We start from the raw sequence: 72089 nt of genomic DNA on the forward strand, positions 1-72089 counted from the left end.
CAACGCTATAAATTTCAATTTTATCAAGTGAATAATTTTTTAAAAATTATTTTTTATAAGAAAACAAAAAAAAAAGATGTATGCGCATAATCAATTTAATTTATTTATAGGAAGGTTATCATGAAAGCCAAATTATTTCAAAAAAAGTACGGACTAACACGTAATAATCAACAAGAAAATGATTTTTTTTAATATGAATTCAAATATTGCCAGCTGCGACATGCGGAAGGTAAGCAGCCGAAGGAAAGGTTTCTTTCTCGAAGGGACAGGGAATCACACTAGCCCGTTAGGAGTAAAATCCTGGCCTTTAAGAGCAACTGGACCATGACTGGGTGAGCATAAGGCCTCAGCTCTTCTTCTGGGCGAGCTTATCATCACTTACAAAACAAGTTTCAATAATAATAAATAATAATAATAATAAAAAACAAATATGCCTCCATAATTTTTATGTGTATGTATCCTGATCTAAATGAATAATTAATCTCAAATATTTTTATAAGAAAATAAAATTTTTAATATCATTTAATATTAATGAAAAATTATTAATTTCTTTTACAAATTAGATTTATATATAATTATTTACAAAATAATTATAAATATCACTATAAAAAAGTAACAAAGCAAGTATCATCATACAGTTTTTAAAACATAATAATTATTATTTTATTGATTTTTTAACTTTAGTACATAAAAAGATTAAATAAAAAATAAAATGAAAAAAATAATCTCTAGGCTTTTAAAAAAAGCGTAGCTTGCACTTCTTTTTTTAAAGGCTAAACAGTAGCTATGCGTAATCTATTAAAGAAATTTCTAGTAACTTTGAAAATATAGGACTTGATGTTTTTTATTTTTAAAACTTAAATTTTAATCTATTTCACCTATAAATATTGTTATTAAACCCGATTTGACCCAACAAGTTAATTTAATGACTCTCCAAACCGACCTTGATTAATAAAAAAAAATTAGAGTTAACTCAATCGATTTGGTCAAAACTTTCAATTTGTTTTCTTCCAAACAACTTCTTATTAACTATTTTTTAAAAAATAATTAAAATAAAATTATTTTAAATTAACCTAGATCAACTTGACCAATTTATAACTCTTGTCAAGTTTAATAATATTGCTTCAAAACACAAAAAAAAAAAAAAAACTTAGATTCTTTAATAGTTGAATTTCCAAGCTCAAAACACAATGGAAAGCACTTAAGAACTAAAAATAAAATAAAAAGAATCTTAATATAATTTTTTGAACATCATTCAACAACTAAACCATTTATATCATACTTTTTTATTAAAGATAAACTTATTGACAACATGGTTTTTTTAGGTTGGAATGTGGCTAACCGTTTTCTTCATTATTTTTCTTGGTGATTTTCTCTTTTCTTTTTTAATAACAAATAATTAAAATGCAAAACAAATGAAAATTTATGTTTAAAATATAAAAGTGAAAAACTATATATAGGGACAACAATGTAGAATATGGTGCCATTTGAATAGTAAAAATGAAAAAAAAAATAATTTTAGCCTTTTATTTTGTCAATATTTTTAACCTAACCCCACCCATAATTGTATTTCGTAATATCAAAGTTATTTGCAATGCTGTAATAATTTTTGTCGTATCATATATATGGGTGCATGTAATGTGAAACAAAATCCACCTCATAACACAACGGCAACATAACTGGAAATGCCTAGATATAAAAAAAATAAAGTTTAAAAGTATAAATAATGAAAAACATTAGACACCCAGAAGGAAGGGGGGAAAAACTATGAACAATGATGTGAATATTGGAATATGTGTTGATGAACAATTTATTAATAATAATGTATGTATGACTAATTATCTAGGTGGTGGTTTATTAGTAAGAATTTGAGATTAAAAGGTTTGTTTCCTCTGTGGTTTCAGGTTCGAGCTCTGTGGTTACTCATATGATGACCACTGAAGGCTTACATAGTCGTTATCTTCAGGGCCCGTGAAATTAGTCGAGGTACACGCAAGCTAGTCCAAACACCCACGTTAAAATTAAAAATAAAAATTATAAATATTTATAGTAAAATTTAAATCCGACCGTCCTGAATGTTTTGACTACCTTCTTCTGTTTAGGGCTGGCTTGACTAGTTTTGTTGGTGGAAGTAGTTGAGATTCTATGCTCCGGTCCAATTGGCAAATAAGGAGAAATTCAGTCAAAGATCAGAAGATGGTATTGGAAATGAGAGAGCAGCAGTTATTTTTTAAAAATATTTTTTATTTGAAAAAATATTAAAATAATATATATATTTTATTTTTTTAAAATTTATTTTTAATATCAACATATAATAACTGTTCAAAAATATTAAAATAAAAAAATTTAAATTTTAACCATAAAAAAATAAAACAAGTTGAATTTACTCCAAACATTTTCTAACGAGTGACATGTTTCGACCATCTAAAAAAGCTTTCAAAGGTGGTTGTTTCATGTCAAATCAACTTGAATGTACCGGACAAACATATAATTTCATGCCAAAGCACAATGAAACTTCCCATGAAATTCTCTTCACCACCGACGGTACTGTCTGTGTGCCAAAAATGGGAAGGGGTTTGTGGTTTGGAGTGGTTTTGATTTTTTGTTTTTGACAGAGTTTATATAAAAAATTACGTATTTTTAGTTTTTAAAAATATAATTTATACTTTTAAAAAATTATATCTTAAAAAAAAACCACCACACCACACTCATGTATTAATATATGAGGTTTAATTATTAATGGTGATGAATCCATAATAATATCTATATATGAATATGTAATTTAAGATTACCAATAAGATTTTCTACGGTAAACTATATTTTTGCCATGGTAGATTCATCGATATTCTACTTCTATCCCTATAGTTTTGGGTTTCCTACTATGGCCATCATATTTTTTAAAAAATTTCAGTTTTGTCCTAATAACTAAAAAAATATATACAAAAAGCTCATTTTGTTCATATTTTGTTCATATTTTATTTTATTTCTTAATTTCTTTCATTGTTCCTTTCGAATCTCCATAGTTGTTATAATATTCCATATAAACAATTGAAAATCTAAAAACAAAAAAAACAAATTTCGAAAAGTACACTATTTAATGGTTAAGGGAGAAATTGAAACGTTTCGGAACTTAGAAGAGTAATATTGGAAAAATCGTAACTAAAGGAACAAAATTAGAATCCTTATATAGGCAAAAAAAAAGGTATACCCAACAGTTTAAGTGAAAGAAGACATTACAGCCTTCAAAAAAAAAATTATTGCTGAAATTTTATATTAATGCACATTCTAAGAAAAAATCGGGCTATAAATTAATTTTGTCTTACCATAAGTCATAACTATATATAAAAACGAGAAAGATTTTGAATCAAACAACTAGGCAGTAACTCCTAAATGACCCCTTAACGTTGCTCATCCATATGCAATAGAGAGTATAAGAGAAAAATTGTTTTAAAATAACATGTTAATATTGTACTTAGTGGATAAAATATCTCAATTCATCGCAATTATATAGAACATAATTATATGCATGTTTAAATTTGATTTCTATCAAGTATCTTCCCCTAACTATATTTTTTTAGTAAAGGTTATCCGAGATAGTAAAATATTGACAAATTTCTACTTGAAGGCATTTACCCACCATCATCATATCTTAAAATGCAAATGATTCTTCTTCTCAAATAAGACTCAAAATAATACGAGATAAATGTTGAGATCTATTCAACAATATAAGCATTACATATCGAAACCTTAATATGCACCTTACTTTTATTTTTTTTTTCTTTTGGTAGGATGAATGTGTAATCTCTAACCTCTCCAATGAATACATTTATCTATACTAGACAAGGCCTCCAACTTTTACCTTAAATGGTAAATGTATAGGTGAATGCTCCATTGAGTCGAAGAAAGATGAATGGAATATCATCTCAAGTTTGCTAATTATCTAGATAATATTCATTTCAAGCTTCTCCATCTGTTGGGTATGCAACTTGTTAAAGCATATATCTCTTAAAAAATAATTGATCTTCATGAGTGCATCTCATATACTTTTGCCAATAAATCTTTGTAAGCAAGTGGAATGAGTGTTTGCATAAACATGTGGTAGTTATAACTTTTCATTTCATTTAATCTGTTGTTACCCACTTTTGACCCCATAAAAAATCAAGAAAAGAAAAAAAAATAGAAAAAAAAATCCAAAATATAAAGGATATACATAAAGAATGCCTGAAAGATTTCCATTGGTAGTGGAGGATCAAAATAACAAGTGGAAAAGTTAGAGGACCAAAATCTATAAAATTAGAAAAATTAGCAACTAATTCTGATTGATAAAGGGCCCTATTGGTGAAAATATTTTTTAAGTAGGGTAAAGAAATACAAATTTGAATAGATAAGGACTCAATGAGAATTTTAGAAGGCTTAATTAATCTGATTAAACATTTGATTGCAAGGAAAATTAGTTTTTAGAGTCAATTTAGATGTTAATTGGAATAAATTAAAGTCTGGGGACTTAATTGGTTTTTTAGGAGCTTTATTTGGATGAATCAAAGGCTTAGTTATAAAAATATTAAAGTTTGATTGGCAATTAAGGACTTGATAAAAGAAATTCAAAACTAAGGATCAAACTAAAAAAGATGTGTGATTGTAGGGGTGAAATTGACAAAATTAAGGGCCAAATTGAAGAAAATTAAAAGTTTGATGGTCTATTAATAGTCCAAGTGCACAAATCATAAACCAAAGAGCAAAATAAAAATGGCGTGAAACTTTGGGGTTGATGATTGAGTTTGACAAAGGTGAAATTGCATGAAATTATGAGTTTAGGAGACAATTACGAGTGCAATTAAAAGCAATTGAAAGAATAGGGACTAAAGTAAAATTTATCAAATACCAAATTAAAAACACTTTTTTTTTACAAGCTCACTATTTTTATGAAATTTTGCTTTGTAAGTATTATAAAGAGGGGACATATGTTGTTACTCATTTTTTATCCCATAAAAATCAAGAAAAGAAAAAAGAAAAAAATAGAAAAAGAAAATCTAAACTACAAGAGAATATCCTTGAAGAAAGCCTAGAAGATTGCCCAAGTTGGTGTATAAGAACCAAAATGACAGGTGGAAAAGCTAGAGGACCAACATGTATAAGATTAACAAAATGTCTATTTGGTGAAAATATTTTTATTTAGGGTAAAGAAATATAAATTTGGATAGATACAGACTTACTGAGAGTTTTGAAAGACTTAATTAATTTTATTGTGGACTTCATTGCAAAAAAAATTGATATTTGAAGCCAATTTAGGCTTTAATTAAAAGAAATTAAAGTTTCGAAGTCAACTTGCAATTTTAAATAGTTAATTTGATCAAATCAGGGGCTTAATTGCATAAATATTAAAGTTTGATGACAATTAGAGACTTGATTGAAGAAATTCAAAACCAAGAACCAAACTGAAAAAAGCACGTGATTATAGGGGCTGACATTGACTAAATCAGGGGCTAAATTGAAGAAAATTGAAAGTTTAATGGTCAATTAAGGATCCAAGTGCACAAATAAGAAACCGAGGACCAAGATGAAAATGGAGTTAAAATTTAGGGCCGATGATTTTGTTTGGCAGGGGTGAAATTGCATAAAATTAAGAGTTTGAGAGGGGCAATTAAAATCAATTAAAAGAAGAGAGACTAAAGTGAAATTTATCAAATCCCAAATTAAAAACCTTAATTTCCAAGGTTTAACCTAGATGATGTGTTATTTGACCAGTGTTTAACTTATTCTTTAGCAATTTGGTTGATCGAGTATGCATCTTTATGCGAATGAAGGTGGCGCATTTTACCACCTCTAGGGCTATAACTACCACCATTCAACTGAGAAATACTCATTTTACAAAGATCAGCTACTCCCACCAAACATTTAGATCCTATTTTTTTTAACAAAATCAACAACATCTTGTCTATGATCAGCCATTATTGTATTTTCAGATTCTTGACTGATTGAGTTAGCACCTTCAAACGAATGAATATGAAGCTACAAACCTTCAAATTGAGCAAGAATGGATCAATTCAAAAGGTATGCTTATCCTCTACAAAGTTCAGGTGGTCTCCGATGATGTTTACATCGAAGTTGCTCTAGTGAAGCCTCAAACCTTCAAATTGAGCAAGAATGAATCAATTCAAAAGGTATGCTTATCCTCTACAAAGTTCAGATGGTCTCCAATGATGTTTACATCGAAGTTGCTCTAGTGAAGCCTCAAAATTGATCAACTCAGTCAGCTTTGACTGAAATACCGATTTGTACAAAACCACTCAACCTTTTTGTGTGTCCACACTTAAAAATTCTCATACGGTTCTTATCAAAGGTCATAAATTGTTCATCTAAAATAGAAGGTGTGGGATGTATGCCTTTGTCTCAAAGCAAAAGAAAACTATATAGATAAATTGAAAATTGAAAGTTTAATTTTCAATTAAAGGTCTAAATGCACAAATAAAAAACCAAGGACCAAGATAAAAATAAGGCTAAACTTTGGAGTTGATGATTAAGTTTAGCAGACGTGAAACTGTATGAAATTAAGAATTTGAGAGATAATTACGGGTGCATTTAAAAGAAATTAGAAGAATAGGGACTAAAATGAAATTTATCAAATCCTAAATTAAAAACTCTAATTTCTAGGGGTTTAACCTAGATGACATGTTGCTCACCCACTATTCATCTCCTTCGTTGGCAGTTTTGGATAATCGGGTTGGCATCTTCCACGAGTTTGTTATGGAGTTCTAGACCTCTAAATGACATGAGATTCTTTGCAAATGGAAGAAGAGCATCTCCTTTACAACCCTATTTTCATAAAATTAGACGTTTACATCCCAATTCTTCCATAAAAAGTCACCAACATCATGTCCCTAATCAACCATCACTATAATTTCAAATTATGAGCTGATCGAGTTGGTGGTATCTTTGGATAAATAAATGTGAAGCTATAAACCTTCAAATTAAGTAAGGTTGGATCCAAACGAAAGGTAAACACCTCTTCTACCAACTTCAGGTGGTTTTCAATGACGTTTGCTTCGGAGTTGCTCTAGTAAAGCCTCGAAAGTGATCAACAAAGTCAGCCTAGATTATGACACCTATTTTTCAAAAGCCACCTATTCTTTTTCATGTGCTCACACTTATAGCTTCTCAAAAGGTTCTTATCAATGACTTTGAAACCTCCCTTTTAAGATGAAATGGCCAGAAATAGCTTCTCACCCTCCAAGTTTAGCAAAACCACTAAGTATCCCTAAAACCAAAATCATCATTGCAAAACCAGCCTAGTACAAGAGCTTTTAATTGCTATATTTTATCCAGAACTCTCTCATTTTGATCAAAGGGTTGAGCTTTGATCAATCTTTGAGGAAATCCACTAAAAAAGCCTAGAAAAAAAGCATATAAATACCCTTAGAAATCAAAGAATAAACAAGAAGAAGAAAAAAGAGAAAAGAATGTGAGGATATATTCTTTAAAAAAACTTCGTGTGAAGGTTCAATGACCTAACATAGAAGGTCCAACAACTTTTGGAAAGAATAAAAATTAAAAAGGAAAGAAGGAAATAAAATAGAAGGGAAGTACTAGCTTATAACCAATAAGCTTGAAGAAGGTATATCCATGTGAAAACTTAACGGTGGAGTCCAAGTTTGATGTTTACGTTGTTGAGTTTGAGTTTGAATGTTCTTCATTGTTTTTCATGTTCTTTATTTTTTTTTAGTGTTTGATTCGTTTTCATTAGAAAATTCTATGATTTGTTTTATGGTTTTTTAGTTTTGATTTGTTTCGGTTTAAATCTTTGTTCTGGTTTAGTTTTGGGTGCTGGTTTGGTTAATGGTTGAATCCGTGTTTTGTGGATGACTAGGTTGGGTTAGAACCGGATCAAATACTCTTTGTTTGGTTTGCCATTGTTTTGATAAAAAGAATTTTGGCTTAAAGGCATGTTAGTCAACCAAAATCGTAGGATTAAATCCTACTGAAAACACATTATTGATGCAAAAAAACTTTAGATTATTACTAATAAAGTCGCTCGAAAGATTCTCTATAAAGAATTGGACCAAAATTTGTCTAAGTCACGTAGCTAAGGCAATGTTCTTTCTAAGAACACTGTTAAACAACTTAAAAATATCCTACAAATCCAACACACTGTCAAGCCTCCAAAACTAGCATTTTTTTACTTCTAAAACACGATTTCTTCATTCTAACAAGTTACACAATTATAACCAAACATGTTTGAATAAAAAAATAATAATAAATAACATTAAAATCATGCAAGAGGTTACTAACTTAAAACAACTTATAAAAACATCAAATTTAGATTCAAAATTGTTTCTTTAAACACTAGGAACCCAAACCATTCCTAGAACCAAGAACACACACTATCAAACCCAAAAAAAAAAAACATTAATAACCCTTATGCTAGATTTCTAAATCACTATATTTCATTTAATCTAAACATCCAAGCATATTCTAAATATCCAACAACATTAACAAATAACTCCAAACAAGATCAAACAAAGAAAAAAACAACATTTTGTGCATCAATAAAAAACAAAGGTAAAAGCAATATAATGATACAAAATGTTCAAAAACACTATAAAACATGAAAGAACATGCTAAAGATGTGCCTCATGGACAACATATGGGCTGAACACTGAACAGTGTCTGGGCTGCAGGACAGATTCAGACTTTTTTATTGTTGCTACAATTTGGACTTGAAACGGCCTTGTTAAATCTTGGGCTCCCCATGAAAGTTGTAGGCCTATGTCTTACCTTTCCATCCATATAAAGTAGATCTAAATCCGAGATCTACAGATCCAGATATGACCCGATTACCAAACAATGTTCCAGTTTGGACTATACCAACATCTCTTTTCTAAATTTGGCCATCTCTTTGTCCTTTCAATTTCAGTACTTCAACTCATCAATCAATTCTTTCATTTATGTGATAGGCCTGCATTTAATATGGACATTTACCATAAATTAAAGGTATCTTATATTATTAGATATGTTATTATAAAACATGCTTTAGTTAAGAAGTTATTGATACTTCAAGTGCAAAATGATGATATAGAACCTAGATAAAAATGCACTTTTAAGTACTAATCACAAGTCTCGATACTTATCCCAACATTGGTAAAATGTTTCTCCTGTTTTTGAGTGAAAGTGATTTTTGAGGTCATTTGGACTTCTAGAACTCGAGATATGGGCTGAACACTGAACAGTGTCTAGGCTGCAGGACAAATTTGGACTTCTCTGTAGTTGTTACAATTTGGACTTGAAAACAACCTTTTTAAATCTTGGACTCTCATAAAAGTTTTAGGCTTATGTCTTAGCTTTCCATCCATATAAGGCAAACCTAAATCCAAGGTCTACAGCTCCAGATATGACCCAATGACCGAATAGTGTTCTAGTTTGGACTGAACAAGCATATCTTTTCTAAGCTTGCCCCTCTCTTTGTCTTCTCAATTTCAGTAGTTAAACTCATCAATCAATCCTTTGATTTATGTGATAGGCTTGCATTTAAGATGAACATTTACCATAAATTAAAGGTATCTTATAGTATCAGACTTTTTATTATAAAACATGCTTTAGTTAAGAAGTTATTGATATTTCAAGTGTAAAATGATGATATAAAACCTTGATAAAAATAAACTTTTAAGTACTAATCACTCATACTACGACATAGTCATATAATTCTTTATCTGACGATATCGATGATGCAACATTCCTTTAAACTCTACCTACAAATTAGTTCTTTCTATGCTTTCTGTATTTGTGATCAATTAGGAAGAACCTTCAGTGGAATTTTTTTTTACCACCATTTGTTCATATAAAGTTCTTGTTATTTTCCATACTGTATAGAAATGCTAATTTTCCACGTGAGCTCTAATCAGAAACCATCTCATATGAAAGAAAATGGGTTGTTCACTATAAGCTATCAGCGCTGTTTTAGAGGTAATAAGATCATTGATAGCCCACATCAAAATTGTCTTCATCTAAAAAATTTGTTTTCTCGAGACATCATATGTCAAAGTCTTAGAGATATCAATCAACAGTTGAAGACAAACATCTATATTCTTACTGGGACTATTAGGACTATGACTATAAATATGAATATGAACTTCAACCTTATACAAATCCCAAGTGGCAAGTTGTAAATCATAACTATCCTCGACCAACAAGAATATTGTGCATCAAATGACTTTAATGGATTGAATCTATTTGTACATAACCTAACATGTACGTTTTGTGGTTTCATTGAAAACTAAGGATGCACCATATTAAACTACTTTCAGGCTTTACCATCGGAAGGGTGCATCATGACTCCATCTACCGCATTATATGAATGATGCCATGTCATGTGCTTAGCAGTTTTTGCAGACATGAATAACCTTTTACATTCTAAGAGTGATTGACAAATATCTTAGTTTTTTATATGCAACATGAGTCATTCCCTTACCAGTTATAGGATTATACCAAGCATGCCCACAAGTTTTGCACTTAGTCAAATCTGCATTTTCTAGATAGTATAACATGCATAAAGTTTTGACATATATCAAGTTTTTGGTATCCTAGACCAAAGGGTTTCATCATGGATTGAGGTTCTCTTTCAACCTATTTTCTTAAGGTAAAATGCTTCTCACCCATTTGACTATTTTGTCAACCAGTCTCACTCAACCCATAATCTGATTTAATGGTGAACACATGTGCAACGACAAATAATTTATTGTGATTTGTGCTCCCATCCTATAATGGTTTATCAGAGTCTTTCAAAAGATTAAAAAACCTTACTGTGTCTGCATTTAGTTCTTCATTTGCGATTGAACATTCTCCTACATCACCCTAATTTATTCTCGTTGTATCTATAACCATACTCCTATAATGATTATTATTATCACCAACAAGTTCATGCACATTGATAGAACTAGAAGTTGACCCAACCATCATTTCTACCATAGTTTCATAAGGAAAATATGGTTCCCCATATACTAACCAACACAAGTATTTTTTCATGAATCTTTTTTGTAGAAAATTCATCGTAACAACATCTAAATAGAGAAAATTTTTATTTTTAAATCTCTTACAAGGACATCTAATATTTCCTCTACTTATATTTTTCGGATTATATAGTGCGTAATTAATAAAACCCTCAACCCCATTATAATAATTCATCTGTGCAACCCTTCAGATCATCCATTACTTATATGAAACCTATATAGAATATTGATGACAACATGTATTAATTAATAATATGAACTAAACAAATTGTTGGTATCCAACTAATTAGCTATAATTGATTTAATTCAAATTTATTCAATCTATTTTAATACTACCCTTAAATGATTATAAATTTTCTCTAAAAATTTAAATTCCTCCAAATTTACTAAAATTTTCAACTTAAGAATAAATTTGACAAAAGTTAAACGTATTCATTAAATATGCCAATATTTATTTCATTATAAAACACTTAAGTTACAAAATCAAACTCAATTTCATTAAATGAAAACAAATATAATTTTTTAAAATCTCAAACAAACCCTAACATGTACAAATCATACATTCATACAATAATTTTTTTATAGAAAAAAGCTATAAAACAAGTAAACATATAAACAAACTACATATACTATATAAAAATGCCAAAAAAAAAACTGACACTTTAAAAATAGGTTACAACAAAAAAAAGGTAGTTTTACTCACTTGATGTGCTGAATCTTAAAAAAAAAAAAACTAGAACATGGATACTGATAGACTTAGTGTTACGGTGGTCAAATTTGTGAATTTGTGATGATGATAACTTAATTTATGATAAAATAAAGGGGTATTGTGTGCGATTTTCTGTAGAATAAAAATGAAAAAGAAGGAGAAATAAGGGAGAGGGATAAGAGGTCGTCTATGAAGTTGTAACTTAAATATTACTGACGATGTTGTTTCTGTCAGTATTTGACAATTTTTTGGTAGTTTTATATATTTTCAAATAGCATTTTTCATGGTTTAATTGGAAGTATTACTTTACTATGCTAAAAAAATTGGGAAACTTAATGGAGCTTCACCTCCTTCTCCTTTTTTTTTCAAGTCACTCTTTTTTTTCCTTTCTTTTTTTATCTTTTAATTTCATCCCTTTTGTTTTATATAATTTCATCATTAAATTTTTTTTAACAATCATCCAGGTTATTTTTGGACCGACCAAGTCGATTGAATTATGTTAAGACAATTTTTACATGTTTTAGTTTTAAACCTGAACTAGGTAAGAAGTCGGGTTGAAAGATTTTTTCTATTAATTTCATTATTGTTTTCTCAATTTTATTAGTTGAGAGGGTTGGCTTTGGACTGGCAAAATCGACCAGGTCATGTTAGAGTAACTTCTACACGGTTTAATTTTAAACTTGAACTAGGTAAGAATTGGGTTGACATTTTTTTCTTTTATGTCAATTTCATCTTTTTTTTTTCAATTTGATTTTCATCTTTTTACAAGCCGAGCAAATTACCTTTGGATGGGTCAATTTGATTAGATCATGTCGAGTCAATTTGATTGGATCTTATCAAATTAATTTTTATATAATTTAATTTTAAATTTAAGTTACATAAGAAATTGAATCAAAAAATTTTAAGATCGATTATGAGATTGATTTTAATAACAATACTGAATTTTTATTTGACCTGCAACTAAAAATTCATCACGAGTTGATTTGTACAAGATCCAAACAATACTCGCATATAAACTCATAAGGCTCGGTCGTAATTTTTCAAACACAACCAGTATCTTTATTTGCTTTCTACTAAACCCCTCTTTACATAATATTTATGTGTGTGTATATATATATATATATATATATATATATATATATATATATATGTTATACGTTATAAAAGAGATGCTTTTCAAATCATTGATTTTCGTTTTGTTCGAGGAGAATGCTTTTCTTCTCTTTTTAGAAGAAGATGGTCCTTTGATCATTGATTACTGTAGTAGTTTTTAATTTGGACAGTCGGTGAACAAAATCTAAAGACCGAGCACGTACAAGCCAGAAGGCAAGCACTAAATACAGTGCAAAAGAGAGGGGAGGAGAGGTTAACGTGCGCTACAAGTTTGGTCTCGCGTAAGCTGTCGTCTCATAGCACCTGTTGTCTCTCCAAAACGCGTAAGTGCTTGCATCTGCACACGTCCAAAAAAGTTGGACGGAAATTTGCATCTAGAGAAGACAGCTACTGTTTAAAACTAAACAGAAATGGAGTAATTTTAAATTTATTTGCATCTAGATATTCCTATGCACACAAATACATCATGACCTGAAAATAGTTTCTTACGAATTTTCACTCAACTTGCACCACTTCATGATGATTAGTCAAGATTGAGAGTCTTAGGCACCTCAATGCAAACGAGCTTCCTATGTAGACTTCCTATTCTCACAACCTTAATTTGACTACCAACCTCTGACTTTGTCAACTCTGTCTCTCTCTTCTCTGTCTCATCTTCTCCATTTAAACCCCACAAGCCCCTCATCAATCCCAACAATATTCAAAATCTTCTCTCTACTACCCCATTACATATTCTCAGAGTTCTCGATCGATTTCTTATGGCAAACCCAGCGAAATCCGGAAAAAATCTCAAACCAATTCTGTTCTTTTTCATCATCGTATCCCTATCTACTTCATCATCAGCCAGACCACTATATACCAATCTCTTACAGAGCCTAACAGCAACAGAACCAGCTCTTCCCATGGAAAACATGGATGATGTGTATGTGAATCCCACTATGGAGAAAGATTCTAAGCATGTTTTACCATGCCACATGGAAATCGGCGAGGGGTCCAATATCAGATCAACAAGACTCGCCGGTAAATTTGGACCCATGATTCTGAATGTGCTCCCAAAGGGAACAATACCACCATCTGGACCAAGCAAAGGAGGCAACAGCCTTAACGATTAAAGGCAGAGAGCTAAAGGTTGAATCAAGTTCTAATAACTCGAATTTATTTTATTTTTATATAATATATAAAAGTGGTTGACCTTGAGTTTATTTAATACGTAGACGCGGTTTAGTCCGTGGGTTGGTTTTGCTATTGTATATAATCCGATGACATAGTCATTGGATTTATAGGCTATTATAATTTCTGGATTGTCAATTAAATTTCATCAATGAAATGAATTCACTGTACTTTAAGTTTCATATTTTCAATTGCCCTTTACATGAAAATTAGGGGTTTTTTTTTCATACAACCATAACCATAACATTTAGATTTGTAATAACTCAACATCTAACAATTTTATTAACAAATATACTGGTATATAATCTCTATTTATACTGTTATATGAATACATCATTCTCTAATTTATTTACATGAAATTTATTTATAAATATTCACTAGAGAATACTAGAATCTATCATAAGGTATTTTTTTTCCATCACACTGTAATTTAAGTACAATTTTGATATTTTCAATTGTTACTATATATATATATATATATATATATATATATATATAACAATAAGATCTATCATAACTCAACATCGAACAATTTTATTAACAAATATAATGGTACATAATCTCTATTTATACTATTGTGTGAGTACATCACTCTTCAATTTATTTACATGAAATTTATTTATAAACATTCTCTAGACAATACTAAAATTTATTCAATATAAAAAAAATGAGTAACTCAATAATTTTTCATGAGAAATCATGATATCATAAAAAAATACTTGTAAAATATACAAATCATGAAACTCATAATGAATATTTGTGTCCTTAAAGTTATTAACAATTATCAATGATACATGTAAAATAAATTTCACTAACTTATTTTTTTGTAGATACATTAGTCTATACTAGATTCAAATTTAATACATTTTCATCAATCATTGGTGAACTTTTATGTCATCATAGTACTCATTTAATGATCACAATCACATCATAGTTACTATTGTTCACAACATATTTGACTCATACTTCAATTTACTTTCTCAAATACACTTAACTCTTGCGATTATATATATATATATATATATATATATATATATATATATATATATATATATATATATATTTTCTTTGGTTTACACTATTGTTTCCATCCCCAACACATTTAATTTATAACACTTTTTTTTTACAAACATATTTATGCCTTTTCGGCTTCTCGAGTATTCAATTTGCTTCAACCAATATTTAGGTTATTTTAACTCATTATATACCATTTTGGCTCTCTCTTATGATTCATTTCAAATACATATTCATGTTCTATCAACATATATTTTATCGTTTTAACTTTTTGTGTTATTATTTGCCTAGTTCAATATCGTTTAGTTTGTATTCATTATCATTATGGTTCATCATCTCATTTTCTTTTCATATAGACCATGCTATTATCTTTCATATTATGTTTTACTCCTTTTGCTGTAACTAGGGATATTGTTTGAATTTTGACAAATTAGCTAGAAATTGATGCAATTATGGTTGATTTCATGCAATTAAGCATAAAAATAACATCAATTAGGTTGAATTTTTGTCAATTATGCTTTGGGTTGAATTTTGAGATAAATTGTTGTAATTGGGGATGTTGTTTGAATTGTGATAAATTAGCGAGGAATTGATGAAATTTGAGTTTATTTCATACAATTAAGCATTAAAAATGTTTCCAGTTGACTGAAATAGGTTTTACTATTTTTTACATAATATCTTATAAGACTTTTATGTTATGTCATTGTCATAATCCAACTTTTTACCTCTATTTTCTAAAAAGTATAAAAAAATCTCAAAATATTTCTTTTCAATAAATTTTAATCATTTCACTATTTTCATTTTGTATGCCAAGCTAAGTGAGAAATAGTAAGATAATGATTAAACAAATATAAAAAAAATACAAAATATAAAAAAATAGGTAAAAATAAAAGGTCTCAATAAAAGGTCTCTAGGGTTTGACTAATCCAATTATAAATCTAGTTTTGCCTATTTGAAACTCAACTAAGGTTTTAGGTCTCCCAGATCCCGAATCAACCTGTTAGACCGGATTTCAAAACTATGATTTTTTTACCTTTTTAACCTTGAAGAACCTACAATGAATATTTTTATAATTTATTTGTTAAACTTCTATATATCAATGCTTTTATGCATGAAATTGATTTATATATGTTGTTTAAGTTCAAATATATTTTTAGCATTAACGTTCTAAAAATAATATTAAATAAAAAAGTAAATACTAAAATTTTAAAATAAAATAAAAATAATGATTTATTGGTGGAGGTTTATTTTTTGTTGTGTAACACTTTGTGTAGGTATGATACAATAATTTGGGACATATCCAACCCAAAATCCAAATATCATGAAAATACTCTTTTTGTGTGACACATTGCATGCTTTATGGGCATGCAAAGTATCTAAACTTCAATTGACAAATTGTATTCAAATTAATGCTTTGTTAATCATTAATTAATTAAAACTCAATTTCATTAATCCAACATCAAATAATGTATATTAATTGTCAAATAAAACTAAATATATTACAAGTATACATTGATGCAATTATTGAAATATTAAATTCTAAAAATCAATTATAAACTTTCAAAGCAACCACTTAAGATTCTAAACCTATTCCAAACCATCTAAAAAAAATAAGGTGATGTGGACACCTTCCAAGATACATTAAAATTATATTTGAATAGTTTACAACTGACCCAACAAGAACATGCATTAAAAAATAGTATAACCTCAAAAATTCTCTACAAAAAAATATTTATACTAGAAAGAATCCTAAACTAATAGGATATACCTAATGGATATGTATAAACATAATAAATAATAATAATCCAATGAACCAAAATTTAAATAAAGGCTCTAGTATCTCTTAAGGCCTAATAATACTAAAATATATATAGAAAATAGCCCAACTAATTTAAATAAACAAAGTCGCTTTCATAATCTTCTAGCATAATCAAAACACAATTTTAAATGCATGGTTCTCTCTCATTTTAATGAATTAGAATTGGATTAAAAATCCTTTTGTATCTCAAGTTATGAAAAAAAAAAGTAGTGAAAGGTAAAAATTAACAGATTTTAATCTTCTTATTCCAATCTTGTTGTGATGTCTGAATGCTCATCAACAAGTCTTTCTCAAACATGAAATAAATTAATAAAGTCTCTTTAAATCTCTTAGCCTTAAGTCTTGTCACTAGACTGATTAGAATTTCTAACAGATCTCTTGGTGTTGCTTGAGTTGTATCATTTCTTCTATCATCAAAAGAATTTGTCCTCGAATCATCTTCTATATCAAATAAAAAGATATCAGAAATATTAAATGTAACATCAATACCATACTTACCCGGTAAATCTATTTTGTAGGCATTTTCATTAATTCTCTCAATGATATGAAAAAGACCATATCCTTAAGGCATCAGTTTTGATATTCATTGTTCAGGAAACCTTTCCTTCCTCATATATCCATTGTTTAGGAAACCTTTCCTTCCTCGTATATATATCTAAACTCAATTTCCTGGTTCAAACCTTATTAATTTTCATCCTCTATTAGCCTTGAATGTATATTACTCCTTTTTTCCCTTCTACTATTGTCGTATCTATGCATATAAGTCTTTCACCTGTGCTTTTTTATTATCATCAAGACTAATAATTTCATCAACATATAATGGAATCAAGTCTAATGATGTTAAAAGATTAAAATCATAAACAATCTCAAATAATGAATAATTAGTAGTAGAATACGCACTACAATTATATGTAAATTCAATAAATGACAAACAATCTTCTTAATTTTTAAGATTATTTTTAAATGGTAGCTCTTCAAAAACTTCTTCTTAAACAATCTTCTCAATTTTTAAGATTATTTTTAAATGATAGCTCTTCTCAATCTTCTTCTTAAACAATCCTTGGAACACCATGTAACCAAACTACCTCCCTAAAGAATAGCCCATTACATTAATTCAAACATCAATTTTATGGCAAGATATGAAATGTGTCTTCTTAAAAAATCTATCTACAATAACAAGTATGAAGTCTCTTCCTTTCCTTGACCTAAATAAACCCAAAATAAAATTCGTAGAAATATCAACACAAGGTTCTTTAGGAATAGGTAAAAATATATATAACCTATAAGGCATCATCACCTTAGACTTAGCTTGTTTACAAGCACCTATCACAAATTCTTCACATATTTCTATTAATGTTAAGCCAACAAAAATATTCATGTAAAAATTCTAAAATCTTAGCAATCCTAAAGTGTCCTATTAAGTCGCTACCATTAGCTTTCATTACAGGCAATTCATGCATTGAATAATTAGACACACATAATCTTTTATCTCTACATAAAAATCCATTATGCCTTCAAAACTCATTAGTTACCGCAAGTTTAAATTGGAAATAAATTTCATCGAAATCAGCATCATTCTTTCACTTTCTTAAATCTTAAAGGTCTAGTATTCAAAGTATTAAGAAAAACATGCCTTTATGATAATGCATATGTAACTATATTTTCCTTATCCTATTTTTATTTGATGATATATAGGAATGTCTCAATAAATTCCACCTACTGACATGTCTAAAATTCAACTTACATTGACTTTTTCAAATATTGATGATTGATATGGATCTCAAACTTCTTAAGCCAAAATTAATGTTGCAGGGTCCTCAAAGTCCTTACTAATACATATAGCATTTTAACTTATCTTGAATAATTTAGAGTTATACCATTAAACTTTTCTCTAAAATAGACCGTAAGTCTTTTATCATGTATTAAAGCAGCACTAATACCTATACTTGAAACATAATATTTAATCTTAAAAGTTTTTATATAGTTAGGCAAAACAAGTAATGAGGTCAAAATAAGCTTTTCTTTTAACAAATTAAATGCTTTCTCTTGTTTAATTTTCCTTTTAAAATATATTGTCTTTACAATTTCAATTAATAGAGTAGTTATTGTACTAAAATATTTCACAAATCTTCTATAGAAACTAGTCAATCCATGAAAACTTCTTACCTCACTTACCGTCTTAGATGTAGGCCACTCTTTTATAATCTTAACCTTAGCCTTATCCATCTCAATACCTTTTGCACTAACAACATATCCAAGAATAACAATAATCTATATGCTCATCTAATCCTTTACTATAAAACTACCATTATCAATAATTATACTACAAATCTTATTTATTATATGGCATCTAATATGAAAGACATTCTCCATCTCTTGCTCAACATCGTCTTCACTAACCTAAACATTCAAAAATCTCCTTATAACCAATAATTCACCATTAACAACATATTCAACATTAATCTCTCGCTTATGGTTTGATTGAACATTATTTCTTTCCTTTTTCTCTATTGCCACAACATGTTTTTTTTTTTTTTTATCATATGAGGGTTCAACAACTTTAGGTATTGATAATGACTTTATTTGTGCATTACCCCTTCTCTTGAAATTCAACTTCCAACTGTGAAAGTATCACAAATAATTATCTAGTCTTACATTAACTTTTCTTTTCAATTGTTTTTCCATCTTTATAATCACATGCGCCATATCTTCAATTTCTAAGTAATGTTATAATTCAATCATATTAGCAATATATATATATATATATATATATATATATATATATATATATATATATACACCATTTAAAAATCTAGCCATTATGGCTTCCCTTTCTTTAAAAATATTAACTTTAATCATAACTATTTTCATCTTTTTTAAACACTCATCCACACTTTTAGAACCTTGAGATAAAAATTGCAATCTATTATATACTTTCATATAGTAATGATTACGGACAAACATTTTTCTTATGATTGTTTACATCTCCTTCTATATGTCAATGGGTCCTTCTCCATTATGCCTCCTACCTACAACAAGTTGATCCTACCAATTAATAACATAATTAGTGAATTCAACTACAACTAATTTTACCTTCTTTTCCTTTGAATATTGATGGCAATCAAATAAAAATTCCACTTTATTTTTCCAATCCAAACAAGCCTCTAGATCATTCTTTCCTTGAATATTGGAATTTTAAGTTTTATACTACCTAAATTACGATTTAAACCATAATGATCATCAAAATTTCTTAATTGGCTTAAATCCCTATTTGACTGAAATCTATCACCAAACTCACTCTCTGTCCATATCTCATATAAGAGATTTTAGTGTCAATGAGACTTCCTTTCATGATTAACTACATCATCCTCATCCTCATAATAAGAGTTTTCAGCTACACTTTCATCTGGAGGAGAAAGTGATCGTCGAGTCAACCTTTTAGCCTTATTCCCTTTACGACTAGGAACGTTATATCTACTAATCATTTTCGTACTTAATTTAACCATCTTTCCTATCAAAGCCTCCATTATCTTTCCTTTCCACAAGATCTTTCATCTTTAATTGTATCACACTTTTTTATGACATTATGAATACCTGCAATAAAGGTTAGTAGTAAAGACAAATTTCCACACACATTTCCTCATGTGTTTACACTCAATTTAATATCACTTCGCTTGAGTTTTATATAATTCAATTGGATTTTTCACTCTAATAATCTTACTATGTTATTTACCTCCTTTACTTAGGTTCTTAAAAGCAACTTATCAAATAATTAATCAAAACAACATAGAGACTTTTTAAAATAAATACTCAAGAATCAAGTAAATATATGAATAACAATGTAAATTTATGCGGAATATAATAATGAAAAGAAGACATGATATAAAAAAAATGGAGTTTATGTTAAAGATTCAAAACTAACTAATTCAACTTCAAAAATTCCAAGAAAATAATTAAAATAAAGCAAGAAAGATCTACACTATCCAAATTTAAATGAAACAATGCAAGATAATCCAAGAAAAACAAGAATTCAATTCATCAATATCAAGATTTGGTATGTATCTATTCGATAAAATCAAGAAAATATTAGCAATTAAAATAAAGTAAGAAAGATTTATACTACCCGAATTTAAATGAAACAAGGCAAGATAATCTAGAGAAAACAAGAATTAAATTCGTATATATCAAGATTTGGTATGTACCTATTCAACAAAATCAAAACCATATTCAAGAAACTTTCGGCCAACCCTAAAATTCAAAGGCATGTATTCGTTTATGTCATAATTTGTCAATTCAATCAATTCATGCAATTTTTCTTCAACTTTTCCCCTTTTTTTTATCCACATAATTTAGCAAGAACAAGATTTTTTTTACTCTAGGCCAAAATCAAGAAAGATAGAAGATGAAGATCAAGAACATAATTTTCTTTCGATGTGTGCGACAAAAATCAAGAACCTAAGAAATATGATTATTATATATAGGGTTTGACTCAAAATTTAAAATAATAAGAGAATAATATAATCTTTTTTGTTTTAAGAAATAAGACCCTAGCAAAAACTAGGATGAAAGAAAATCAAGAAACAACACAAACTAAAGATTAAAGGGATATAACCTAATATAGCACAAACTCTTATACCAACTAATGCGGACACCTCCTAAGATACATTAAAATTATATTTTAATGGTTTGCAACTTGACCTAACAAAAACCTATCTCGGAGAACCAAAGTTTTACAGAATGATATATCACCCCCATCCTGCATCTATAAAGAGATACAAACAAGTAGTATAAAATCACAACGAAGTTGATCAATCCTTCAAAGAGTTTGCAAGTTTCATTACGAACTTAGTATGCAAATCACTTAACCATATAAAAGTTAACAAAAATGTTGACTTCTTTATTAAAAATAGTCTAACCTCAAAAAGTCTTTATAAAAGAGTATTGATATTAGAAAGAATCTTATGTCTAATAGGAAATATTTAATGGGTATGGATAAACCTGATAAATAATAATAATCTAATGAACCTAAATTTAAATGAAGTCCCTAATATCATTAAAATGCCTAATAATAAGAAAAAAGATAAATAAAACAATAACTCAACTAATTTAAATAAGACTAAAGTTGTTTTTGTAATTTGTTGGCAGAATCAAAGCCCAACTTCAAATGCATGACTCTCTCTATTCTTAAAGAATTAGAATGTGTGACATATATCACTAGCAATATATGAATGTCTACTTTTGTCCAATTATCTTGGACCTTATTTCATATCATTATAATTAAGAATAGATCATACCTATTCTTTCAACCTTATTTTATCACACATCATTCAATAATTATATCATGTTCATCTCATAGTAATTTAATTATAAATAAAAGCTAAACGAGCAATAAATTCAATCTCGTGCACTTATATTTTAAAATATAAACTAACCACATCTTTTAAACTTATATATATATATATATATATATATATATATATATATATATTAATGTTCAACATAAAATATGATTATTATATTATGGATACATGCCATGTAAAAGTTATGTAAAGATGTACACTAACTTGCATGATAATATCCTAGATATAGATTTCATACACAATTCCAAACATAGATAGAAAATGTCACTAAAGGAGAGAGTAAAACCTTACTCTTAATTTCAAGTCAATTAGTGTACTTTGATTAATATAGTTATCAAAAATTTGTAATTATTTATTATTGACCTTTGTCTTATAAAAAACAACTCAATTTACCATGGTTATCAAATTACTTGGGCAATAACATAACATTGACTTTCGCTGTAACACCAATCATTTTGTTTACTTTATATTTAAAGTGTTACGGTTTAGCTGTAGATTTTAATATTTGGGGGTGTAAAACTACACAGTGAAGCATACTATCAGGTATTAAAGATATATAAAAATAAATGTGATGCTAAAATTTTGAACCTTAAAATGGTTAGGATTTAACTCGTTAAGGTAGAGACTTCTTCACGAAAGGAGATTTACCTTGAACCTTAGATAAGACCAATAGACAAAAATGCAAATTAGAATAACAATGCAGTTTACCTTAAATATGATGCATTGGGGACGATGTGTCTTTTCCTTGCAAAATCAATCCCTTACTCGAACTCTCGCAGATCATAGGTTTTCTAGCAACCATAATACCATGTGGCGACTTCTAAACTCATAATTATAATTTTATAATTATCCCTAAATTTTTTTTTTAGCTTTTAGATAACATATCCGCTGTTTTCGACACTATGATGAATGTTATGATAAAGGAAGAAGAAAAAGATAAAAAGAAAAAAGAAAGATGAAGGGGTTTGGTCCGGGGAGGGGGGGTTCATGGTTATCTACGAATTGGATAGCCAATAGACTTGAATTTATTTATTTGCACACTTTTATTTGAGTTTGTTGTTTCTTTCTTTCACTTTTATTTTGCTCTTTTTTCACAATTTTTTTATATCTTGATTTTCTCAATGCTCATTTTATTAATTTCACTCTATTTTCTCACTGATAAATAAAAATAATTTAAAAAAATAAAAAAAATGGTACATATAAATGAAAAATAATAACAAGAACAAGAAACTATGTGGATATGAAATTGATACAATTATTGCTCGGGCATAATAAAAACAGTATAAATAAATAAAATTATAATTATTGACACAATGCTTAAGATCATTGTACAAAAATTTATAACTAACTTACTAAACTTTCTCATTTATAAATAATCAGTCAATCTAAGCAGACCACCCCTTATCATGGGGATATATGACTAGGTATTACGTAATACTTATCCTACCCACCTCTAATTATGAAAGAAGAAAAATCCTTGAATTTAAAAATAATATTTATGAGTATCTGATATCATATGCGGTTTTTATGTTCATTTTTATTTTCAATTTTTTGGGAATAAAAAAAAAACTTGTATTTTTTGGAATTTTATAAAACGAACAACATATAATATTTTGAAAAAAATTTTATTTAATTTTATTTAACCTTGAATTATATACATAGGACCTGTCTTTCAGCCGATACAAAGGGACAATATTTATTTTAATTGGCATGAAATAATTAATGCAGCCAAGTCACTAAAGATTTTCGAGATGAACAACCTTATCTTCTATCCCCCTGGTGTACGAAAGCAGCGAAGCACTTGCGAAATTTAGACTCCCTTGGACACGGGGAAAGGTTCCATTGAATGATATCGTAGAGGTTCCATGGGAAGGACAGCATTCACCTTGGTAATAACGTAGAAACTACGCAGAATATATGTGCCTTACTGTTTGTAACAAAAAGTCAACTACTTTTATAGCAAATTTGAAAGTGCAATCTGATCCACCTGACCGCATCAAAGCTAGATCCTTACAAGATGGTATAGCTATAGAACTTTAGAACTAACACACACACAACCTCTAATCAAAAGAGATAGGGAAATCGATCACATAAAGCTTTATTTTCAACTGAAATCAGAAAATGGTCGCGACGCCATGTATAAATTTAATTGATCCTCCTGCAATTGTTTCTAATCTCTCCTCTGGATCCAGTGAGGGGCCTGATATCTCCCATCTTGATCATGCCAGCAACAAAATCTGATCTGAAGGTGTTTTCATTGGAGCTATAGGTACGGACTATTGAATCAGTGGATCCTCCATTGAACAATTGTTGATCAGAATGGAGCAAGCCCCTCCTGTTAATCAAGTTCTTGTAATAGTTGTTCTCAAAACGTGTAGGAGTTTGCAAATCAAGTGGTGCCAAGTTGTTGTCCCCCGAGCCAGAAGTACGTGGGCAGTTTGACCTTCTTGTCTGAGCCAAGGAACTGTCTATGGTGGTCTCATTATATATGCGTGCCCTAAAGTTTGTGCATCTTGCTTGTCCAATTGTGTGGGAACCTTACATGTATAAGAATTCAAGAGGAAAATTGTTTCGTCACTAACTATTTCATTTGATACATGATAATACAGGATGAGTTTTTTTTTTATAGAAAAAATAATACAATAATAAGTTAGGAATAATGTCAAACGGTGATTGTGATCTACTCTTGAAAGTGTATTTTTTAGGAATAGCTTAAGAAAAGGACGTGAACCTAATTCTATATCTTCCTTGATTTGATTAAAGACACTTTTAACAGTCAAGATATGCCATAAATTAAATTACATATATAAAAGAGGTCAAAGAATAATTTATTTATTTTTTTAAAAAAAAAAACACAATTAGTGGGGTCTTAAACAAAGCATGAAAAATTAAGTGAAGGGAGAGCAAACCAGATAAAGCCACCATATCTCTGGTGGACAGGCCAAGAGCATTGAATCTAGAAATGAGCTGGTTCAAGTTAGAAGTTGGACGTGGAATGCTATTGTTGGCAGCAGCCTGGCTCGCGGTTCTTGCATCTCTCCTTCCAAGTTTAACGTCCCATTCGGGTCCTCCAAGCTACGAATAGTACACGAAAATCCATGTCAGTAATCACATGAATATCAAACAATTTATACCTAGCTAACTAGTTGTCTGGAACATTTATCCGGCGCCATTGACACCAAAAATTAGGATAAAAAACTCACAATAACAGTGGAGTCTCTAGCAGCAATGGCCAGTATATCAGCACATGAGACCACACCAGGACATGCTTTCTCAACTGCGGACTTTATGTTGTCAATGACCTCAAATCCTCTCGCAGAATTCTGGTTTGGAGCTGCATTTTTCTCTCCGGTGAAAGAAGACGTGTCATCAAGTAAAAGTGATCCATCACATCCCTGTCATACATATCAAGATGATACAAAAGTTAGACAGTGCCTATTTTTAACACGTAAACCATGCATGTGGCATTGTATTAATTAGTAGGAGAACCTATCAGGTAAGTCAGTGGAGAAAATTAAACCAAAAACAAAAGTCAGTGGAGAAAAAAAAAACACACCATTCGTTTGATGAAAACAATATAACATTTGTGCTCCTTTAATTAATAAAGAAAAAGTTCGTGTTTTTTTTCAAAAAAATAAAGCAAACTTTATATGGTGAAGGAAGTGCCAAAGTATCATTAGACGCATAGGTTGCTTTCACCCTTGACAAGCGCTCAATATTGATCTTTATGACTTAATATAAATTCTAGTTACTTCGAGAATTGGATCTGTCTTGTTTTTTTTTTTTTTTCCCGCAATAAAATATGAGAGGAAACTAACAATATTGCATGCATGCAAATTAAAGCGAATAAAAAAAAAGGATCACTTCCGATAATGAAATGGCTAGGGGAATTACATTAACAAAACAGTCGTGGAAGAATAAACGAAGAATTGATGCACCCATTCGTGCTTCTTTGTTTATGGCAGATTGAACAACAGGTTTAACTGTTGCAAGGAGATGTGGGCAAGATTTGGAGTAGAAATCTATTGAAAGCTGAGCATTGGAGCTCCCCATGGAGAGCATAACTAGGATGGCCAAGGTGACAATGGCTTTGGAAAATGACGAAGAATCCATTGATGAAGCAAGAGCTGTTAGATGATTAGCCAGTAAGTTTTGTTTGAGATGTTCAAAAGGAGTGGAACAAAGTGGTATTTATACACTGAATTAGAGAGCCTTCTCGAGGTTCTTAGGCTCGGCAGGTTACCTAACACAGGCTCTTGGTGCATGGTATTTTCTACGTTACGAATATAGTTAAAGATGACTATTACTAAGTGATTTTCATTGATTGATGAAAAGATATAAAAAGAGAAGGGCTAGGATTAGACTTTGAGAATGAAAACACGTTTTCTCGGCTTTGAATTGTCTTGCTACAAAGACTTATGATGTGAAGCGTGACAATTTGTCAAAAATCTAATGGTTTAGGTAAGAATTGCCAAACACAAGGGGTCCCATCAATTTGAAGCTCCTTGATCTCTATGATTCTGTGAAGACCAAGGGTATGAGATAAATCTCAATATAAATACGATGGTACTGACTTGCTCTCTTTTGAAAATATCGTACAAATAATCTTTGACCGTAAGCCAAAAGTATAGAGTTTATCCCTCTTGGAATTTAGCGGTTAAGTTCTTCGAAGTCGTTAATTTGTTTGCTTTATGCAACGCGGGTTTTACCTATGACGCGATGGCTATAGAAGCTTCTAATTGAGTGCTGGATCTCTAACAAGTAACAAACCCTTCGTCGAATCTAATTTTCGTTCCACACCATAATCCGAGCTAGTGTCTATACTGATCATCGATCACCCTCGGAATGAGAATAAAACAGCATGTTCACTGTTGTTAATTTCCACATCGAATTTCTGTGCATTCCTTGAAAGATTTTAAGCGTGCACTCCTTAAGCATTTACATGAATTTAATAAAAAATATCTCCGAAGGTTTGAACCTAAAAAGTCGAACCACTATGCCACCTTCTTAGAGTTTACCGTCTACATAACGAGGCACGTAGAAGTATAGAGAGAGAGAGAGAGAGAGAGAGAGAGAGAGAGAGAGAGACGCATATTTACAAATTATATTTAGCAATGAATGGAGTTAGTTGGAGCTAGACTTTTTTCGACGTCCTCGACATCATGTTTATACTTAAGCGTTGAATTTTGTAAAGTATGTCCATGTGAAAAGAATCAATCCTTCTAATGCAGAAATGGGCTGCCTTAATTAAAGCATAAGATTTGTGCATATCTACCTCTTTGACTTTATAATCTAGTTAGGCGTGTTGATATTGAAGTTTGGACTTAATATAAATTTAATTAGATAATCATGAAATTTTATATTAATTTGATCTAGTAAAACAACCTCGTAGTTTAGACAAGACATCATAATTGTTTAGTTTATATAGAATTTAATTTATATATAATCAAAGAAACTATAAAAATGATCACAAACTTGATTTATATTTTGTTGGTATAATAATTGTGCTTTTATCGTCATAAATATTATTAATTATTAATAGACTGTTTCATCGACTAGCTAGGATCGTGTTGATGATTTAAGACTCATTAGTAATTACATTGATGATTTAAACGATAAAAATAAACAATAATCAATTTATTATGTCAGTTAATCTGTGGTAGTAATTACTGATTAATAGACTGACAGATGAATTATTAATTATATATCTAACCAATAAATTAACCTACAGAATTAGTAAAAAAATCTTTATAACTTTACAAAAGAAAATGGGTCTACTTTACAAACGGAATAACCCAACAGATTTTTTACGTCCCTTTCATTTTCTAATTGAGTACTGGATCTCTAACACTGATCATCGATCATCCTCGGAATGAGACAGCATGTTTACTGTTGTCTGAGTGCTCCAAGTTCTACTTCAACATCATGTTCGTTGCTCTGTCCTTGTCATTTTTTAAATTGATAGATTAAATATAAAGATAGAGCATTGAGTTGAAATTAAATAAATAGAAAATAAATTGTAAAAAGATAAATTGCAAAAGAGTAAATTACAAGGATGAATATCTTGACAAAGCTTGTACTGAAATTGCATATCAAGGTAGGCAAAAAATAGTACAAAGAGTTATACTGCTTAAATACTATTTTAAGATCTAAGTATACTTATGATGCAAGTATAGAAAAAAAAAAATAACCGACTTAAAAGTTGTTTTTGACTAGAAATTAAAAGGTTTTAATTAGGATAAATTAGTGAAGGAAACAAATTATTGATTTTCAAATTAATAGAATAGGATTTTAAATCTTTTAAAAAATTTAAACAGAAAAAATCTTGTGTTAATTTCAACTTAAAATTGGTGCTGTTTAGCAAGAATTGGTCGTGCTAGCTGCCAACCTTTTACTTGAGAAAATGTGTCCGTGGTTGGAATTTTGTTTTTTTTTTTTTTTTTGAAGCTCAATATCTACCAATAAAATCTACTGGGGCAAGGCCATCTCCATCGTTGGTCCAGAGACAAGATTTTATTAATAAAAAGTTTCTTTTAATGTTAAACACCACCAGTTGAAATATGCCACGTGTCACTTGAAAGTCAAATTTTATGGTGACTTCCATCGACCATTAACAAATAAACCTGTGTTATGTTTACCGGAGCTAACCACAAATTTAATTGTTAAAAATATTCCATAAAATTGATGATAATAATAATAATAATAATAATAGTTTAGTTTTTTTTCCTTTAAACATCCTCGAGACAAAAAGAGATAAGCTTAATTAAAAAAATGTAGCTAATTAACAGCCTCAAACCCGACAAAAATCCACCAAAAAAATCAAGCAGGATTGACAAACTTGTTCTGCCACAAATCAAATCATTTTCTGTGTTTTTTCTAGGTTTCAGCATCGGCGTGTGGGACAAATGCGCCAGCTCTCCACATTGTATGCCCACGCGCCAGGGCGTGAGGCGCATGTGCCACCCCTATCTAGTTCAGGTCCAGTATTCTCCAATCCGTTCCAAAAGCATTGTATGCCCACGCGCCAGGGTGTTTTGAATAAATCGTAACACATTTATTATTTTTATTCTTCGTTATTATTGTCAATATTTGAAGTATTAGGTTACATCTCACACTTGTGGCTACCCTAGGGGGGTAGGGGTATGAAGCCACTGCCAGTTTATTTTTTTTAGCAGAATAAGGATGAAATCTATATACCCTATGATGGGATTGGAATGACGGGAATAAAACATTTTATTCGAGATATAATAGCTTGTTCTCGACATGATGAGTATATGTTTGACCTTTGTAAATTTGTTCTCATGTTTTTTTTTTTCAATATAATATGGGTATTCAAGCCGTTTAAATTGACTAATCTTATAAATTCTAAAGTTAATAATCATATAAGTTTTCAATAGTTATTATATGAGCAACTACAGAGTTTGAAAATGAGATCACAAAAAAAAATAAATTTTTTAATTCCAAACTCTTATTACTGGACCACCATCTAAATAGTTATTTTCATGTCTTTTGCTTTGGCATGACATTGACTTGTGTTTTTCTGGTTGCTAAAGATCAGCCCATGAGCTTAAATACTACCTGCCTAGGTTTCTTCTCGATATGGCATTCAATGCAAAACAATTTCTTCATGTTAGTGTTGTTTGATCTTGCTTTGTTCATTGATATGTATATATATCATTACTCAAAATTAGCTTAAGAATTATAAATCTTAATTGGTTATTACTTGAAAATTACATTAAGCATGAACGAGTTTCAATATGTAAATATGATTGATTTTTATATTTTTATATTTTTTACTTCTTTCAATTATTTGAATGTTCTTCATCAATTTAAATCGATCCATAAATTGTAAATTCTAATTAAATTTTTTTCTTGGATATCGCATTAAAAATAAGTAAGTTGATGTTATTTATATTAGATCGATACAATTTTATATTGGCTTATTAAAAATAAATAGCAACTTTTTGTACTCATTTCAGATGTATGTAAGGATTAAGCCTTGTTGTTAAGTTCAAGTCTCAAATCACCATACTAGATCTTAATAATTTCTTGCCTTCAATAATAAATGCACATATTTCAATTTAGGTGAATTTTTATCATATAAGCATAATAAATACCCTTTTATTATTAGAAACAAAAACAGATCATCTTACTTCAAGTAAGATGGATAAAGTAATTGTTATCTTTTCTATTATATAACTAACTTACTAAGAACCTTTAAAAATTAGGTAAAGTTTCTAACAACTATAAAACTAGATGATAACTTCTATTTTTAATTTTATATTGGCTCATTAAGAATATATAATAATTTTTTGTGTCCATTTCAAACAAATAGGATGGGTCAAAGATGAATTAACCATCATCATCATCTTCATAGGTTTACTGTCAATATTTCATGAGTGAGGATTATACCTTGTTGTCAAGGTTAGGTCTTAAATCACCATCTTAAATCTTAATAATTTCTTACCTTTAATAATAAATGCATATATTTCAATTTAGGTGATTTTTTATCATATAAACATAATAAATACCTTTTTATTATTAGAAAAAAAAACAACTTACTTCAAGTAAGATGAATAAAGTAATTATTATCTTTTCTATTATATAATCAATTACTTACCCTTTAAAAATTAAATAAGATTCCTATCAATCATAAAACTAGATAATAACTTATATTTTTAATTTTTAGACCATCAATCCTAATTTAGTTTGCCGAGATGTTCCCGCAACAACAAAGATTGTATAAACACATGTTCTTTGGTTTTTTTTTCTTTTAATTTCTTTTGATTTTTTATATAATATTTATTTCTTCTCACCAATTAAAATTATTGACCCATTCCTATATTTAACTCAACAGAGACTCAATTTCATGAGATTATATATATATATATATATATATATATAGTAAGACAATGTTTAATGTCATGATCCTTGTGTGTGAGATAACAAACAAATTAAATGGTTATGGTTCCTTACAAGTTTCTCACGCTTTATTATCTCCTGGTAGCTTGTTCTTCTCTCGTAGCTGAATGCATGCTATCACCAAATCACCACTCGAAAACAAGCCAAAAGCGTTTGCTATATTTGAGCCATAGTTTTTGACCCGGCCAGTTCAAGATTTTTATTAGGTCATTAGCTCGTTAAAGTTATTTTTATTATAAAAAATTAAAAAGATATTATTTTAATAAACAAAATCAACGGGTTGTAACCAGACTTTTTACGGGGTCTTACCAAGTTAATTAAGTTACCGGATCAATCAAGTTATACCAAGTTTTTTTTTTATTTTTACTTTAATCTGACTTGATTCCAATCCCGAATCAGCCAGATTTCAAAACAATGATTCGAAAAGGGAGTTTCTGAAGTTATAAAAAAGGAAAACACGCATGGGGGCATTTTTCACTACTGCTTCGTTAATGTCAGTAAATGAAATTAATTCTGGCATGTTTTATCCTTTAGTATATGTATTACAACTTCTCAATCTTGCATGTTTATTAATTATTTAATTTGTTTTTCGTTTTTTCCTTATTAAAAACTGATGATCAGCAATCTATTTGGACAATGCTGCCCCTAGGGTTGTGATGGGTCTCTTCTGTTGGATGACATTGCCATCATTACGGGTGAGAAGACGGCCGTTCCTAACAACGGCTCTATTAGAGTGTAATTGATGACATTAAAGCTCAAGTAGAAAGAGCTTGTCCTTGCGTGGTGGTGTCTTGTGCTGATTTTGTTGCTCCGGCAGCCAGAGACTTGGTTGTTCATGTAAGCTCCAAAATAAATAATTGGTAGCATGCAAAGCATAAAATTCCTCACTCTTATTTTAGTCAATATTTATGACCTAGACTATCTAAATGTTGGTATTTCTCATTCTAGAGTAGAAACATAATTATGATAGCGAGGCCAGTAATACTTTTTAGGCCTATGTAGTTGGGTTTTTAAGCCTATGTAGTTGGGTTGGGAAGAAAGATTTTCTCACAGCTAGCAGAGTTTCTGCATGTGATCTTGTTTTTGGATTTGAAAAATATTTTTAAAAAGGTTTAGATTTTTGTATTTTAAATTAATATATTTTTAATATTTTTAAATCATTTTAATGTGTTGATGTTAAAAATAATTTTATAAAAAATAAAATAAAATAATATTATTTTAATATATTTTCAAATAAAAAACAACTACAACTACACTCTCACCCACTTCTAATCTAGGTGCTCTCGTAACAAGCTTTTCTGCACAAGGGCTCTCTTTGTGACATGGTAGCTCTTTCGGGCGATACAGTTTTATTTTACTACAGCTTCATATTATCACAGCACAAAATATAAAAGGAAAATAACCCAGCTGTGATTCCATTGGCTCGGAGGAAAAAAATTAGAGACAATTCTCCATTTCAGCTGATATACATCAGATAATTTAAGCTTAGTCTGAAAAACATCTTGGTATAAATTTGACTGCTGCTGCTCTCAAAATTACTTCAATCTGCATCCTTATGATTGCAATTCAAGATTTTTACCAGTGCACCAATTAAGACTCACCGTGACTTCCGTCGAACATTCTTTTGTTGAGAAAAACAACTCGGCTTGTATCAAAATTCATTTGCAGAAAGCGGCCCATCTTTTATGACTGGCAGCAGTATATATCCTACAGCGGCTCTAGGTTCCCTTCAAGGAACTAGAGTAACGGAGAAAAACCATCACCATCCCATGAACTGGATAAAGAAACAAAAGAGAGAGGAAATTGCGATATCATTCAAGATGTTTCGCCCATCTCAGAAGCTAGAGCTTGCAGCATAGTTCCACTAGAAATTGTGTAGAAACAAGAATCAGAAACTCATATGGTCAGCAAAATGAAATAAATGCATAATATTTACAAATCTTGTAAACAGAAAACTCATCACCCGTAAATTTTACTCCCTGCAAAATAAAACTTGGAAAATTGCAGAGAAATCTATCCAGGTTCATTTCCTTGAACATTTTTCTATGGAAAGACATAATCTTTCGCCCAAGGATTTTCCGTGCATTAAACTACACCCAAACATTGCCAAGCACACGAGTTAGGAGGCATTTACAGCAGAACATGAGTATTAAACTATTCTACATGTACATATAAAATTTCATGGTTAGTCTGACTTGATAGCTCATCCTATAGTGTAGAATATTCTCCATCTCGATCCAATCAGTCCAACTCATTACTTGAACCAACCTCCTCCTCTGAGAGTTCAAATGCATCGATTTCTGCAAAGTAAGCTCTCTGCTGCTCAATATAATCCTGTGGCAGGGCATGCTTCTTCTCATCTCCATCAGACAGTGCCCTGCATCGTCTCTGTAAAAACATCGTAGAGTTAAAAGTCAAGCTGAATGAGTTTAGATATGCATTTATTTTAAAATCTAGAGCAAGAAAGCTAATTTACAAAATGATGCAAGAAGAAACAGAACAGTTAAATTAACAACTCTACATAGGACAAACCATTTCATGACCACAGAGAAGAATAATTCCCTTAAAATTGCCAGCGATGCTTCAAATGAATACTCTATCAACATTATACAGGATGTAACCTGATTATGCTCCTAAAAGAAAATAGTAAAAGGGTTTCAGAAAGCTAAAAGTGTGCAGAACTTATCAAATGCTTCTTTATAAGAGCACAGCCTGAATTTCTCAGCTTGAAATCAATGGGAGAGGGTAGCAATAACAATAGAAATCATCCATATGAGCACAGAAATCAAAATAACCCAATGACCAGGAGATGTACGCCTCACAAAATTTTAGAATTAGAACTGATTTGCTTAATAATAGTGAAAACAATGCCGAAGCCAATGGTTAGAAGTACAGACTACATTGATCCCCCCAACCTTTTTGCGATGCACTGCCAAAGACTTGGATGGACAAGTAACTCCAACATCATTCATTTTATACCTACAATGGAGGCAAAACCAGAAAGACTTTTGTTAATGAAGACTGGAAACAAGGTTGAGAGAGCACAATGGAATGACAAAACATTTGTTTTTCATCAATCAGAAAGATCTATAATGAGAGAATCTGCACATGAATGAATACATAGGGAAGCACATGGGAGCAGAATATTACATGAAATTAAACCAATTAGCAATATTTTCATGCAACAACAAAAATAAGTTTTTTAGTTGAAGCAGCAGATGCTATTACAATTGCTAAGATTTCAGTTCATGGACTTCAAGGCTTTTCATACCTGTGCTCGACCAATATCAAAGTCAGAGAACCTAAGGAAAACCGAACTCAGTTTCACCAAGTTTAAGCATAATGTTGTTTACTACACCTTCAGCATCCATCAGAATACAATAATGAGAGAGGAAACCAAAATAAACAACATGAGTTCCAATAAGGAAAAAAAAAAAACATTTACAATTTACATCCTTTTAGACCATTTTATCCCTCCACTTTGCACAGAGTTTCAAATTATTAGAAATTGAATTGCTAAAAGACCACAGACCTCTAGAACATAAGTAGCTATCCTGTTTTAGCATGTGAATCCACAATTGGCACTAAATACCACAAAGCCACTACCATCAACGTTCAAAATTCCACAATTCAATCACGTATTCATTTACAGAGGGAGTAGATGCTTTTTCGAACAATAAAAGTCCAGTTAGACATTGTCAATAAAATGTTAGGCACTGCCAGCTCTTCTAAATACAAACCTAGGTAAACTGATGATTCATTCATCACACGAACGATGTAATGTAGCTGGCAGTTTCGAATCACAGTTATAACAATCTCTACACGTATACTCATCTTCATGTTAATGACTTCGAATTAAGTGGGTAAAAGAAAAAAAAAAAGCAAACAAACAAACGAACAAAACAAAGATAGTGAATGAAACTTTACGAGGCGAATTCGGTCTTCGGTGCAGGAGTGAAACTTGCCCTCCCTTTACTCTTCCTTTTACATTCGGTAGACTGTCTCCGAGTGTAAACTGAATGCGGCTCAAAAATCTCATCACCAAAACTTCCTAAATATCTCACATCATAAAACATGATCAATCTCATTAGCTCTCAGAATCCAGTAAATGAATAAATACATAAACCCGGAGAAATTTACCAAACAAGCAAACTCCCTCCACAATAATATTGCATCCAAAAAATAACATAGAGAAATCGAATTGTGCTATATCAACAACAATACACAAAAAGGGTAAAAACCCATTAAAGAATAATATCATTCATGGCAAGAGTTAATAAGATAACAAAAACCCATAAATCTAAAATCACGCAAAGAGCAATTACTCGATAAAAAAAATAGAAACGAACTGGAAACCCTAGATTACCAGGGAGAGGAGAGGATTCAGGTGGGTGAGAAGGTGTCGGGGGCGAAACGGCGGCGGATTTGGAAGCAGGGGTCTTGTGGGAGGGGGTGGATCCAGGTTTGTTTTTGGTGTTTGGGAATTTATGAAGAGAAAAGGAGAGAAGGGGTGGTTTCTTAAAAGAAGAAGAAGAAGGAATGTTGTTAGTCGATGATGTTGAGGAAGATGGTGAAAGGTTTGTGCAATCTGCCAGTGGCTTTCTGCTGCTTCTTTTCTTATTATTATTATTATTAATCCTAATATTCTCTGCTTCCATTGTTTTCGATAGATTCTGCTGCTGTTCTTAGACACTATATAGATGGTGTGAAGAGGAAGCTAATATTGAGAATACAGAGTCCGATATTTATTTGTATTGACGAGCGGGAAATTCTGCAATTGGAGGAGAATGGAGATGTTTAGAACTAGATAACCGGCCGTGATTAAAAGTTTTCTTGAATCGTTAAATTCTTTTTTTTTGTTTAAACAGCATGAAATGTCCTTAAAGTGTAATTAACTTCAACGTTAATCTTGACTCGATTATGACTCCAAATTTTAAATTAAACTATTTAGGTTATTTATATGACTGGATTGATTTAATAAGATTTACATGAATAATTTTGTTTTAATTGAGAGAAAAAATATTATTTATATTTTATAAAATAAATTAAAAAATATATAAACTAGTAAATTAAAAGGAGTTATTAATATTAATTAAATACCACATCGAAAAACTAATTTTTATAATATAAATAAAATATATTACATATGCAAATATCTTATATTGACTGTTATTTTTTTTTATTTTAAATGTTTTTATTTATTCTTAGCAGCTAATTGTTAATGCTAAAAACGTATAATTTTTTTTTCTATAAAAGCTTTTTACAAATATAGCTAATTTATATGAAATATAAGAGAAATGAAATTAAAGACAAATCAAACTAATCTCTTTAAAATATTATATAACTAAAAAAATATAAAAAAAAATTACTATTAAAAAACAAACAGTTAATTTAATAGAAATAGTTAATGAAAAGAAATAAAAAATAAAATAAAATAAAATAAAATAAAAATAAGACAAGACATTGATAGATCAAGGCAATAAGCTTGATCTTAATAAATAAATAAAAACTCAAGCAAGCGATTGGTTTTTTTTACCTAAGCATTGTTTGCTTCTTTTTTTATTAAGTGGATGACATGCACTTGCTATGGCAAGAGACATGTTGTCTTTTACGCTAAAAATCAAGAGGGTTTTGGTCTAAAAGTCATTTTCAATTTAGTTTGACTTAAAAACCTCCACAAACCACCTATCTGTCTTAAAAACACTCCAAATCACTCTAAAAAAATAAAAATAAATTGGATAAAAAATTCTAGACAAAACCCTTTTTTTTTCCAGGCTTGTTAATAGAAAAAATATATCATCATTGAACTTCTTGCGTTGAATTAAACTAGTTGACACCATGAATGACAAGATTCCCATAAAAAAATGGCCATTCACCATTTTTTTTTCTCTCCTTCGCTATTTTTAGGTGATTTTCTCTTCTCTCTCAAACTTGGGGACTAAAATGTTACAAAAACTAAAGGAATTGCAATGTAAGAAAAAAAAATAGGTGGTCTAAACAAAACTCTATTTGAGATTGACCATAAGATTTTCATGTTTTACATTTTGGTCCTTTTTTGTTGATCTTTTTTTCTTTCCTTAACAAATTTTAATAAAAGGGTCATTAATTTGAGCATAGAAGGCTCTTGCAATTTGTTTTGAAATTTGGAGTCTCATAAAACATTTATAGGTTTTACTTTATTTTTTTAGTCTCAAAGAACTCTTGTAAATTTCAGTCAAAGCCTGCCTTCAGGAGGTTCTTGCTAGTGAGTCTCAAAAAACTCTCATTAATCTTTATTTACTTTTGAGTATCAAAGGAATCTTATAATTTGTACTCAAAACCCGAAGAGTCTTAGAGGACTTTTGTAGGTATTTCTTTAGTTTTTGAGTCTTAGAGGACTCTTGCAAATTTAAGTTAAACCCTGTCATCAGGAGGCTCTTGCAATTGAGTCTAAGAGACTATAAAAATCTTTCATTGCTTTTAAGTCTACGAGAACACTTCAATTTGTTTTGCAAATGAATTTCAAAGGACTCATGAAAATTTTTCTTTACCTTTATCTTAGTGAACCCTCAAACCCTACCATCATTAGGCTCTTATAATTAAGTCTTGGAGTTACTTTTGAGTTTTATAAGACTCATGTAATTTGTTTTACATTAAAGTCTCAGAGGACTCTTACAAATTTAAGTCAACCTTTTCTACTAATAGGCTTTTGCAATTAAGTTTTAGACAACTCTCACGAATCTCTTTTTACTTTTAAGTTTTAGCAAACTCTTTTAATTTGTTCTGATATTTAAAGCTTTGAAGGACCCTCGCAGGTTTTTCTTTAGTTTTGGACTCTTAAAAGACTTTTGCAAATTTAAGTTAAACCCAGTCATCAAAAGGCTCTTGCAATTGAGTCTAAAAGACTCTAAAAATCTTTTATTGCTTTTGAGTCTAAGAGAACTCTTATAATTTTATTTTATTTTACAATCAAGTCTCAAAGGACTCTTATTGATTTTTCTTTATCTTTTTTGTCTTATCAGACTCTTGCAACTTTAAATTAAACATTTCCATTAGAAGGCTCTTATGATTAAGTCTTAGAGGACTTTCATAAATATTTTTTTAATTTTGATTTTTATTAGACTCGTGTATTTTTTTTTCTAAAATGAAGTCTTAAAGGGCTTTCATAAAAGTTTCTTTAGGTTTCTTCTTAGAAGACTTTTGCAAATTTGAGTCAATCCTTGTCATTAAAAGGCTTTTATGATCTAGTTTTAGAGGACTCTTACGAATCTCTCTTTACTTTGAAATCTTAGCAAATTCTTTCAATTTGTTTTGATATTTAGAGCCTTAGAGGACCTTGCAGGTTTTTCTTTAGTTTTAGACTCTTAAAAGACTCTTGTGAATTTAAGTGAAACCCCGTCATCAAAAGGCTCTTGCAATTGAGTCTAATAGACTCTAAAAATCTTTCATTGCTTTTGAGTCTAAGAGAACTCTTGCAATATTTTTTTTGCAAATGAGTCTCAAAGGACTTTTTCTAATTTTTTTTTATCTTATCGGACTCTTGTGAATTTAAATCAAACATTTCCATCAAAAGGCTTTTACGATTAAGTCTTAGAGGACTCTCACAAATATTTCTTTACTTTTGAGTTTTATTAGACTCATGTGATTTTTTTTTAAATCAAGTCTTAGAGGACTTTCATAAAATTTTCTTTATGTTTTGTCTTGGAGTCTTGCAAATCCAAGTTGACCCTTGCCAATAAGAGGCTTTTATGATTGAGTTTTAAAGGACTCTTACAAATCTCTCTTTACTTTTAAATCTGAGCAAATTCTTTCAATTTATTCTGATATTTAAAGCCTTAGAGGACCCTTATAGGTTTTACTTTACTATTTAAGTCTCAAATGACTCTTGCATATTTAAGTTGAAGCTTGCCATCATAAGGCTCTTGCAATAAAGTCTTAGAGGACTCTCAAAAAGCTTTTTTTTACTTTTAAGTCTTATAGAACTTTTATAAATTGTTTTGCAATTCAGTTTTAAAGCAATGTCATAAATTCTTCTTTACTTTTTTTCTCAAAGAACTCTTGTAAATTTTAGTTAAACCTTTCCATTAGAAGGTTTTTATGATTGCATTTTAGAGGACTCTTGCAAATTTTTATTTACTTTTAAGTCTCAGAAAGCTCTTACAATTCATTATGCAATCAAGTTTTTGATCATTCTCATAATTTTTTCTTTACCTTTTGTCTTATAGAAATTTTATGAATGTGAGCTAAACCTTGTCATTAAAAGGCTCATACAATTGTATCTTAGATGACTCATGCAAATCTCTTTTTATTTTTGAATGGTAAAGGACTATTGAAATTTATTGTGCAATTTAAAGTCCTAGAGTGTTATCATAGTTTTTAAAAACTTTTTAAGTCTCAAAAGACTCTTGATTTTTATATTTTTTTCTCATGATTTGGAGTATTAGAATCCTTATAGGTTTTCTTTACATTTTGAGTCTTAGAGGGATCTTGCAAATTTAAGCCAGACCCTAGCAATAGGAGGCTCTTTCAATTAAGTCTTGAAGAACTCTTATAAATTTAAATTGAACCCTACCATCAGGAGGCTTTTACTATTAAGTATAAGAGGACACTCACAAATCTTTCTTTACCTTTGAGTTTTAGAGGATTCTTACAATTTGTTCTTTGAATTAGATTTTTAAATAACCTCTCACAAGTTTGTCTTTACTTTTTAAAAGTTATAAGAGTTTTGCAACTTTTTTTTTTAATTTAGATTCTCAGAAGATACTCGTTGGTTTTTCTTTACTTTTTAAATCTCATAGGGCTCCTTAAAATTTGAGCTAAACCTTATCATCAAAAGGCTTTTGCGATTGAGTCTAATAGAATTTTCACAAATCTTTCTTTACTTTTGAGTTTCAGAAGACTCTTGTAATTTGTTATGCGATTAAGTCTTAGAGAACTTTGATAATTGTTTCTTTACGTTTTGTCCTATAGAACTCTTATAAATTTGTGTTAAATCATCCCATCAAGAGGATCTTGCGATTGAGTCTCCAAAGATTCTCACAAATCTTTTATTTACTTTTGAGTGTTAGAGGACTCTTGAAATTTGTCATGCTATTTAGAGTATGAGAGGATCCTCACATATTGTTTTTTTTTCTTTTTAAGTCTTAAAGGGGTCTTGAAAATTAGAGTCAAACCTTGCCATGAGAAAGCTCTAGCGATTGAGTCTAGAAGGACCCTTACAAATTTTTCTTTAATTTTAAGTAGAAAAGGACTTTTGCAATTTGTTCTGTAATCAACTCTTAAAGTAATCTCATTGTTATAACCCATATTTTACCTCGAAGTTATTTTTTAAAAATACCAAAAATACTTCAAAAACACAAGAAAACCCAAAAATATTTAAAAGTGGACTAGACAAAAACTTTTTTAGGTGTTAGTTAGATAAGGTCATTTTTTCCAGGGGTTTAATTTATTTTAAATTAGTTGTAATTGAGGGTAATGAGGTACTGAATACCAAAATCATCAAATTGGAAAATAATTTGGGAGGTTCTATCCATTCAACCAAGAGCTTAATTAAATAATTTACCTGATTTTAATGTCAAACAAAAATGTTTTGAGATCTAAAAGCCTTTCTTTAAAGGGAAGAATTAAATGATGGTTTCTAAACTGGGTTAGGATATAATGAGAGATTTTAATTTTTTTTTCGATTAGGGCCTTATCTGAAAAATCAAAAGCATTATAAGTATTAAATTTAACAACAAAGCTAATCTTTAGGGACCATTTTGAAATTTAACAAGGCCAGCAACACCAGTTCGATGCTAGGTATATAATCATCTCTTCACCTTTTTGTCTTCCTTCAAAGAAAATTTTTCAACCCTAGCCATCTTGAGAGATTGAAACCCCAACAACACCTCTCATTTTCTCTCGAACCCATTCTATCCTAGTAGTGTTTCACCTAATTTAGGCTTCGCCATGTTAACTTTAAATGATGTCCTCATAGACTTTGGCATTGTTTGTTCTTACACTGAGAGAACTTTTGGTTTATCTTTATTTATTTATTGTCTTAATCCTTGTTGTGATTTTATCATTTCATTTTGGTTTTGGCGAAGAGCATTTGGCTCTCATACTATCTTAGCTAGCTTTACATGTCTTTCATTGGCTTTAACAATCAGAGCCTAGAAAGAGTGAGAAAGAGAGAGTCATAAAAATTAATATCCATAATAAAAAGGTTAGAGAGAAAAACATTAACAATTAGAGCTTGTGAATTTAGGCTTGCATTTTTAGATCATTGAGATTTCTACATTAGAGTCATTTCAACTCCGGTTTAGAGATTTGAATACTCTAAGGAGTCCCTGGAGTCCTTGTTGTCTAGTAACTTCTTACTTTATTGCTTAGGTATACTAACCTCTCTTTTTTTTTTGGTCATTCATTTCCAAGTTTATGTTTTTATCTCAAATTTATATTATTAGCTTGAGTATTGATTATTCTTGAGGAATTGACACATTTTAAGTAAAACTTGTGTATTAAGGTGTTTTGGCTTTTGAACCATATTTGCAAGGCCAATATTAAAAGGCCTATTAGGCTAACTTTTAAGATTTTTAAAAATAAATAAGCTCATTTCTGTTTTGTTAAAAATATTAATTCAAATGGTTTAGTTATTCAACCTAAGTGCCTAAGATAAATGGACTTCATGTGAGATATGACCTTGGACATTGAAAATGAATTTCTTTATTTTCAAAATTAATTTTTAGCCTAAAAGAGAAAAAATTGGTTATGCTTTTTACCACACAAACTCTTCATGAGCCATGATCTTGAACACTGAGAGGGGTAACACTTTTCCTTTTATTTTTAAAATAATAAATGAGTCCATAAAAAATTAAACTTAATATTTTCCAAAATTAGGAGTATTGGTACTTAAACCAAGTTTTATATTGATGTTTAACAAGTGAAAAACACATGGCAATGAGGTTGTCCACTCACACTGATGAGGTGGACCCAAGACAAATTTTAATCAAAAAGTGAGTGAACTCTAAAAGGATCACTATAAAAAATTAGTCCAAAATTAACATTTAAGTCCCTAGATCTTTAATGTAAATCTCATGGATATAAATAAAAAAAAAACTCATAGTTAAATAGATCCTTTTTGAGAAAGTTAAATTAAGATTTGAGATTGCGCTTGACATAATAATAATTTGTATCAAAGCCTTTTGGATGTCCGATTGACCTGAAAATTTAATTTAATATAAATTAAAACCTTTGAAATCTTCTAGTGAACTTTCAGCTTTATCCAATGGCCAAATCAAAGATAATGACTATTAGCTTAAAACTATACATTAATAAAAATAAGCCCAAAAACAACCTCTTAATCTCATTAAATGATAAGGAAACCTTGCGATTAAGGAAATCCATAAAACAAAAATAAACACAAGTTATTGACATGAGAGCCCTTCAAATAATCTCAGTTATTGTGACCTATGTTTTCCTTGAAAAAAAATCCTTACTAAATAAGAAGTCCATAAATCATAAGGAAACAAATAGCAAAACCCATATAACAACTTTTGGCCTAACTTCAAACAATGTATTCTCTCTCGCTTGAATGAATTACTAGGACTGCCATATATGGATGAAAATATTAAGATGTCTTATTTCCAACCTAACTAGAGTCGCAACCAAATTCCTTGTGTAGCTTCTGATAAGGACCGCAAAGTACATGAAGGTCTAGTATGATGGATTTGCAATTTGTTTACCAAAATACAGAATCATCATAATCAATTCCTCTTGAATCCTCTTAGTTTCACACCTTGAAATAGGTCTAATTGATACCTTTAGTGGATCATTTAGTGATGCTTGTTGATTCACATCATTCCTCTTTTCCTCAAAAGAATCCGTTCTTCAATCATCACTTTGTTTGGATGTTGACTTGCTTTTGGATGACATATTAACTTGATTTATGATTATAAACAACCATATTGCAAATAACCTACCTTTTTTTATACTATGCTGCAAGTGTAGAAAGCATTACGATGATGATGAAATAACACAAAAAACTAAAAGATAAAGGGATATAACCTAATTTAATTGTAAACAACTAGATCACGATTAGTATGCCCTTTTAGAAGCTTTGCCTCAACTAGGTTCTAGATGACGACAATAATAAAATAACATAAAAAGTAAAAAATAAAGGGATATAACCTGATTTTAGGGTCTTGATTTGATATTAACTAATGAAAACTCTATGAATATAAAGATCCAGAAACCCACAGTCAAATAGACCATTCCCAATAGAGTTAAATTCAAGTTTGTGATTGAGTTAGACACAATAATAACTTGTACTATGACACAAAAACTATAAAAATTGAACATCTACCCAGTGCCTATCATTGTTACATATGATTGAATCAAAATAGGTAAAAAAAAACACCACATTCTCAATATCATGCATGAAGTTTCTAAAGCAAAACTGTAGCCCCATTGATAACAACAAAATTCATCAAATTTTGATCTAAAATTGACTCTTTAATTACTTGGGACCCAAATTAAACTTAAGAACTAAGAACATGCATTTGCAACCCAAAAAAAACATCAAACATCCATTGCCTTTTTGGCAGATTCCAAAACTACTACATTCCATCTAATCTAAACATCCAAACATCTTATAAACATCCAAGAACATTAATAAACAAACAACTCGAAGTAGGATTAAACAAAGAAAAAAACAACATTTTATGCATTAATCAAAATTAAAATTAAAGATATTATAACACCAAGACAAGTTCATAAATATGTAAAATATACTAGAGGTGTATGTTATGGACATCACCTACTAGGTTAGAGAAAGCTTATACCTTCAAAGCTCACTAATGGTTAGGTCACTTTATGTTTTTCTCCAGCAAAGTTTAGCTTTACCACAATCAAAGCTTAAGAAATCTTTGTGCTTTTTTAAACCTTCACACTTAGTTTTCTTATCAAGATTTTCCTACCCCCTTTTCCAATCCTTTTCTCCCTTTAATTTTTTCGAGGGTATTTATAGAGTTTCAAGCTAGAATTTTGATCAAGGTTTGATTATGATTGATCAATACTTAACCCTCTAATAAAAACGAGGGGGGGGGGGTTTTGAATGGTTTTAATATTGGAAGCTCTATACCTTGCTGATTTTGTAATGGTGGTTTTAGAACAAACCTGATTTTGGAAATTTTGATGGTTTTGTTAAACTTGGAGACCAAAGAGCTATTTTTAGCATTTTCATCTTGAGATAAACGTGTTATCCTTTGATAAAACCCCCCTAAAAAGTTTGAAGTGTGAAGACATGAAAAATCTAATGGTTTTGCAAAATCTATGTCACAAGGCTAACTGAGTTGATCACTTTCACGACTTTGCCGAAGCAAATCCGATGTAAATATCATCAAAGACCACCTGAAGATGGTAGAGGAAGTGCACAATTTTTGTTTGGATCCAACTTTACTCAATTTAGAGGTTTGAATTTTCACATTCATTTATTTGAAGTGCCAACTCGATTAGCTTAGAACTACCAACAGAAGAAGATGATCAGTGCATTTTGAACATGAACTAGACATCTAGGTTAACCACCGAGAAATTAGGTTTTTTAATATAGGATTTGGCCAAAATTCAATTTAGCCCTTATATCTCAAAATGTCACAACCCGAATCGCCACAGGTTGATGTCTCTCTTACCAGGTAGGTATACAGAATACTATGTGCACATAGGCTAACTACTCTCCGTTAGCATGGAGTTACTAACAAGTCCTATATTAAGGCATAATAGATATTCACAGAATCATAGAAGAAACATATATCATATCAAATAGAATTTAGTTTGACAAATTACGAGTGCAAATTCAAGAATAAATGAGTACTCGGAAAATAAAACAACATATATAAATATTCAAGAAATTAACTAGTTATGCTCATCGTATAATCAACATACATATTTATTTATAATATATGCATATTAAAGATTATCTCACTCACCCGAAAAATATAGAACTAAAAGGAATATTAGATGAAAGACTTGAAAAACCTATTGAGGATCGTTAGGAGAACCTACAATAAATATACGAACTATATACTCAAAAGCAACTCAAAGCAACACAAATAAAAGATTCCAATAAATAAAAGAAAACCAGGTTTAGTCTCCTATGTTTAGGGACTAAAACGACAATTATCCAAAACAGGGACCAAAACGTAATTTTACCAAAACTAGACCAAATTGTAAATACATAACCATACTGAAATTTCACCCATAAACCATCCTCAATTCTTCTTAGAACAAAACAGGGACCGAACTGTGATTTTTATAAAGTTTAGGAACTAAAATGTAAATTCCTAAAATTGAGGGACCAAACTAAAAATATTCCAAATCAATTATCAAACTAGGATTCATCATCCTTAAACTTATAATAACACTGTACAGAACCTCAAAATTTCATCATTTTCAACCTCAAGATCATTCTGTCTAGATTTTCCAGCAACGTTGAAGTGAATTTCTTAACCCATAAAAATCAATTTAAACAAGTCAACTCATAAATTCTTATTTCCAATAATATATTCAAAATCAATCACTTTAAATAAAACCCCTAATAATCATAAATTAATTTTAACAACATAAACTTCAAATCCTTATAAATCCTAATATCTTCTTTTTTAGCCTTCCATAAATAAATCATAATCAAAAGTACCATGAGAGAGAGAATCACTTACTTGCTACTTCCACCTTTCTTGAACCCGGAGAACTCAAGATCATATACTGAAATTCTTGATTTGATGAGGAGAGGGTTATGGTGGCCATAAGAATTAGAAAAGAGAAAAGTAATTCCTTTACAACTTTTCCTTATATACCTATGTTAACTTAAACTGGGTTTGGGCTGACTTAGGCTTGTGTTTGGGCTAAAATTTTGAGTCTTACACAAATTTTCTTGATTATATTGTTGCGATGTCGCGGTCGCACAAATTAATTACCCTAGCTTCAAACACAACACACAAGATAGTATAGAGCAAGCAAGGGGTCGATCCCACGAGGAAGATTCAAGTCAGATTTTTATGCTAGATGATATGCAATTTTGGGGGGGGGGGTTGGACGTTATCTAGGCTAAAGCAAAAGAAAACAGAAAACTATCAAACTAAATTTAATAAAATCAGAAAATTATCAAGAGAACAAACCTTGGTCACAAGCACACATCCACCTACAGAAATCAGAACTGATCATGGAAACGAAACATCAATTTATATTCTGAATATTTATCTCTTCTTAACATTGGTTAGTTAACGGATCCGCCGTATAACTAGCCCTAACCATCAAACAACCACAGTGTCCGCACTAGTAATTTAATTCAATGGCAGCCTTAAGAACTAGATAAGTTGATTAATCAAGAAAACATAACTGTCCGCAGTCTATGTTTGATTTGATTGAATGTTCTCCCTAAGATTAATAACGTAGATCCGCCACAATTATTAAACTCAGTTGCTTCACAAGTTCATATACCACAACTCCGGTTTTGATATCAAACTTAACAATACATTGTCTACAATAATAACTTAGAGTCCGCTCTAGCAATTAAAATAAACAATCATAAGAAAAATAAGCATAGGAGAACAAACATATTCATCATATAAACTGAAAAGAAAAGGTAAAATAAATCTCACAGTTCTTGAAATCCGAAGGTTTCCGTGTCCTTGCAACCAAGAAAAAGTGTTTAGCCTTGCATGTTTGTTGAACAACTAATCAAAAAGAAGAAAGAATGCATAATTTAGGGTTTCTTAGAGGAAGGGGGCGTTTTTCTCTCCTTGGCTGGCTGCCCCCCTTCTCTTCTCTCATTCTTTTTATATCCTAGGAAACCCTAGGTCTCTATTTTACAAAATAGTCCTCCATTAAGTAGACTGTTTACATTTAAGTACTTCAATAACTATTTTCCTAAAAAGGAGAAATAGCCTTGCATGAAATCTTCAAGCTTTGATTTAGAGGAGCTAAATTGCTGAAATAAAAACTTGGATATCGGTTTAAATGCTTCGGAATGTCATTTGGACTCGTTTCTTCACGAAACCTGTTTGCTGGCAGAATTCAGATGTCATCTTTGAAAAATCATATCTCCCTCATATGACATCGTTTTTGGCTGAAAGTTTGAGCGTTTATATAACTTTGAGTCATGAATCCAACAAAATTGAGTTTGCATCAATTGGACTTCTGTAGCTCCAGATATTCAAGTTGGAATGGCCAAAGGTCAACACTGGCAGATTGCGAGATTTGACTTTGAAGGCTGCGATTTCCATGCTCTTCCTTATTTTATTTTCTTGCCTTAGATGTCCAGAAAGGTATGGATGTTACCTTTTTAATTCCACTGGAATCACTTCATTTCAACCTCTAGAGCTCACGCTCTGCACAAAACATCGACTGAAGGTCAAATCTGCCAATTATCTCCAATTTACTCCTTTTTGCATCTTTCATCCAAAAGTGCCTTCAAAACATAAAACAAAGAATATCAAGGCATTTTATATATAAAACATAGGCAAAACACTAGTTAAATGTGGGTGAAACTATTGAATAATATGGTTGCATCAAATACCCCCACACTTACCTCTTGCTCGTCCTCGAGAAAGGATAGGTAAAACCAAATTGAAGTTAAATTAAATGAAATCACTATGACTAATCTTCTAATCTCCCATCAATATCCAAGAATATATGCATTATAAACAAGAACACAATTAAGAAGGATAAAGAGTATAAATTTTCATGAATTTATTTACATGCAAACTTCAAAACTTAATTAATCGTCGGGATTTAAATGAAATCTATGCCATGCCAAAGTGATAGGTCCTCTCATTGATATACACTCCAACACTCACGTGTTTAGGGCTTATGTGTTTAAATCTCTCAAATTCAATCAATGAATATGTTCTACTATAAGCTTGCTCTTCAATCTCATCTCCATTAATAACATATTACAAACAATGCATGAATCAAAAGGTCTTATTTTCTGGTTGTAATGGGGCTAAGGTAAAGGTGAAGTAAAAGAGAGTAAAAGAAAAAGGTTCAAACCAAAGAAAGTAGAGCATTCTGAAAAATGATATTTCAAACAAGATATTCCATCGAAGCACATAAATTTTCCATCTTTAATCACCAATGCTTAACTTCTTTTGATTTCAAGCTTTTTCAATATAAAATCTTAAGAACATAAAGGAACACTTTTTTCTTTTTCTTTTTCTTTTTTCTGTTTTTTTTTTTTTTTTTACCTTTGGCAACTTTGCCCATCTTTTCATCAAACATCACTTCTTCTTTCTTTTCATATAATTTCCAACCATAATTCCATGAAATATCACTAGTATATGCTCTACTAATCCTTGGCCAAGGGAAAAGGAAAACATATATAAAGTTAAGGCTTATACATGGATAAAGCAAAGAAAAGATAAACAAGCTCAAAAGGGGTTTACTAAGGATAATATGCTTTAGGTTGGCTTTTTTGGCTCAAATGGTTAAAATTCCTAATGCCTTTATCATCTTCATGTATGTATGTAATATGAATGTAATCTCAACAAGATATGAAGCAAGTTCTAAAGATACATATCATTGAAAGAAGGCACAATCAAAGAATATAATGTTGAAGGCTCAAAAGCTTGCATTGGTATAACACTATAAAGTCAACATGGCATATTCTCAAAGTCAATCCCTAAACCAATTAAACCTTAAAACTTGCATGCACACTCCTTCATTCGATTTATATCTTCATCTATCTCAACTAATTCTCATACATAATACTCATATTCTCAAAAACAAATGGGAGTTCAAAAGATCAAACATAATTTTTTTTTATTTTGAAAAATAACAAAGAAAACCAAAATTAGAAAACCAACATTCTCCCAATACCCCCACACTTAAAACATAACATTGTCCTCAATGTTAAAATAAAAGAAAAGGAATATTGGAGAATGACAAAAATAAAGTAAAATGCGAAAAATAAAAGACAAGGGAAAAAGAAAGCAAATCTGTTTTTTTTTTTGTGCTGGGTTGCCTCCCAGTAAGCGCTTTTATTTTATGTCATTGGCTCGACATGTTGCATGCTTATTCTTCATAGATTGGTTCAGCTAACTCCGCAGAAGCGGTGAGTTCTGTCGTCCAACCTTCATAGAAAGGTTTCAAGCGATGCCCATTGACCTTGAGTACTTTGTTGGTTTCTAAACTTGTAATTTCAACTGCACCATAAGAAAAAACATTAGAAACAACAAATGGTCCAATCCAACGAGAGCGTAACTTTCCAGGAAAAAGTTTCAAACGCGAATGATAAAGAAGGACTTTGTCTCCAACATTAAACTCTTTTCTTGTAATCATTCGGTCATGGAGACTATTAGTCTTTTCTTTGTAAATCCTAGCATTCTCATAAGCATCATTTCGTATTTCTTCCAATGTAATTCCAATCTTTTTGGGCACCAAAAGGATAGGCGCCACCCATTCATTGTCTATGATGGGGTGAATGACTCCTGTATCATGGGGAACAGTTTGCAAAGCTTGCAAAGCCAATGCTGATTCATGCATGTTTTGGGGAACACATATATACCTGTCCATCTCTTCTATCTTGGTAAAATCATAGTCATAGCTCAAAGCTACGCTTAATCCATCCTCACAATCAAAATCAAAAACTTGCTGCACACACTTATCAATTTGGTCATAACATGTGATAGAATAAACATTGCTATAAGGATATGTCATTGCATCATGAAAATTGAATTCAATTTTTTCATCTCCTACCTCCATAGACAAGGTATCCTTACCACAATCAATCTTTGTGTTGGCAGTTTTCAAGAATGGTCTCCCAAACAATATAGGAGTGTTGGTTGATGAATCACAAGAATCATGTTCCATATCAAGAATATAAAAATCACATGGAATAACCAAACTATCAATCTTGACTAGGACATCTTCTATCACACCAAGTGGGTAAACAAAACTATGATCCGCAAGTTGTATTACAATGCTAGTTTTATTCAAAGGCTCAAGACTAAGAGAATCATAAACATGTTTGGGCATAACACTAATGGATGCACCTAAATCGCATAAAGCTCTTTTAAAACTAGCATTACCAATAACACATGGGATAGTAAACGCACCCGGGTCTTTTTGTTTCAAAGGCAGATTCTTTTGAACAACGGAAGATACAACTTCACCCATACTTACCGTTTCATGACCTTTCAGTTTGAAAGCTCTCTTGGTAGTACACAACTCCTTCAAGAATTTTGCATACTTGGAAATTTGCTTGATAGCATCAAGCAAATGAATGTTGAGTTCCACTTTCTTAAAAACCTCTAAAATCTCTGTTTCTTTGTCGTCTTTCTTTGACCTAGAAGAACTCACAGGAAAGGGTGGAATTGTTTTAAAACTGGAATTAATTGAGTGAGGAGTTACCTTTGGAGTGTTGGTCGATGTTTCAGTTTGTAGAGGAGGAGGATGTTCGTTCTTTGTACTCAATTTGGTTTCTATCTCTTCTTCTTCCTCCATCTCAATTTGTTTTGACCTTTTCTCTTCAAGTTCTTTCCCACTTCGTAGCATGATCACACTAACATTCTCTATTGGATTCAATGCTTGGGAGGGCAACTTTCCATTCATTTGTGCTTCCAATTTCCCCACACTTGAAGCTACTTGCCCCATTTGCTTCTCCAAGTTGTGAATACTTGACCTTGTTTCCTGTTGAAAAGACATGACATTTTGTTGCAAGGTAACAGTATTAGAAGCCAAAGTTTTCATCATCTCACGAAGATCATCATTGGATGATGACCCCATAACATTGGAGTTTGTGTATGGAGGGGGTTGTCTTGCTTGATAATTTTGTTGGGGCTGAAATCCATAGGGATGGAACTGTCGGCCTTGATTGCCTTGTTGGGATGGGTTGCCGTAGCGTAAGTTGGGATGATCTCTCCATCCGGGATTGTACGTGTTGGAAAAGGGATCATATTTACGCTGGGGCTGTCCGTTGAATGCTCCATCAATTGCATGAGCTTGTTCAATGTAGTCTTCTTGCATTGTTGGGCACATATCCGAAGCATGTCCTTGTAAGGAGCATATGCTACAAACTTTCACCTGCTGTACATTGCCACAAGCCAAAGAACGCACAAGAGAAGTAAGATCATTAACTTTATTCTCAAGGTTAGAAATACTTATCTCATTTACTCGTTTATTTGCGAAGTCTCCACGAGTGCCAAACTGTTTCGAGTTGGCTGCCATGTTTGAGATCAATTGGCGTGCAGCCTCGGGTGTCTTATCTACCAATGCCCCTCCACTTGCAGCATCAATGATACTACGGTCAGTAGGCATCAATCCTTCATAGAAATATTGAATGAGCAGCTGATCGGGTATTTGATGATGAGGGCATTGAATGTACAGTTGCTCAAATCTTTCCCAATACTCAGAAAGTGTCTCTCCATGAGATTGTTGAATCCCACATATTTCTTTCCTTATGTTGGCAACTCGAGATGCTGGGAAATACTTCTCAAGGAAGATCTTCTTCATGCCATTCCACGTTCCAATTGAACCTGGGAGAATGGAGAAAAGCCATACCTTTGCTGCCCCTTTTAAAGAGAAAGGGAAAGCTTTCAACTTAACCTGTTCTTCATCAACTCCATTCGGTTTCATGCCAACGCAAACCATATGGAATTCCTTGAGATGAGTATGAGGATCTTCTCCTGCAAGACCATTGAAAGTTGGTAGCAAATGTATAAAACCAGATTTGAGCTCAAAGTTTACATTATTATCGATGTTTATGCACAATGACTGATTTTCCACGTTAGGAGCAGCAAGCTCCTTGAGTGTTTGTTGTCGTGCAACAGCCATGGTGTTAAGGCGAGCTTCCTTTCGTAACCTGCGTAAAGTTTTTTCTATTTCGAGATCCAAATGCACTTGACTTTGATTAGTAGAACGGGTTACTGGCATAAATCATCAAGAAAACTCAAAATAAACCAACCACACAAGAGATCGAAAACAATGCAAATTATACGAAAATCCTACGGTAGAAAACAAAAACTGCCTAAAAACCCTAGAAAACAGCGGAATTTGGCCTCGATAGGGTGGGGCTAGTGGTGTACCACTAGGCCTGTTTAGAACGTCGTTTCCCTTCAGGAAACAAATGGCCGATACCTAATTCCACCAAAAAATCTGTTTTGAACAGTACCGCTGCCGTAATGAACAGTACCGCAGCAAACAAAAATTCTGTTTTTTTTTTCAGAAAAAGAAATAACAATCACAGCAAATAAAAATAATAGCACAAGAATCAACTAAAATTATTTCCCCGGCAACGGCGCCAAAATTTGTTGCGATGTCGCGGTCGCACAAATTAATTACCCTAGCTTCAAACACAACACACAAGATAGTATAGAGCAAGCAAGGGGTCGATCCCACGAGGAAGATTCAAGTCAGATTTTTATGCTAGATGATATGCAATTTTGGGGGGGGGGGGGTTGGACGTTATCTAGGCTAAAGCAAAAGAAAACAGAAAACTATCAAACTAAATTTAATAAAATCAGAAAATTATCAAGAGAACAAACCTTGGTCACAAGCACACATCCACCTACAGAAATCAGAACTGATCATGGAAACGAAACATCAATTTATATTCTGAATATTTATCTCTTCTTAACATTGGTTAGTTAACGGATCCGCCGTATAACTAGCCCTAACCATCAAACAACCACAGTGTCCGCACTAGTAATTTAATTCAATGGCAGCCTTAAGAACTAGATAAGTTGATTAATCAAGAAAACATAACTGTCCGCAGTCTATGTTTGATTTGATTGAATGTTCTCCCTAAGATTAATAACGTAGATCCGCCACAGTTATTAAACTCAGTTGCTTCACAAGTTCATATACCACAACTCCGGTTTTGATATCAAACTTAACAATACATTGTCTACAATAATAACTTAGAGTCCGCTCTAGCAATTAAAATAAACAATCATAAGAAAAATAAGCATAGGAGAACAAACATATTCATCATATAAACTGAAAAGAAAAGGTAAAATAAATCTCACAGTTCTTGAAATCCGAAGGTTTCCGTGTCCTTGCAACCAAGAAAAAGTGTTTAGCCTTGCATGTTTGTTGAACAACTAATCAAAAAGAAGAAAGAATGCATAATTTAGGGTTTCTTAGAGGAAGGGGGCGTTTTTCTCTCCTTGGCTGGCTGCCCCCCTTCTCTTCTCTCATTCTTTTTATATCCTAGGAAACCCTAGGTCTCTATTTTACAAAATAGTCCTCCATTAAGTAGACTGTTTACATTTAAGTACTTCAATAACTATTTTCCTAAAAAGGAGAAATAGCCTTGCATGAAATCTTCAAGCTTTGATTTAGAGGAGCTAAATTGCTGAAATAAAAACTTGGATATCGGTTTAAATGCTTCGGAATGTCATTTGGACTCGTTTCTTCACGAAACCTGTTTGCTGGCAGAATTCAGATGTCATCTTTGAAAAATCATATCTCCCTCATATGACATCGTTTTTGGCTGAAAGTTTGAGCGTTTATATAACTTTGAGTCATGAATCCAACAAAATTGAGTTTGCATCAATTGGACTTCTGTAGCTCCAGATATTCAAGTTGGAATGGCCAAAGGTCAACACTGGCAGATTGCGAGATTTGACTTTGAAGGCTGCGATTTCCATGCTCTTCCTTATTTTATTTTCTTGCCTTAGATGTCCAGAAAGGTATGGATGTTACCTTTTTAATTCCACTGGAATCACTTCATTTCAACCTCTAGAGCTCACGCTCTGCACAAAACATCGACTGAAGGTCAAATCTGCCAATTATCTCCAATTTACTCCTTTTTGCATCTTTCATCCAAAAGTGCCTTCAAAACATAAAACAAAGAATATCAAGGCATTTTATATATAAAACATAGGCAAAACACTAGTTAAATATGGGTGAAACTATTGAATAATATGGTTGCATCATATATCCTAAATTACCCTATAACTTCTATTTTTTTGCAATTTTTTCCTTACCAAATTCAATTAACAACCCTAAAATTCAACGCCTTTTTCATTTTACTCTTTAGTTACTGATTTATGCAAATTGACCCTCAATTGACTATTTATCTTTCCATTTTCTTCAATTTTAGCCTTTGATTTTATAGATTTTAGTCCCTGAAGTTGTGTGCATTTACAAATTGGTCCTTAGTTTTGCATTTCTTCAATTAAGTTTCTAATTGCCCATCAAACTTCAATATCTATGCAATTAAGCCCCAGATTTGATCAGATTAGCTTTTCAAAATTTCAATTAAACCCCAAACTTTAATTTCTTTAAATGAAAGCCTAAATTGAACACAAAAGCCAAATTTTCTTGCAATTAAAGCCTTAATAAATTTAATTAAACCCTGAAAAATCCCAATTGATTTTTTAAACACTCAATTTTGAATTTTCCTTCCTAAATTCAAATTTCCAATTCAAAAGGCCTTCATCAGTCTATATTGGACTGCAAATTTTTTTAACCTTGTATATTTTGATCCTTCCCAACTAGTCTTTGATAATTTTCTTGGCGTTCTTCATGTTCTCTCCACTAATATATATATATATATATATATATATATATATATATATATTGATTTTTTTGATTTTTCTCCTTTTCTATCTTTTGTATATTTATGTGGGCTCTAAAATTAAAAAAAAAATAAAAATGATTTTATTCAATTAACAATATCATCCATAATGAATTTAAAAATTCAAAATTTTGAAAAGTGTGGTTGGACCGCGTAATGCCGATCACTTAATGTACAACTTTAACCACCAAATTATGAATCATGACCCAAAACTTGTAAAGGAATTATGCGACAAAATACACATATCCAAATACATTTTGTATACACACAAAATCATTAGAGAAGATGGCGTAGCAAGGGTAAGGTGTGAGAGACCAGGCTGGCTGAATTATAAAACAGCAATGCTCCTTTGCTTTTGTTTTAGTCTTAAAATACTAGTATGATGTTTTAGTGTTTGAAAGTAGTTACCTCGACGTGGTAGCCCCACACATGTTGGCTGTTGTAAGGTTGGAAAGTCCCTCTCTCTGTCCTAACTTTCGTATTCTTCCCTTAAAGAAGCAATTATGCGAAGGGGCTATTCTTAGTTTTATTTAGAACTCACTCAAACGCCATACCCACCCAACTACATGTCTCTCTCATTGACAACAAAGCCCTTCACCCACTTTCCTTCGTTAACCTAGCTTGTTCTTTCCTTCTCTTCTTTTTTTCATTCAACAACCGAGCTTTACTCTAATATTTTATAGCACAGTTGTTGATTATTGTAGTTGTTCATGAGTCTATGTATATATATATATATGCATGAATTAATTCGTTGTTTATAGAAAAGGGTGGTGTGGGCATTTCATTCAAGGTAGAATGTATAATTAATTACATACAGCATAAAGAATCATGGTCTATTAATCATAATTTAATGTATATTTATATATATATATTCAGGTATAACAAACGGTTTGGTGATAACTACTTGGGAAAGTTGGCATGAGTTTAAAGAGGAAACACCTTTCCTCCTCCTCGCTCTTCCTCCTCCTACCTAGCTCACCTTGCCTTTCCTTCTGTTATACAAATAAAGGCCAATCTTCAAATGGATTGCTCAATTTGTTGCTCTATGCCATTGATCTTAAGGCCTCCAAGGAATACCATTTGCGGAGCATGCTACGAGGGAGCTAAGAGCGTCATCACCTTGATGAACAAGCTTGAAAGTGATGAAACAGCTGACAAGGCCACCAATTCTCTTCCTTCTTCGCCAAATCCGTGTAAGGCAAGCCCTGCTTTTCTACTAGCTAGTTGATTTATTTATTTGTTAATTAGTTAATATATATATATATATATATCCATCAATGCAGTAGACACATGCCTTTAGCGATATTTAATCAATGGCTAAGAGTTTCCATCAGCACCACCTAAAGAAAGAACACAAAGATCACTGATTTGAGGTGTATTTCTAGGTCCTAGCTACAATTCTTACAATTGTACAACTGCTCTTTTCTCTCTCTTTTTCTTCAGCCTCAGCCACTTGCTAATATTCCAAGATGGATGATTAGTATGAAGGATAGAGAATCTGAACTGAATGAGAAGATAAGTTTTCTCAGTAGCTTTATTGCCTTATTTAAAGATCAAATTCTCACGGACATACAACTCAAGCCTGGCAATGATGGGCCTTCCATATCTGCACACAGAGCATTACTGGTGAGCTCAAACACAATATGTATATTTCTATTATTATCTACGGAATTCGAAGGTGAATTCTATGGGAATTGCTCGGAAAGTGCTCCTACCTATTAATTGCTTGGAATATACATTCGATCTTGTGTCCAATGCTTGTCGAAAAAGCATTCTTAAGCAATCATGTCTTGTAATTAACTGTGTACTTGTTGTCCTTGTAAACGCCCAGGCAGCAAGATCTGAAATATTTAAGAACATGCTGGACTCAGATGCCTACAAAGCTCCTGCAAGCGACACCATAATGCTCCCTGAATTGAACCATCAGGAGCTTGAGTCTCTATTAGAATTTCTTTACAGTGGAAGCTTGCCTAGCGAAAAGCTGGAGAAGCATGTCTACTCATTGACCCTTGCAGCTGACAAATATGATATTCCATACCTGCTCAAATTTTGCGAAAGGCATATGCTCAGATTCCTGAACTCATCTAATGCTCTTGACGTGTTAGAAATCTCGGATACTTGTTCCAACAAAACACTAAAGGAGACTGCCTTGAATTTCATTGTAAAAAACATGGAGGATGTAGTTTTTTCTACTAAATATGAAGCTTTTGTAGCAGAGAACCCACATTTAGCTGTGCAGATTACGAGGGCTCTTTTGATGGATGTCAAAAATAGAAGAAATAGTGGAGTTTGATCAAAAGAGCATCAAAGTATTCTATAAATTGACGCCACATTCAAATGTGCACGATTCATCTTTATGCGAAATAAATTACTGAGAAGTTTATTAATTTAAAACCACACCCCGTTATTCTCACATTTCACATTTTAACGATATAAGAGGTTCTTATAGTATTGATTTTTTTTTTTATTGAGAATCTTTTTAACATGACACATGAATTATTAATTTTTACTTTGAGTCATAATCCAAAAGATGAATAACCTTTAAATTATGATTCAAAGTTAAGAATGGCTTTTTATAAATCATGTCCAACATAACCTTAGTTTATCACAAACAAAAAAAAGAAGTTAAAATGACGGTAAATTAAAACTATTTTTTTATTAAAATATTCAAAGAAACCTTTTTGAAAAAGAAATATAGTATGAGTTAGAATCAATAAATTAAAAGTTAAAAAATTTAACTTTGGAGGAAACCAAAATGTTTACTCGATTTTATAACTAGTTTTTTAATTAAGTGAAATATTATTTCTATCCAATCATATTTATAACTATTTTTTGTCAAAATTCAAAAAACAAGTTAAATCAGTTTATAAAATGCATGTAAAATATAATCTAAGACACTCTAGTAGGTAGGGCAATTACATCATTATAGTTAGGTTTGTTAGAAAATAGAGGTTTCCTCGTTAAAGACGAATAAAATTTGATTAAATATTTTATTTTTATTTTTACTCATTTTCATCATAGCAAATAATTAGCAAATATTACCCTACAGACTTCTAATGTCATTAAACCTTCATCTAAAACTTGAAATTCACGCGCACACATATTTTCTTAATAAACACTTTCATACTTATGCTTTTCCTAATCTTTTTTAGTTTAAAGAATGATGACATTCAATAGTTTGATATCCCAAGGGGTATAAAAAAAGCTAATATTATTATTTTTTATTTAAATGTCAATCTATCGATTAATCATAATAAGAGAAAATATAATTAGGAATTTAACCCCAAGCAGATAAAAGAAAGTAATAAATTACATAAAAATTGAAAATAAATTGTATATATTGGACTTACTATTATTTTCAATTGATAAATGATCTATTTATAATTTTACAAAATCAAGTTTTATGTAAACTATAAATCATAGTTTTATACAAACTTCTTTCATAGACAATGATTTTTTTAACATGAATCGTATTACAATTCATACTTTCTATTTGTGTACCTTCTTTTATAAATTATGTGTTAGAGCTACAATTAAATTGCGACATTCATCAACGTCAACTACTAAAGACTCTTGTTCAAATAGAAATTGATTGTCGATCAATAACTTGAATCATCATCTTCTTAGTCGATGGTCAATCTTAGCTATCTTCACTGGTTTACTCAAACTACAAAATGCAACGCTACAAATATTGATCAAATGATACATGGCTATTTATTTTTGGTATAAATAATGCACCTCTATATTCATTTATTTAGAGTAAATAATGGAATATCAACATGCCTATTTTTGTTCCTAACTATTGAGGCTACTTTTTATCTTGTTAATTGGGTGGCATGCTTTCAGTTATTGTTGAACTGCTTATTTTCTTTGGTCTAAGTTTTTTTTATACTACTAGCCTTGTGTATTGGACAACTTTATCTTATTTATGCTCTTGCTTGATTTTTGGCTTGCTTACATGGTTAGCCCCTACCTTTGTCTTTTTAACTTGTGGGTGGTTGCTTAATACAAAGTTGCTTATAATTTGCACAATGACCTTTTCTATTTTTGTGTGTATTTTTTTAGGAACATGTATTTTAAGTTGTTTAGGATATAAAGTGACCTTCTTAGCGGATGAAAATGGTGTTTTTATTAGAACCTTTCATGCTCTTCATGTTAAGGTCCTTTTTTATAGAGTTATTATGTCATTAGCAAATATTTACCATTATGTATTATTGTTATTCTAATTAGCACAATCATATCTAGCATTAATCATATATGTGGTTGATCTTTAACACTACATGTTAGCAATCTAGAAGGTGATTGTCATTGTTGATTACTAACAAACTAACTAATCTTTTATTATCCCAGAACTTATTCTCTTGGTATGTCATATAGTCTAGCTTTATACTTCATTACTTGTTTGTTTAGACGATACATCTTTTGAACTACATTTTGGTTAGCCGACCTTGTTATCATTTTTTTTTAAGTCCAAGAGATGCTAATGATTAATGATCAATTCATCATTCTTATCACTGAGTTTAGATGACTTTTATTGTGGCTGATATTTATTCCATTCATTATCAACAGACCTTTTAGGCCTAAAGGTCTTAAACTTTCGTTGCTTAATCTTTTTAGCTTTTTTACTCAAGTCTTCCTCCTTTAGGTAGAATTGTATGATAAATGGATCACTTGTAGACTTCCTAGGGAGTTTTTTCATGATTTTCATGTGCCGACTCTTTAGATTTATTATAATCGAGATACCTCTTTTTTATAATAGTATGAGTGCTAACTCTAGCCTTTGTATATTTCTCATTTACCAAGAAGTCTTAATGTAAAAGCAACAAACCATTATTACCTTAAAAACTGAGTCATTATCCACATTTATCTTTATTCTCCAAGAAACAAATATAAACAACTTTCAATGCCATATGGATTCAATTCATAAAGATGACACAATTATTGGTTTTATATTTCCATGATTCATGCCACATATTATAATTATTCCTTTACATTTGTTCAATAATAAGGATTATGTTATCGCTAAAGAGTCTGGTTTATCCTTCCCTGATCAACTAGTTGAATATCTCTTTGACTTTCTTGATGTCAAATTAAGTATTTTTTTTATTTTCAGGATTTCTTAATAAAATGAATCGAGTTTGGTTTGTCTTTCCCTGATCAATAGGTCAAATATTTCTTCCCTTATTAGCTTTTTTTGGATTTCTTAATAAAACAAGTTCAAATAGTTTTTTCTTTGTAAGTTTTGTAATCTATAGTAATTGTTGTTGAAGTTATTGAAACTCCTTATTAGAGTCTTAATTGACCTGAATTGGCAATCACAACCTTGTTAAAGTAGCCAATTAGGTAAGTTCCTCTAAATGGTTTTTTTCCTACTCCATTAACCAATATCTTTTTATATTAGACAATGTCATCTATAAGAGTATAAATACTTAGATATATTTGGTCTCTACAAACCCTTTTTTTATATTCCATTACACCCCTTTCAAAATTAACTTGCACTCTTACTCTATTATAGTTGTAGTGTGCATGGTTTTCAAAGTCCTAAAACAAAGGACAAAACTTTTTATAGACTCCCCTTGGTCATAGTCTATCTTGGCCAAGTCAATAATGTTACCTTAGGTTCAATTATATAAAAATGCTTGTAAGAACGAGCCTTTATAGACTCCCCTAGGTCATAGTCTATCTTGGCCAGGTCAATAATGTTACCTTCAATTCAATTATATAAAAATGCTTGTAAGAACGAGCCTTTATAGACTCCTCTAAGTCATAGTTTATCTTGGCCAGGTCAATAATGTTACCTTCAATTCAATTATATAAAAATGCTTGTAAGAACGAGCCTTTATTTCTTCCTAGCTATTATTAGAGTCAAGTGGTAGTGTAGAAAAATAGTGAAATACAATCTTGGTCATTAATGAATCAAATAACATTAGTTTTGTTAAAGGATAAACAACACCATTGTCATACTAATTATTGAACTAAGCAATATTCTCCCTTGTTAATTAGTTGTGTTCCCTAAAAAACTATTTAAAGTCAACTATTGTGATTCCTATAGAAATTGGATGTAGCATGTCAATCCATTAAAGATATGGATGATTGTATATAGGTATGGATGTACATCTAATATTAAACTTTATCTCTCTAAAATATTAGGCTAATTCAATTCTATTAATTCTTTACCTACCTTGCTGGTTGCCAATAAGTCCTTAGAATATAGAAAAATTGAGATTGCGTTATAAAAAGTAGTCTATAGGGACACTAAACTACCTAAGTACATGTTATGTTTTTATAGATAAGATGGTTAAGACATGTAATTTGCTTGAGACTACCTATACACTTGTGGCGTAAGTGGTACCTCGTGAACAATCATATGCCCAAATTAGACTGACCTTGTTATGGTGTCTATTGTGTGGGCATGTGATACCCAGAATATGGTTGAAAACTTTTAAACATTCTTATTAAAGTGCTTCTTATCAAAGTATATCTTAGGACTTGGCCCCCAAAAAAGTAGCCAAAATGAGAGTATAATCGACTCTACTTAAGTTTGTTTTGGATTTGATTGAACTGCTTGGTTATTTTTTTCATTTAACTACCATAATATTATTATGGTAAGTTATTTTATCAATATTTTTTATTTATAGTTGAATGAGACTTATATCAACATTAAATAGACTTAAGTTCTTGTAAATAAACATACCTTTAAAAGGAGCCACCACTAACTGCCTAGAGTTTGGCTAAACTTGTTAAGATCATTTAATCATGTCATTAGGCTTTAAAAAAGGATAACCATGAGTTTGTGTTGAAGGTATAGAAACACCAACATACCTACAGGTAGTTAATAGATGCAATGATGTTGGGAAATATGGTATTGTTGTGGACTTTATTAGGGCACTATGGTTTAGGTCCAAGTGTAGTTCTTTGTTGATGTTAAAGATCCATCATATGGCACATTTGATTAAGGTTGCTCTTTTAGCTTTTGTTTTTATAAGTTGTCTTTAGACTTCTTGTGGCTAGTGGAATGATCTCTATCAACTATGTGGACTAGCTAATCGTCATTCATTATAACCATGTTTTTACCAAATTGTTTTTTTTAAGATTACTAATATGTTATTTTTTAACAAATTAGTTCCACTAGTTATTGATTGATTGAAATGAAAATTTATTGATCAATCATTTTTTATCTATTAATCAATCATTAACTCTTCGATTAATATGCTACATGTTATTTGTATCTTCTTTTCAATGAAAAAAAAATTATAATTAGGAACTTTATACCAAGAAAAGGAAGGCAATAGCCTCACAAATCAAATAGAGTGTGTAATTTCTAACTTGGTTCAACTTCAATCTCATTTGTTTTCATAATTTACTAAAAAACATAAAGTGAACAACAACTTCTCTTGATCAAATGATATATGGCTGTTTATTTTTGGTATAAATCATACATAATAATGTTCTCTTTTATTCCTCCATGACTTTTTAAAAATACTAATAGGATATCATTTGACCAACTATCATGTAGTAAGAGAATTCACCTTTTAAAACAAATAGAAATTAAACTATTCATGTAGTTTATATTGAGAATTTATTTTTCATAGTTTATCTTAGGATTTCAACTGTGATTACTAAACACATCCACTTAACTATCAATTTAGTATTATAAAAGTTCTATTTATCAAACTTTATTTATTAAAATATGGATTTAGATCCATTTATCTTATATTTAATTCCATATGCACTGTACATCTTGGAATTTTTTTAATGTTTAATCGGTACTTTTTTTATAATTTTTAGAGTAATTTGATATTTGCTCATTAAATTATTCGTGTTGTCAATAATTGATCTCTTGCTTTTATGTTGTCCATCATTGATGCCTTGCATTTATGTTATCCTAATCTTTATGGGTGTATCTGTTAAATAGTTAATGCCACATATGCTTCCTCCTAGCTAGGAAAGAAAAGGATATACTTTTTGTTTAGAATTATGATTATGGATCACGAGTAAAAATGAAGTAAGCATATTGCGATAGTATACTCACGTGTTATAACCGGAAAGAAAGTTTGTCTGGCCTTTGGTTTTTCTAATTTTTACATTCTTTGTGTTAAATAAAGTGATTGAAAATACAAAATATGTATTTGATGAGGATTTTAATACTTCATTTCTTAAATTTTCAAGGTGGAAGGTAATCCTATTGTTATTATGAATTTGAATGTTTTAAATTATATTTTTCTATTAAATAAAATAAATAGACTTTCATCTTAAAAAATATTTCTCATGCTTTTTAAAATGAAAACTAATATGTGTGTATGGATCTTAAGTAAATTATATAATATTTTATCAACTTAAAAAACCCTATGTAATTGATAATTTTTTATTTTTTTTTGCTTATAATATTTAATAGACTTAATGTATCAATAAAAGTAGCCATTACATTATATAATATTCCTATTTATTTACTTAACTTTTGGTTATGTCCTTAATAATAATTTCAATTCATACTACACAATAATAGATTACCAATAATTAGATGATTTAAATCCCAACACATTTATTTATAAATAAATAGTTTAACATGTTTAATCTAATAATACAAAGCAAACCAATCACTACAGTAGGCAAAACAACACAATAAAACACAACAGGTACCAAAAGCTCCAAGTCATAATTTAATTGTCTATCCATAGAAATTAGTCATGTTTGAGAAAAACATTCATGTTTAGTATCTTAGCCACCCAATTAGATTGTTTTAGAAAAGATCCATAACTAATCTTAATATGTGGCACCCGAGCCATGGCCTCTGTAAGTGTTGACCTATTATTTTTTCTAAGGGTTTTTATTATATTAGAAAAGAACCCCTTGTATATGTGTGTGTAATTTGTTTTTAGTGTGGAGAAAAAATAGGAAAACAAAGAGAAAAAAATTAGAAAACATAAGAATGAAGAATATAGTAAGTTTTGAGATTTTTTATTTTTTTAGTTACTTTGTTGTGTTGTCAATTACCTACTTGCATGTACAATTGTTCTTTGGGTTATTGATTTGAGAGCTTAACATCAAATATGTATATAAAAATACTAGTTAGATTTCATATCAATTTTTGGGTATGAGAGCTTGACTTGACTGAGCATGCTTAAAACACACACACACACACACACATATATATATATATATAGTGAGTTTTGAGAATTGTGAAAGGCTAGCACCAAGGAATAAGTGTAAGTGTTCTTAACCCTAGATTCTACTCTATTATTGTTTTTTTTTTTTTAAGTTAGTGGATTATTTTTGCATTGATTTAGCCATCCCACCCTAGGGTTTTATTATGTTAAAAAATATTTTTCTCTCTATTTTTTTTATTCAATAGTTGCTTTGTTATGTTCTAAATTACCTACTTGCATTTACATTTGTTCCTTACAATATTGATTTTATATCTTAGCATCAAATCTGAAAAAGAGTTGATTAGCTTTAAGATCAAGTTTTAGGTATAAGAGTTTGAATGTGCATACAAGGCATAAGGTCATTGAATCTTAAATTAGGATAATTTGATCCTAAAATTGGTGTAAAAAAAAGTTTAGCATGTCTAAAATTATTGAAAAAAAAAAGATAATTAAGATGACAAGTAGATGTAGTCTTTAGAGAACCAATTAAAAGACATTATGGGGTTATTAAAAAATATTAAGAGAAAAAAAAACAATTCATACAGTTCTAAGGCACTTATAATTGAAAAACTTGTGATGGAGGAGCATGTGGAACTAAGATGGTAAAGCCATTAAAGATGATGGTATGTATTGAAATTCTACTATATAATGATGAATTTGATCCTGTAAAAATTGGATGGGCTATTGAAGTTTAAAAGAAATGATTGGAAAAAGGTTTTTGATAATTTGGCCAAACCATAATGGATGATCATAAACTGGTTATGATATTCTTCTTTTCTTGGATTTTCAAAACATGAGAAAGATGCAATTTTTTATGAAAATATGCTTGGAAAACATTTTAGGATTTGGCCGTATACATGAAAACAAAATATTTTTTTTATCTTTTTTGTTTTTTTGTTTATGAAAAGTGAAATTAATTTAAAGGTTTTGAATTTTTTTTGAAATATTTAGGAGAAAATAAAGTATTTTAATATCAAATTTATATTTTGCAGTGTAAATATACAACCCGATATTATGTAAAATTAATAAAAAAACATTTGAGAAAATCAAAATTTTTGAAATGATTTTTTAATTGTTTTGGATTTTTTTGTTTTTTTTAATATTATAATATATATTATTATAAATAAATATATATTAAATATATATGGGCTGGGTCGGTCCAGGTGACTAGCTAAGCCAGAAATGTTAAGTTGGGCCGATCTCGGCCAAAAATTCAAAAATTGTTGGTCTAGTCCAACAAGTATTGGGTCAATCTCGACCCAACATAGCTTTCTTCTTTTCTTTTCTATTTATTTTTAGGCTGGACCCGACCCAGCCAACTGGGCTGGGCTGGGCTGAGACAGGTCCAACCCAATGCAACTTAGTCACTGGCACAACCTAGTGACTAAGGTGCATGAATAGTGCAACCTGAATTATAATTCACGTTGCCCTATTCATAACGAAGTGTATGAACAATGTAACATGAATTATAATTCACGTTCTACTATTTGCATGCAGTGGCAGCAGAGAAGGAAGGAAGAATAAGAAGAAGAAGAAGAAAGGAGGGAGGTTTACCTAGTGTGGAAGGAGTTGGTGGCTTGACTGGTGGCGCACGGTGTGACTGGAGGTGGTGAGGCCAGCGACTAGCGCTAGTTGCAGCTAGAAAAGGAAAAAGTATAGGCTTCCAAAAGAGAAGGGAAACTCGCTGTTGGAGTGGTTGAGGAGAGAGTCGTCGCCCCAGTTGCTGTTGGGAAGGATAAAAGCTTCTGGACGAGGTGATTTTTGCTGATGTTGATGCTAATGCTGCTGGGGTTATGGTGGCATAGAGGAATAAGAGTTTTGCAGAGGAGAGAGAGAGGTGGTGCGACCACCACGTGAGGTGGTTGGGCGTCTGATTGTGGAGTAGATTATAGTAGGAAAGACGGTGATGAGATTGGTGGTGGTTTAAAGGTACGGTTGACAAGGGGAAAGAAGAGAGAGACGGCAGAAAAAGAAAAATTAGGGAGGGAGGTTGGTTTTTTGTCAACTTAGGACTCGATTTTCTTCATCCTCGGGCCATTAACTCTACCTCTATTTATAGAGGATGAAACTTGTCAAAGATGAAGTTGGCTATCACATTCATCCTTCTAAAAATTAGAAAAAGTTTTCTTAAATGGTTACTAAAAAGACTAAGCATTTAGTTTATACTAGTTGATGCCATCTTTTAAATCTCATAACATTAAAGATGGGTCAACATTTGTGAATGCACATCATTCCGAAACAAAATCCCAAATCTTTATTGGTAGAGTTTTCTAAACATCTAAATAAATTGATTTGGTACATGCTCTTGTGAAATTAAATTATTAGTGTTTAAAATCTTTTGAATGGTTATTGTTGTGGGAATGACATGTTTTGTATGCAATTGTGATAAAAAGAGTGAAATAAATGCATGAAAATATTTGGTTGTGCATTAGACCTATCGAAAATCTAAATAGTGTTATTAGCTAATTTGTGGCCAAACATTGGGCCAGTTAAGGATAAAATTTGAAATGTTATCCTTTATAAAGATTGTAGATAAGGGTGTTAAATTTTAAACAAGACTGGATTTTCTCAAATCAGAACTATAAAACTCTAGATATAGATAAAAACCTAAAGATGGGTCAGGCTGGAAGCTACTAGACAAAATGAACATAAAACTTTAAACTAAAATTGAGATTAGCAAATGAGAAATTTGAGGTGGATGTCTAATGAAAAAAGTGGTTAGTGATGTTAGCTTCAGCATGAAACAAACCTTATGTCATTTAGAGTTCTAAAACTCCAAATATGAATAAAACACTAGAGAAAGGATAGGTTGTACGTTACAAGGCAGTTTCATATATTGTAAATGGCAGAACTAGGTTTAACCCTCTTCACCAAAGTTGTGTATTTGTGTCTTAGCTTATGAAATAAATAAACCCCATTTAAAATTGAATTCTACAACTATGGTGAGGTGTAAAATAGTAAATAGTATTTTGGTGCCTTGTTATGAATTGTTAAACACAGTGAGTTTAAGTATGAAATTAAAATAAGTATTTCTTATACAAAGAATGAGTATGTGGATTGTAAAAAAAAGTACTAATGAAAAGTATTCATATGGTTCAGGGGGACACCAAGGACAAGATCTTCTATTGATAGAGCTCACTTGACTGGAGGAGCAAGTAAAGTCTTACCTACAATCTTGTGATGTCAATTAAGTTTTTGGTTATAACTATAAATGCTATGTATGTATGAAATGAATCTAGATGAATTGTAAAAAGTTGTGTGAAATAACAATGTGATTAGATTGCTTTTGCTGAGGCGAAAGCCAATGTTGTGATTGTTTTCAAAATTGTTCAGAAACCAATGTGATCGGGTTGCTTTTAAGCCAATGTTGTGATTATTTTCGAAATTGTTTACAAATCAATGTGATTGGATTTCCTTTGCAAATGCAAAAGTTAATGTTGAAATTATTTTCTAAGTTGTATAGAAATCAATGTGATTGGTTTACTTTTCTTGGGACAAAAGTCAATGTTGTGGAGTCTCTAAAATTGCTCAAAGACTAAATATGTTTTGGTTGTTTTTACAAATACGAAGGTCAATCTTGTGTTATTGCCTAAGCTATTTTGAGAATTATGTTAAATTGAGTTGTATTCGATAAATCAAAGGCCAATAATAAGTTGTTACAAAATATTTGATAACTATATAAATCGAAGTACACTAATTGACTTGAAATTGAGAGTAAGACATTACTCATGTCGAGTAAGAATATCTTAATGTATTATTATTGTTAAATTTATGACTATTGTTCATGAAATTTTCTATAGGATTGGATAAAAAGGATGGGTGCTCTCACTTTCATACATGTTTGGAAGAAAATTATATTTTAATATGAACTTATGTTTAATAAACTTTTGTTGCAGGACCTTCTCGTATCGACGAACCTAATAATTAGGTTGTAGTCAGACTTTAGAGTCGGAAATTTTATTGTACATGTAAATAATTTTGTAGACCTAACTATAAGGTCTCCTACTTCAATGACATTTTCTATCTATGTTTGGAATTGTGTATTAAATCCTTATGTAGAATATTATTATGCAAGTTGGTGTACATCCTTACATAATTTTTCATGGCATGTAACAATAATATAATCATGTTTTATGTTGGATATTAATTTAAATTCATATAAAAAAATAAAAATAAAATGTACGCATAAGTAGCAAATAGATTAATTAGAGATTGAGTGAGGTAAGCACAATATATACATTCATGGAAGAAAAGTTTAAAACATATGGTTAGATTGTACCTTACTTTTTATATATATATATATATATAATTCACAATATAAGTGTATGAGATTGGATTTATTACTCTTTTAGCTTTTATTTATAATTAAATTTATGTCGGATAAACATGATGTAATTACTGTAAGGTGTAAGATATAATGAGGGTTGAAAGAATAGGTGGGGTCAATTCTTGGTTGAAATGATATGAAATAAGGTCTAGAACAATTAGATCATGTTTGTGATAATGACTTGTAATATCGAAGGAGTAGTCAATAACTTGGTACTCTACATGTAGAGAAAACTCTATCAAAATTTTAGTACAATTGTTAATAAATAAAGGACATTCATACGTGTATAAGTAAGTGTCAAAACAAAATAGCCATGATAAAGGCTCATTTTCGATGGAAATGTGTAAAATTATTATAAAATTTCATGTTTTAACATCCTCTGGCTGGCAAGGGTGTTACATTATTTTATTAATTTTGATAAAAAAAAATATACACTTATACATAATATTTTTTATAAAATCAGAATTTGCAAACCTTGTCACAGACTAGTTATCATGACGACCCACCCTTTCTTTCTAAGAAAAGATTTTTGAAAAGGAGTTGTCACCTAATATTATAATCATTAGAAACCTTAAGTAGTCTTCATAGTTCTAAGGTACAAGACTAGTTATGTTATAGGAAAGATATTATCACCCTAAAGCATCCTACCTGAGATAAGCTATATTACTAGTTGTCTTCAATTCATAATGCTTTGTTGTACCTAATATGTCAATGGTCTATTCGTGTGAATGATGGTGGGTCTACTATAATGAGTTAATGTAAACCCCATGATTTGATAATATAAGCTTCAAGTTAATTAGTGGAAACCACGATCAAAGATAATAATAAACTTGTATATAAAAAGCAATTATGGTGGAAGACAATGAAAATAAGCAAGTGTGACATGAACAGGGGGGATTAGTAAAAATGATTGTAAACTCTATTTTTAGTACTATAAACCCTGATTAAGTAAATACATATAAAACTAAAAGAAAATACTAACAATTGATGGTTTAATGGAAAATAATAAGTGTTAGTGACATGAGAACAAAGGTAGGATTGCAATTATATATGAAAGGAAAATCACATATAAGCTACAATATGGCCAACGGTTTTAGGAGAAAGAAATTAAAAGAGGTGAGGTTTCATCTTTGGTTATTTTTTCTAACATACTTCAAAGGGGTGTTAGGTTGTTATTTTAACTGAAAACTAAATAAAAAAACTTGTGGGAATTAGAGAGGATTGAGTGTTTGTAATGTTTAGTTAGGGTTTGTAAAAAACTAAGATTATGGGTGGAAGAGAAAAGGTGGGTACTTGGATCCCCTCACAAAAATTCTTATAAATTGGTGTTGTTTAAGGGTGCATGAAGGTTTATCTTCCTTTAATTTAATTAATATGCTATGTATTTGATTTTTCCTAAATTGTAGCATAGATTAAGAGATTGTTAGGTTATATGAAATTAGAAATTGATTAGGGAAATGATAATTGGTTAATTTTCATGGGGATTTTATTTTATAAAAGGTATAATTAGTAAACAATTTGATGAGTTTAAGGTCAACCATAGATTCTCATACAATGGGTAGCCGACCATGTTGATGAAATTTAGGAAGTTTTGGATTTGGGCATGATTTGAGGTTAATTGTGTGTTTGATTTTGATTATGTATGTTATGATGATGATTTGTATAACTAGGTTTGATTATGATCATTTTAAATTGAGTTATGATGTGTAAATCATAGTTGTGCTTAAAAAAGATAGGTATACAAAATTTCTATGAAATTGATGGGTTGAATTGATACTCACCATATATTTGATAAAATGCTAAACATTGAATTTGAATATGGAAATGATTGATGAAATACTTCGACATTAAAATTAGGGTATGAAATTGGTCGACAAAATTCTTGGACATTGAAATTGAATATGAAGACAGTTGATGAAATTCTTGGACATTAAATTTGAATATAGAAATAGTTGATGAAATACATAAATAATAAAAATAGGTTATGAAATTGGTTGAAGAAATGCTTGGACATGAAATTGAACATGAAAATAGCTAACAAAATGCTTTTGAATTTGAATATCAAAATAGTTGACAAAATGGTTAGACATTGAATTTGACTTTGAAAATAGTTAATGAGATATATAGACAATAAAATTAGTTTATGGAATTGGTTGATGAAATGCTTGGACATTAAATTTCAATATGGAAATAGTTGATGAAATGTATAAATAATAAAAATAGGTTTTAGTTGAAGAAATGTTTGGACATTGAACTTGAATATGAAAATAGTTGATGAAATACTTAGACGTTAAAATTATGTTATAGAATTGGAAGATGAAATGCTTAGACAATAAAATGAATGATAAAATGATCTATTTTCACAGGCAACTTGTTTTATTTTAAAATTAAAAAACTAGTCTATTTTCATATCTTTTTAAATTTTAAAAAGAACTTCAGCAAGCGTTCATACTTCTTTGAAATTGGTCTATTTTCAATGGCGACCAACTCTATTTTAAAATTCAAAAACTAGTCTATTTTCACGGGCAACCTGTCTTTTTCAGATTTTTAAAAGAACTTCAGCAAGCATCCATGCTTCCTTGAAATTTGTCTATTTTCACGGATGACCTACTTTATTATAAAATTCGAAAATTGATATATTTTCACGAGTCATCTACCCTTTTTTTATTTCAAAAATAACTTTAGCAAACATTCATACTTCCCTGAAATTGGTCTATTTTTACGGGCAACCTGTCCTATTTTAAAATTCAAAAACTAATCTACTTTCATGGGTCACCTACCCTTGTCAAATTTCAAAAAGAACATCAGCAAGCATCCATGCTTCCTTGAAAGTGGTTTATTTTCATGGGTGACTTTTCCCATTTTAAAATTCAAAAAATAACATATTTTCACGGGTCACCTATCCTTATCAGATTTCAAAAACTTCAGCAAGCATCCATACTTCCCTGAAATTGATATATTTTCACAAGCAATCTACCCCATTTTAAAATTTTAAAATTGGTCTATTTTTACAAGTGACCTGCCTTTTTCAGATTTCAAAAAGAACTTCAATAGGCGTTCATGCTTCCCTAAAATTCATCTATTTTCATGAGCAACCTACCCCATTTTAAAATTTAAAAACTGGTCTATTTTCATAAGCAACATGCTCTTTTCAGATTTCAAAAAGAACTTCAGCAAATGTCCATGCTTCCCTGAAATTTATCTATTTTTACGAGTGACCTGCCCCATTTTAAAACTCAGAAACTGATTTATTTTCATAAGTGACCTATCCTTTTTAGATTTCAAAATAATTTCAGCAAACTTTCATACTTTCCTGAAATTGGTCTACTTTCACAAGCGAGTTGCTCCATTTTGAAATTCAAACTAGAATTTTCATCGAAATCCTTCAAAACTTTCCTAAAACAAAATTTAAAATAAAATACCCTCCAAAGATAAACTCTTAAAACAAGTTCCTTGTTTTATGGCCTTAATCATCCATGCTATATGGGTGGGATTTCTTTGTCATTTCTCGACTTTTATTCACCTATATAGTTTTCACCAGTTTTTCTCATGTTTGATGAATCTTGCACCAATATTATTTTAAAATTGAGGTTAAACCATATGCAATGCATTCTTTTTCAAAATATGGGCCCCCCATTTCTTCATAATCTCTTCTTTTAATTTTGAGGGGTTGTACTTTTCAAGGTGGTTATTTTTGCTGATTCATCTTCCAAGTTTAACCGAGTAAATCCATGCGAGTTACTTTTAAATCTTAAGTTTCGAGCTGCCTTTGTATCTTTCTCCCTTTTATAAGTATTTAGGCCATGTCGAATACTACCCTGATTGGCAATGAATTATGTCATCTTGGTGATTTTTGTTTTCAGTTTAGTTAACCTGAACTCCTACATCTTAGCGATTCCCTTCAACAAGAACTTTGGTGTCACAACTCGATTAACCTGAAATCCTAATATGGCAATTCCTTTCAGAATTTAAACTC

The 72089-nt window shown here is 30.6% G+C and overlaps 3 protein-coding genes and 1 non-coding gene across 6 annotated transcripts; 2 read left to right on the top strand and 2 right to left on the bottom strand.

Moving 5' to 3' along the window:
* Positions 1-24115: 24115 nt before the first annotated feature.
* LOC133669537 (peroxidase 4) lies at positions 24116-26361 on the bottom strand. The gene is made up of 4 exons (XM_062089726.1): positions 26080-26361; positions 25389-25580; positions 25095-25260; positions 24116-24722 (listed from the first exon to the last, which is right to left on the bottom strand). Exons 1-4 carry the CDS (start codon positions 26296-26298, stop codon positions 24331-24333), a joined length of 969 nt encoding a protein of 322 aa, XP_061945710.1. The 5' UTR covers positions 26299-26361; the 3' UTR covers positions 24116-24330.
* A 6134-nt stretch (positions 26362-32495) lies between these two features.
* Positions 32496-35921, bottom strand: LOC133669484 (uncharacterized). The gene is made up of 6 exons (XM_062089647.1): positions 35474-35921; positions 35035-35158; positions 34023-34086; positions 33376-33495; positions 33071-33197; positions 32496-32881 (listed from the first exon to the last, which is right to left on the bottom strand). The coding sequence occupies exons 1-6, from the start codon at positions 35763-35765 to the stop codon at positions 32826-32828; spliced, it is 783 nt and encodes a 260-aa protein (XP_061945631.1). The 5' UTR covers positions 35766-35921; the 3' UTR covers positions 32496-32825.
* A 15494-nt stretch (positions 35922-51415) lies between these two features.
* LOC133670288 (small nucleolar RNA R71) lies at positions 51416-51522 on the top strand. The gene has a single exon (XR_009834036.1). It is a non-coding gene; the product is annotated as a small nucleolar RNA R71 (small nucleolar RNA).
* Positions 51523-55343: 3821 nt separating this feature from the next.
* LOC133669366 (BTB/POZ domain-containing protein At3g56230) lies at positions 55344-57034 on the top strand. Of its 3 annotated transcripts, XM_062089466.1 has the most exons (4): positions 55344-55430; positions 55517-55838; positions 56084-56266; positions 56472-57034. In XM_062089466.1, exons 2-4 carry the CDS (start codon positions 55662-55664, stop codon positions 56931-56933), a joined length of 822 nt encoding a protein of 273 aa, XP_061945450.1. In that variant the 5' UTR covers positions 55344-55430; positions 55517-55661; the 3' UTR covers positions 56934-57034. The 3 variants fall into 3 exon arrangements, with proteins under 3 accessions (XP_061945450.1, XP_061945449.1, XP_061945451.1); XM_062089465.1 differs by having other exon boundaries at positions 55394-55838; XM_062089467.1 differs by having other exon boundaries at positions 55394-55833.
* Positions 57035-72089: the final 15055 nt, after the last annotated feature.

This window comes from Populus nigra, chromosome 12 (genome assembly GCF_951802175.1).
Source record: "Populus nigra chromosome 12, ddPopNigr1.1, whole genome shotgun sequence".
In the NCBI taxonomy this organism is placed as follows: domain Eukaryota; kingdom Viridiplantae; phylum Streptophyta; class Magnoliopsida; order Malpighiales; family Salicaceae; genus Populus; species Populus nigra.

Coding starts and splice junctions, on each gene's coding strand:
- LOC133669537 (XM_062089726.1), bottom strand. CDS start 26,298: ATGGATTCTTCGTCATTTTCCAAAGCCATTGTCACCTTGGCCATCCTA. Junction 25,581..26,079: donor TCCACGACTGTTTTGTTAAT/GTAATTCCCCTA, acceptor TATGTATGACAG/GGATGTGATGGATCACTTTT. Junction 24,723..25,094: donor AGATATGGTGGCTTTATCTG/GTTTGCTCTCCC, acceptor TATACATGTAAG/GTTCCCACACAATTGGACAA.
- LOC133669484 (XM_062089647.1), bottom strand. CDS start 35,765: ATGGAAGCAGAGAATATTAGGATTAATAATAATAATAATAAGAAAAGA. Junction 34,087..35,034: donor CCGAAGACCGAATTCGCCTC/GTAAAGTTTCAT, acceptor CCTCCATTGTAG/GTATAAAATGAATGATGTTG. Junction 33,198..33,375: donor TTGAACTCTCAGAGGAGGAG/GTTGGTTCAAGT, acceptor GTTTGGGTGTAG/TTTAATGCACGGAAAATCCT.
- LOC133669366 (XM_062089466.1), top strand. CDS start 55,662: ATGGATTGCTCAATTTGTTGCTCTATGCCATTGATCTTAAGGCCTCCA. Junction 55,839..56,083: donor CTTCGCCAAATCCGTGTAAG/GCAAGCCCTGCT, acceptor CTTTTTCTTCAG/CCTCAGCCACTTGCTAATAT. Junction 56,267..56,471: donor CTGCACACAGAGCATTACTG/GTGAGCTCAAAC, acceptor GTAAACGCCCAG/GCAGCAAGATCTGAAATATT.